Source organism: Neolamprologus brichardi, chromosome 1 (genome assembly GCF_056152115.1).
Source record: "Neolamprologus brichardi isolate AB-2024 chromosome 1, ASM5615211v1, whole genome shotgun sequence".
Classification (NCBI taxonomy): domain Eukaryota; kingdom Metazoa; phylum Chordata; class Actinopteri; order Cichliformes; family Cichlidae; genus Neolamprologus; species Neolamprologus brichardi.
Window position 1 is genome coordinate 3,442,138 of NC_142104.1, and position 71,269 is coordinate 3,513,406.

Sequence of the window (71,269 nt, forward strand, 5' to 3'; positions counted from 1 at the left end):
TGGACACGGGGATATAGCAACTAAGGATACACAGAGACGCGAACTTGACAAGAGGATACAGCTGACAGGGGAGACAGAGCAACTAGAGAAGACAGAGACATAAACCATAAGACAGAACTCAAAGAAACCAAAGACTAGAAATGATAAATAATATAATAAACTCAAAAACCCTGGGTCAACGACCCAGGCATCCTAACACTTTTTTTGCATCGGCTGAAACACTTCAGTGCACTTGTTGTACATTCTCTCACTACAACACACGTGCTTGCCTGAAGGAGGCTTGTAGCCATTTTAAACAAATGAAAAACTCTCTGAAAAGTCCTTTATCAACTTCGAATGACACTCCTGTAGTTGAAGGCACAGACAAAAAATGCACAGAAGATGCGGTTGGAAAACTAAATGCTGTTTTAGACACAGTTAAACAGCGGGCATTCATTCCAGAGGGCATTACTGCAATGATAGACGAACTGCTTACAAATGTCTTAAAAACAAAACAAGAAGTAGGCAAAGGTATATGCCAGTACGAAATAAAGACGACAGATAATGCACGCAAAATTAGGCCATTGCATTCTAGCAAGAAACGTTCGGCCAGCATCGACATTCCAACAGTCTGTGAAAATGAACGTGAACAGTCGATGACCACTGAAAGGGAGACATCCTCTGGAGAAAATGAAAACCTTTTGGAATACAAAACAAAAAAGAGAAGAGTTAAAGCTAAGTATATGCACAAGTAGACTTTTGTGTAGACATTTCAAAGGGACTGCATCCATGATGCAATGATGTACATTATAGATGGCAGAGAGTTGGTGTCGTAAACCACCGCCTCTGTTCAAAGATGGTCGCTCACAGTGGACATAGATGCTTCTTTCACTCCTCTTTCAAACCATCTGTCCTCTCTGTCCAAAATGTGAACATTGGCATCCTCGAAAGAGTGACCTTTGACCTTAAGATGCAGATGAACTGCTGAGTCTTGGTTTACGACACCAACTGTCTGCCATCTATAATCCAGTTTTGAGTTCCCTCCCCAGACGCTTTAACGCCCACTCACATCCTGGGCCATCTGACCTCAGGAATTCTCATGATAAGGTGGGGCCAGGTTTCACAAAGAGCTCACCCGAAACTCTGGCTGATTGGGACCCACACCCAGTTTCACACCTTGGCTCAGGCGATTAGAGGATCATCAGGGGGTCCTTTGTCCCTCTGTGGGGGGAAACTCCCACTAGGTTTATATCTGGGACTCTCCACCATTTGACCTTAGAACTGAAGAAGCTTCTCGGATGAAGGTGAAACGTCTTCAAGTAACTTAAAGAAGTCCAGATGCTTTTCTTTGCAAGCTCCTTTGACTACGATGACCTGGATGACTGAGAACCTTCACAGACATTATTTTACTAACTTACTTTGTCATATCAGCACTTGAATGGTCGATGCCTTTACAGACCATGTCTCTTGTGACATCGCAGGCCAATTTTCTGGCACACCCGAGGGCTAGCTCCCCAGCCCCCTCTTCACTCAGAACACTAAACACTATTACTTTAGTTTTGGCCTTCTTAGGCCTGTCAAGAATCATTGCGGGCAGTTTGGCTTTACGGCCCTAAAAAAGAAAAAGTGCAAACACCAAAAGAGCAGAGAGACACACACACACACACACACACACAAACAAAGTTAAATGCTTTTGTTTACATGGTGTAATTGTGTATATGTTGCACCAAATTTCCAGCCACATTGTCACTTCATTGATACGAGTAACCCGGATTTATTTCAGGTGACATCAAAATCACGAAATGTATACCTACCCCAATCAAACCTCTGAAAACATGAACTGACATGTTCTCTGCTTGGATTCTGCGCTTGATCTCGTCTTCTGTTATTGTGTAGGTTTTCTTTTTTGAGCTTGGTACAGATAAGCGACCATGCACACTGTAAACTGTACTAGTTCCTTCTGAATCAATTTGAAATTCTGTATCTGCGTCGATCCTGTCAACAGCAGCAGCAGCAGCATTATCTGTACTCAGACTTGTGCCATATACTTCTGTTTCTTTTCTTTGTCTTCAGTCTGTGTACCTTCATCTCTGACTGTCAGTCCTCCTATCTCACTGTTACTTGTCGGTTTGCTGCAGATGTCCTCTCCCTTAGGAACTTTTCCTTTGTCATTCGCTGCCTGATGCTTTCCCTGATGACATTCTTCGCTGGCTACTTCTATTGCTCCTCCTGTATAGCCACCTACTATGCTGCACAACTCCTTTCCCTCTGCTGTGCTGCACTGTGCTGTTACATAAAAAAGAATGATATAAACAGCACTATATCAGTTTAACTGTGAAGGGAAATCCCCACAATACGACACAGTTATGTCTAAAATAGTTTTGTGTAAAAACTGGATCTTGAAACGTCCACGAAACACCCAAAAAGTTGGGGAACGCTGGTCTAGAGAACACTGGTTAGCTAATGCTGTCGTCAAGTAGCCTATCACTAGCAAACAAACAGCAAGCCAAGTGAGGAACATATGTGCTTACCGTTTATTAAAGAAAAGTATCCTAAAAGGACTTCAAATTCGGCGGACAGGCGGCGGTTTCTCACAAGTGAAGCAGGCGCGCTGGATTGACAGACAGAGGCGGGCACAAGTGAAGAAAACAAATTTTCTTCACTTGTATTTTGAAATACTCGAAGGCGGGTATTTCGAGAAGTATGACGTCACAAGAAGGTGATTGGTCACTTGCAATGTTGAACCTGGAACAACATTAATTATGATGATGTGGGAACAACGCCAACACGAAAATATCAGATCGTCCGACTCTCAACGCCTCTAATCATTTCCCTCTTCTTGCCTTTTTCAGCTCACTGTCTGTGACAGATGTGTTTCTGCGTCATTTCTCTTTCAGTAAAGACATTAGGAGCATATGCTGATTAGCACATATGCTCATAGACATCATGATGTTAGTCAGTGGTTAGTAGACTTCTGTTGAGAGTGTTTTCACAATCACCATCTTACTAGTTTGTAACTGGATATGATGACACTGCATGCTCACATGGTAGTTGGTAGTCAATCGTAGGGAAGGCCCATCTGGTATAACACTCTGCTTTATTGTCCATTTGGACTCTAACAGGAATTGTAAGTTGCAAAATAAACACCATGTTGTATTAAATAAGGCTTAGAAGTTGCAATTAAGCCTGCAGAGCAGGAGAAGTTGATAGATAAACAAACGTGTCTCTCTCAAACGTGACTTCATTCTGCAGGTTTAAGGCTTTTCTGCATTGGCTTTGCTTTTCAGATCCCAGAAGCAGTGTTGGGAAGGTTACTTTTAAAATGTATTCCACTACAGATTACAGAATACATGCCCCAAAATGTATTCTGTAACGTATTCCGTTACGTTACTCAATGAGAGTAACGTATTCTGAATACTTTTGGATTACCTAATATATTATCATGCTGTTTACAACTACATAAATGTACTATTGCTGTGTGATTTATTACTATTACTGGAGGTAAAGGGACCTCTGGCTAATACGTCGGGTTCCGTGTTGGGCTCATTGTCAAAAACTAGCTTTACTTTGTTGTCTGGGTCAACTTTGCTAGCGAGAGACAGAGAGAGGCGTTTAAAGGCTGCTCCAACAGAACTTATTGTTTCGGAGGAAAACACGAACACGGTGTACAGTCGAGTCTTAATAGCTTACTTACAACTGGGCTCGTCAGGCTCTCTTCTTGGCTGCAGCGGTTATTATTATATTTACATGCTACATTCTTTAGGCTATGCCTGTAGCATTCTGCCTATTAGCTTAGCACAACAACAGCAACAACAAAAAGGCCTCTCTCACCCAGGAAACACACAGCAGAGAGAGAGCGTCACCCTGTAACCATGGCAACCGTAACGCTGCTGCCTGCAACAACAGAACGTAGCTGTCAAACAAAACCCAAACAGTCCTGACCCGCCACAACATAAAACAGGAAAGTACCGCCGTGTAATCCATTTATTTCAACAAAGTAACTGTATTCTAAATACCACCTTTTTAAACGGTAACTGTAACGGAATACAGTTACTCATATTTTGTATTTTAAATACGTAACAGCGATACTTGTATTCCGTTACTCCCCAACACTGCCCAGAAGTGATTTAAATTCATCATGAATGTGCTTAGAGGACACCAAATTTCCTCCCTTTTTTAAGAGAAAAGGATTCAGAGTCAGTTTCTCTAAATTCCAGAAATTTCTTATAAACTCTTAGCTGGTCAAAGGAAAGTTGGCCTGCTCCTCGAGTCAGAAAACTGCTGATGTAGGTTCATCCACAGCTGGAGCTCAAACAGGCCAAGAGAGGATGTAAGTCTGTGTTTTAGGAGGGGCCTATTATTAGAAGGGGGGATAATAATAAATTGCTCTGTGGGGATTTGCGTTCCTTTCTTTGCACAGTGAGAATTAAACTCTGTGACTTTGCAACGCAGCCAGCTGGTATCCCACAGAGCTTTGAACAATGGGAGTTATTTCCATCACTTGGCTCAGGGCTGCTGCTGCTTCTGTTGGAGGTGGTGGGCGTGGGGGTGCAGCAGGATCGTCCGACCACATATTTTAATCAAGAGGAACATTTGAGGTCGTCTCCCCCTCCGTGCCGATGGAAACGAGCTGGATTTCCTCCACTGCTATTCTGCCAGAGTAAACGCTTACATACACGGCGGCCAAGCTGCGTGGAAACACAGACTGTTGCTCCCAGCATGTACTGCGTTTGCACTGTCCAGTAAACTGCTGCTTCATCTCAGTGGAAACAAGCAGCTGCCAGCAGCTCAACCCACTGACCTAGCTAATTCTGGACCAGATCCACTGCAAGTGTCTCTCTGAGGACACGAACCGGACTAGAACTTCCTACAAACCGAATAACGAACACCATTTAACCCTAAACTTGACCTATTTTGTTTCCCCCCTATTTTCTGTCATATACATGCTGTTACAGTGGTACTCATATTAAACATGGCCAGAGTTTCAAATCATGAGGTTAACATGCACGCAAGTAATTCCTTTAAGGATGTAAGTGATCCTTGTGATGCCAGTGAGAGTGAAGATTATGGAGATGGCAATCTTAGGCACACAGCTCTCCCTCTTATTGGCACCTTATACCTCAAACCTTATTTTATAGCCACAAGCAGAAAGTCTAAGACTCACTCAGTGAATACAACATCTAAAGAGGATGCCACACCCACGTTTTGGTTACTAGAAGAAGTTTCTTCCTCTAAACAGTAAAAGAAACTAAAGGTCGAAAAGAAACAAAAAAGTGGAAGAAATGAGGTAACTGAAGCAACAAATAAAGCAGCAGAAAACAGGTTACATCCATCTGAGAAGTAAAGAAAATGAATCCCCACAACGAAGCAGGGATCTGAGGATGCAGCTTGGTCAGTTTTCCCAGCATGCTTTGAACATGGGCGGGGGAGTCGTTGATCACTCCACCTTGCACACCTGAGAAAAAGAGACGAGGTGAGCATAAAGCAGAAAAGAAGAAACAAAGAGGAAGCAAACACCTTACATTATATGTGTCATTTCGTTGAGATGCTTGCCAAACCATCTCCCAAGAGCTGATTGGTTCGATGGCCACTTCTTGCGCAACATACAGTGGAGCTGTTCCCACATCTTAGTAGGGAGATCCAGTAACCATGGTAACCTAATTACCCATGACCTCATTACATATAGAATACCAACTGCCTGCTGCAAAGTTGGGAGCCGTGATTCGTCTCATTGTCCTGTTGTAAGAGGAAACTGGTTCCAATACAGTGAACTCAGATCAAGCGTGTGGTGTTCCAAAACAAACAGCCTCTCTCATTCAGCCTTCATCTGGTGCAAACCTCCCACTTTACTACAACAAAAGTAATCAAACACTATCAAATTACAAGCTTTTTTAAATCAAATTCTGACTTCACGGCTCCTGCAGCATCTTTTCATTTGTTGAGTCTCACAAATGTACTTATTTAGTCAAGTCAAGTCAAGTCATCTTTATTTATATAGCACATTTAAAAGACATCAAGTGTCGGCCAAAGTGCTGAACAGAGGGATAATATAATAAAAGAATTAAAATAGAAAGAAAACATTTTTAAAAAAAAAAAAAAAAAGAATTGTAAGACATGTAATATCAAAGAGATCCGAAAGCCTTGGAAAATAAGTAGGTCTTGAGATTCGATTTAAAGACTTCCAAGGATGAAGAGAATTTTATGAACGGGGGGAGACTATTCCAGAGTCTCGGGGCGGCAATGGAGAAAGCCCTGTCACCTCTAGATTTGAGCTGGGAGCGTGGAACTGATAAAACCATCTGACTGGAGGAGCGCAGAGATCGAGTGGGTAAGTGCAGGCTAAGAAGATCTGAAATGTAACCTGGAGCCAAACCATGGAGGGCTTTAAAAACAAATAATAAAACCTTAAAATCAATTCTATGTTTAACTGGTAGCCAATGTAGAGATGCGAGTACCGGGGTAATATTCTCTCTCTTTCTAGTACCCGTCAGGAGCCTTGCGGCTGCATTTTGAACAATTTATTTATTTATTTTTTAACTCAGAGCCTTCAAACTTAAAGTTGTCCTTTGCTCATGCTCAGTGCGCTTTTCTTTCCAGCTCTGCTAAAAATGTCAGCTCCAGATTTATCCAAGGGCATCTTAGTCTATGGTTTTGTCATGTTTGACAACACCAGAAGAGCTGCAGGTGTCTCTAAGTTCCCGGTACTTCAGCATCTAGCTCGCTCTACTGTACAGGAGCGAACATAAAGGGAGTGACCTTTTTTTAAAGTGTCAGGTAATATCAAATGCAGTGTTACTATCAGCTCAACAAACATCAGCAAACACACAAACTGTTTGTGTGCAGTTTGTCTCCCAGTGTGGTAGCTGAGCTAACTTCACTCAGAGATCAAGAAAGATAAGAAAGACATTGCAGGAGAGGAAGAAGAGAGCTTAGATTTACAGGGAAGGAACTGCTCATTTAAAGTTTACATGTAAGTCCTCGTGTTTTTAAATCAGATATTGAGGTAGACTAAGTGTGTTGTTTAAAGACTGCATGAAAATCCTCTGCAGGTTTGTGCTGGATAAACAGGTTAGTTTGGTGTACTGTGATGGATTTAAAGTAAAGAACTGTGTGTGACTGGTGCACAGTGGCTGTGGTTTCATGCTCAGATGAAGTGTAGCAGAGATTCATATGAATTTTAGCTGATGATGCCGAGATCCACTGACTGAATTCCACATTCATACCAACTTCATACCATCTAGAAAACAGACAACATAAACGTTGCACTGTCAGTGTAGGGGATGGAAATCAGCCAGGACAACTCATCAAACATCTGCTCACATCTGGTTGAATTCAGTTGTGCGCATCCACAAAGAGTCTCCTCGAGCCGTCAATAGAAATGATTGTGAGTTTGATTCTGTTCCCCACACTGAGCCATTACAACCAGTTTAGTGTTCCCCCACCTGCTGGATCCACTTTAACACCTGACTGTACACATTTTCCTGTTTAGAGGAAAAGTTACCCTCTACAATGGAGACAATGGAAAATATTTTTTATTTTCCTTCTTTTTCTTTAGATTCAAGCTGAGTGTAATTAGATTTTTGTTTTTAAATTTTACTTAGACTAACGTTTTTATTCCTGTCTACTAATAATATTTTATCATGATGTTAACACAGCCCAAGGTTCAATTAACTTTGCACAAAAATAGAAACGTCCTCCAAACAGCTACTATTTACTTTCTTACTTTGAGTACATTTCAGGCCCTGTACTTTTACTGGAGTAGTTTGGGCTATATGGCTGTATCCCAATTCAGGGTCTGCAGCCTTAAAGGCCGCATTTTAAGGCCGATTACGTCACAGCTACGCGACGAAGGCTGTCCCAATCCGAAGGCTGCTCGAAATGCGGCCCTCAAACGCGTCCTTCATTTCCCTGAATTTTAAGGACGTGGCGGTGTAGACTTCGTGGCCCAACATATTCCAGAATGCATAGTGCGGCGGTGGGTGTGGATAATTTTGCCGGAAAAAAAAAACGGCGGATGAGGGGCGCCTGAAGAGTAAAGTTTTAAAAGTAAGTACTGAATATTATGTCACTTATTTATGTGCAAATGTTTAATAACGAAGAACATTAAAACATTCCTGTTGGCCACATGTCGGCAAAGTTATGTGACATTAGTGACGTTTGTACTAACTTGGTTTTAAAGCCTTTACTTTAAAATATACGCCGTTCAATAGCTGAGCTTAATCAGAGAATGATCAAAGCTCATGTAGAAACAAACAAACAAATGAACAAAAGATTTTCTCCTTCATTTCTGTCAAACAAAGCTGTATGAAACATTTCCAGCTGTCAGTATCATGGTTGCTAGGCAACCTGGGCAGCGCAACGGAGGCTAGACCGTCCCATTTCACAAGCCTCGCACTTCCGGCCTTAGCGGTCTTTGAGTACGCGGCCCTTGAGGATCGTTGAGGCTGCGTACTTTAAGGCTGCAGACCCTGAATTGGGATACAGCCTATGACTCCTCAGCATTTCGTGAAGTTCTCCAGAGGTCTGGTAATGAACTAATCATTTGATTCAGGTGTGTTAACCAAGGGTGCGATCTAAAACCTGCAGGACACTGGCACTCGAGGCCTGGAGTTGCCTACCCCTGCTGTATGAAGTCACAGAACAGAGCCTGTGATTGTGAATGGTTGTCATTCTCTCTGTGTGACTGGTAACCAGGCTGGGGTGTATTTTGGTTCCCACCCTTCCCAACTTACCTGAAAACCTCCCTGACCCACTCTAACATGGTCTCAGTTGCAGACTTACCTGCCCTAATGTAGAGGGCGCTTACCTGAGTGAAATCTTGGCGCTGGAGTGAATTGAACTTGAGCATAACCAGTTGTTGCTCCTACCTGAAACATTCATTAAAGCTCATTAAACAGTTTCTTCCTTTAGGGTGAATCAATGGCAATATTATTCTGATTGAATTGTCATTTGCTTTAGTTGTAACAAACCTTAAGAATAATTAAAACAGTTGAGGTGAAGGTGTATATACATTTCACAGCAAGAGAAATGTGGCTGTAAAAGGTGCTTTTAGATCAAGTCAAGCAGCTCAGTATAATGCCCATCACTGGGTATTTTTTGGCAGCTACTTTGAAATATTATCTAAATTTGCTGTAATTTCAGTGATCATAAAAACAGAAAAGTTGCTTACTTTGCCCCAAGATATGATTATAAAAGCTTTTATTCACTTGACATCATGCTTCTACCCCAGCTTTGCTGTTACACAATCCTCTCATCGATTTCATTTCCTTTCAGTGCCATGCCTTTCTTTTATAATATCTCTACTGCTACCACCGTCTGCCCTGCACTCATCCAGCATTCTCCATCACTGCAAACTATACCACAATACTGCAAACTACCCAGTTTAACCTGTACTGTCTGTTCAGTATAAACTTTAAATAACATAGAATTATCATAATTAGTTTGTTTTCAAAGACGTTTCCCACTCTGAAATAACCAGATAACTTCAGCAACACATCATCTGCAGAGCCACTCCCTGATTTAAAAAAGTCTAACATGAGTGAGGAGTTCACATGTGAGCAGAGATGGGCAGTAACGCGTAATCTGATTACTTTTTTCAAGTAACGAGTGAAGTAAGGGATTACTATTGCAAAAATGGTAATTAGATTACCATTACTTTCCACTAGGAACGCTGCGTTACTGCGTTACTAAAACCGTGATTTTTTTGCAAGAATATCTCATGACAGTGACGTAAGTGAGTGCGACATTCATGACAACAGCTGTGTGCAGATCAACAATGGATCATATATCGAGTGCAGAGAGAGTATGAGCGTGCAGCGTTTAAAGCGTGGAAGTACTGACCTTACTTTGAGTTTGATTCCATAAAAAGTGACAAAAACATTAGTGTCCGTTGTGCGTGGGAAGAAAACTTCTTTTTACACCGAAAAAAACCCTAAACTTCCAAGCAAGCACCGAGTAGCTACAACGTAATGGGAAACTCACAGAGAAACTCGCGGATTCTTCCACTGACCGCTGCACACCTGCACCAGGGTAAACCTCCGCCTACCCCACTCCTGCTTTACAGGTGAAAATAGAGCAACAGGACCGCTAGTCTTTGACTTTATTTATTTTCTGCTGTGTTTTACTTGCATCTATTTGAAAGAGTGAGTGTAAACACACACAAAAAAAATTTATTTTATGTGCTGGAATGTGCAGAAAATAGGTTTAAATATTAAACAAATTTCTTCCAGTCAGAGAATGTTGCATATAATTACATTTTTGCTTGATGCATAAAGTTAAAAGATTAAAACTAATAAAACAAGTTTTAAAAAGAGACTTTTCCATTTGATTACATTTTGTATGATGGATTATGCAGAAAAAGTAGAATTGGGCTGAAAGATCTATCGCTTTATCACCTATTCAGGTTGTAAATCGTGTTTTTAAAAAGTAACTAAGTAACTAAGTAATTAATTACTTTTGAAAATAAGTAATCAGTAAAGTAACGGGATTACTTTTTTGGGGAAGTAATCAGTAATTACTTACTGATTACTTTTTTCAAGTAACTTGACCAACACTGCATGTGAGCTTTAAGTGTCCAGTTCATCACAAAATATTGTGTCATATTCCTCTCCTGTCCTCTCAGCCGTACACCTCCCTCCAACTCTGAGTTATCAGAGATTAAGGATTTGATTCTTCCTGTTAAATGCAGCCGCTTTACATTCAGCCATCACACAGGCTGTGATCCAGACTGCATAGAAGCAATCAGCCTTATATTATATGAGCTGTTCCAAATGTTGCAGTTAAATTTATCTGTGACTTGAAAAAACTTAACTCAGTTTCAACTTGTTCATCTACAGTAGAGTAAGTGAGATGCCAAAGTATTGTGACCACAACTTTATTGACATCTGCACAGAGGAACACATGACCTTTAACATGCCACCTGAGCTGCGAGCCTCCCGGACTTTGGGCTTGTTTTAAAACCTTTTTGCAAGTTTTAAAAACAGCGTAATATCAAAAGCTCAACTTGTGCTGAACATTTCTGCGGTGCGGCAAAAGTTTTATTTCCTTTTGGTCATAAAAAAGTATAACCTAGTTTAACGCCATTGTAAGAGTGTAACATCAGTAAAACAATGATGTTAAAATAAGATAAGATCAGATATCTTGAAGGATCATGCATTCTTCACGTTCGCTTGTGTGCATAAAGGTCGTTTCCTCTCTGGAAACTCAGTGCTGGCCACCTTCCATCAGACCTTGAATCTGTTATGTAACCTGCAGACGAGTCAAAAAGCCCCGTCATGGCACCACTGCAGGCCCCTGTGGGACCCACATTTGTCAGTGAGGTGCATGTTTGTCGTTTTCTGCTCACTGTGGGAGTCAGAACCAGAATAAGCAGGTTTTGTAGGAGATCCTAAAGTTTCCATGTGGAGCTTTTCCTACAGCATCCGACAGCGGCACAGCTCAGGGGTCAGCTGGACCAAAGCTACATAAACAGTTAAATAATATCAGGAGAAACTTTTCCTGCGTCTTTTATCACATGTTTCAACAGAAATATGAAGCATCTGCACTTTGGATCCCAATTTCTTGATTTTCTTCTCACAACATGACGATGAATGAATCTTTTGACCTTTCAGGATGTTGGTTGAGGAATTTATTAATTTGTTAACAAAAAAAGGATCTAGGGTGGCCCAGTAGATTATCATATGAGATTTTCTGGGGGGGCAAAATTTCCCAGTCTTCCCTGCGTATCCTTGTCTTTCCCTCCTCATTGTTTCAGTTTATACATCCTCAGTTCTCTTCTCACCTCCTCTCCTCATGTTTTCATCACTCCCACCAGAGAAACGAGTGGAGGAGGCATATAGAGGACTCCAGGAGAGAGGAGTTGAGGCAACCCCCACATTTAACAAAATGATACATCCTTGCTTTGGACATGCCAACAAAACAACTACAGCCAGCCTATTTCATAGCTAATGTCAGGATCAGCTGCACGCATGCTGCATAAAGAACACCCTTCTCTTTTGGAACTTGGAGACATTTTGAAGAGTTCTCTGGAAAGAAAGTCAAATGAGAAAATTGGATGGAAAAAGTCACATTCCAGATGTGCCCACTCACGTTGGCTACTGTAAACAATATGCCATGCAATATGCCAGCAAATGAAATATTACCAGAGTCCACAAGAGCCAGGAAAAAACAGTGTAGGAGGCTGAAGGTACGTAAGGCAGCTTTAATCGGATTAACTGTACTTGTTCATGTGCATTGTTCCAGTATAGTATCTGGGTTAGGTCATGTCTACAGGATGCTAGATATCACGGCTGAGCTCCTCGGGGTTACTTCATTCATAAAGTTACATGAACCAGTAAGAATTTCATTTTGTGAAAAAACAACAGGTCAAATAATAGATAGATAGATAGATAGATAGATAGACTTCATATAACCATAAAAGTCTTTACTTCTTCCTACTCCCTTTTGAGGATTACATTTGAATTACTCATATAGAGATAATAAATATATTGGGTAATTTTTAAATGTCCATTTATGTCAGTTGTACTGTATTCTTTTGAATATTCACAGCAAACTTGTATATGTGCATGTCACAAGCTGTTCAACAAACTTCACGCTTTTTTCTTTCTGCTCAAAGAGTGAAGAATGCAAAGGAAAAGGACAGAATTTGCATAAAACAGCTACATTCCAGATGTGTCTGTTCAAGTCGACTATTGTAAATGCGCTACGCTCCATGCCAACAAGTGAAATATTACCAGAGTCCACAAGAGCCATGAAAAAACTGTGTAGGAGGTAGAAGCTATGCAAGGCAGCTTCAATTGGATTAGCTGTACTTTTTTTTGTACTTTTGTATGTAGTGAATCCGTGTTGTAATCTTTTTTAAATTAATTGCTTTGATCTTAAAGTAACAATTTAGTGTTGCATCAAAAATATAAATGTGAATGTATGAGATTAAAGACCTTACAACTCACTTTTTATATGCTGTATATGCTGTATTTGCACATAAAAATACAGCATTAAAATATATAAACACTTTTTAGCTTGCAATACTTATAATGAGCTTATAATGCGAAACTTTACTTTTCAAAAAACGACCAAAAAACTGAGACTGATTTAGTTTATACTAAAAAAACAGCATCCTTTTACCAACCACTGACAAAACTGAGGTTACAGCAAATGGTTTTTGAGACGAATGAAAAAATAAACAAAACTAAGTGAAACATCAAATATAACATGGGTGGTAAAATGACAAAAATAAAGTATTAATAATTGATAATCATATTAAAAATCTAAAACTTTAACGAGATAACAGTGGATAATAATAATAATGCTAATAATAACGAAAATTGTAAACGCCTGAAGAGAATGGTTCTAGTTCACATATACAAATATCAACATAAATAAATACATAGCGGCGTTCTGTTGGTCGTGGATGTGCCGCCCTCTGCTGGACGCACGTCACTAACACAACTATCAGTTCCTGGAGCTCGGTTTTTACATTCATATAGTAGGCGGGGTCAGCTCCAGTTACCAATAGGTGTGGACCTACGGCGTTACCAGGGAAACGGTTTACGAGGCTGGAAGACGCTAGGAGACGGTGGAAGGCAGCAGCAGATAGGCTAACGGGTATCATGCTAGCACGCTAATGGGATCCCCAGCGATCTTAAATTTTTAAAGCAGTCGTTCACCTTAAATATTAAACGTTACGCTCGGCGGTTGATTTGCGATTACCCTCCCCCCTCCGTCTGCCGGAGTGAGAGCAAGCATGGCAGCAGCGGTGTCCCGCTAGTCGCGTCTCGTTAGCAGCTTAGCACGCTATCTGACGAGCTAATCAGAATTGTATACCAATCACAGTTTCTCCCTGAGCACCGGTCTCGGCGAGGCCGCTCGACAGTGGATGCGCTCGGGGATAAAACGAGGACTGCGGCTGCCGACCGGGATGGATGTGAGTTAACAGCTGGAGTACTGGGACGGTGTGGCCCAGATCTGTGGATCTCTGTGGTTTCCCCCAAGAGCAGCCCCCTTCCCCTGGGACAAGGGGGACGGCAAAGCTCCACGCCGCTGCTCAGGCCCGGGCTCCGGGATGAGATGAGGCTCGGGTACCGGTTAACCAGGTGGGCTGCCTTCTCGTACAGCAGGAGGTCCGGTGGTGAGGTGAAGCCAAAAAAAATGTCGATAAATTATGTGATGCTGTCTTGTGAGGACTCATTAATACTTCATTAATTTTTATTTTTTTTTGCATCATTCACTCGGTTACTTAATGAATGAACTGCTCCTCAGCTGCTGCATGTAGAAGGCAGTGTTGTCTGGTTCCAGCTGCTCAGCAGGAACATTTGAAAAAAAAAAAGAAGAAAAATCATGCATGTAGAATCAAACACATAAACAACTTTCCCCTGATTACAGTTTGATAAATTCAGGTCTAAGCCAGTAAAATAACAGTCTGTGAAACCATCATTACTCAGATGATGGATTAGTTGACCAGAGACAGGAAAAACAGGAGCTGGTAATTTAGAGCTGAGGTGATTGGATTATGAAAATTAACTGCATCTTTTCTGATATTCAATTAAAGACCTCTGCTGTTTAATAATCTGTTTACTATCTCAGCCTGCTTGGACAAATCCAAGCTGTCTGCAGACTTTTGTCAAAGACAAACTGATAAAGAAATTAACCAGTAGATGAACTGATCATGACAATAATCAGAAAATGGACCCTGGATAAAAAAAAAATAACTCATGACTCAAATAACAAATGTAACTTATTTGATGACATGAATAATTTAGGGAAAGGGTATAATTGTTTTATTAAGACTTCAGAGACTCCACCTCACCCCAGATGTTCAGATTACAGAAAGGTGGAAGCTGAGGGTTTGTGGAAAACTGATTGTTGCTAATTGGGCTGATGGTCTCAGATCACTGCTGTTTGCAGTTGTGTGTTGTACACTGTTGTGATGCTGCAGAGCTGTTGTTGGTCTGTGTGTTGTTGTTTGAATCAGAGCCTCTGTTCTCTCTCTCTGTTTCCTTTGCAGCTCAAACTCATTGATCATGAAGCGGCTCTTTATGCAGCTTCAGCCTGCGGTTACTCTCTCGCTCATGTGATGGAGACCACGCTCTGTGCCTGACAACAAACGGCAGCTCTTTGATGCTGGATGCGCGTTTGGGATGGATGTGTGCTGTAGGAACCCGAACCGGACGGCGCCGGTCGGTGAGGACGGCCCACGGCGAGCTGACGTGCTGCTCTGCTCTCGGACCAACGGTTGGAGCTGGCCTCCGCACCCCTTTCAGCTGCTCGCCTGGCTGCTCTACATCTACTTTGCCGTCACCGGGTTCGGCATATTCGTCCCCCTGCTGCCTGCACACTGGATCCCTGCGGGCTACATCGTATCCTTCCACTGCGTGGACAGACCACCACCGCACCACTGGTAGCGAGGTGTACAGATAAACACATGTGAACTTTCTACACCAGTAGCATTTTTTTCTATGGAAAAAAAAATGTGAGGTTTTCCTCAAAATATAGTGTTAGTTTAGTCAAAGAATAGAGCGAATTGTCTTTCAAAAGCTGATGACGCTTTTCCTCAAATTATTACAGCTTTTTTCTAAATATTTCGTGTTTTTGTCTTCTAAAAATTCCAGTTTTTATTATTTTAACTGGATCGTAATTCAGGTGAGTTCTCAAATTTGTGTCCCAGATACTTTGGTTGTACAGTCGACAATCTATAATTTATTCATTCTGTCTGCTGGTTTATTTAGCACAGCCAGTGTAAAGTCTGGCAGTGTTAGGGAGCTGTTTTTGGTAGTGTCTGATGCCTATGAAAATATGAAAAACAACCACTATTCAAAATGTAATTTCCACATTGTCTGATAGCATTGAGGTATTGTTACTGAGGGGACAGACAGTGATTTCAGGTCTTTTCTTTAGGTGTGGTGTTACAGTGTTGCGCCGGCATGTCTGTGTTTGATTCCTGATCTCTGTGTCAGTGTACGGGCATCATGTTTGTGTGTCACCTGTTTGTCCACGTCATGGCCGTGTCCATCGATCCAGCCGACTACAATGTCAGAGCGAAGAGCGTCCGAGGCCCGGTCCCCGTGTTCGACCGCTCCAAACACGCGCACGTCATCGAGAACTGCCACTGCTACCTGTGCCAGGTCGAAGTGTGAGTAACAAACAGAGGCTTTTCAACGCATGTATGCTGCATCATGCTATCGTTCCCGAAACTGCCGGATACCTTCATCCCAATGATAAAAACTCAAGTGCTCTCTAAGCTTGTATTTTAACATTTAGCTGTTTTATGGTCATTGTTGAGTTTTGTTGGTGAGTCAGCAGCAGCGGTGATACATTTGAAAGCTCACAGCCTCTTCAGATGGGATGCTGTCGGGTTAGTTTGATGCACTAATCTCAGGGTGAGTCTCAGCGTGCTGTGGAATATTTTTTTAAAAATAGGGATGTGTACAGATCATCTTTAAATTTTGTAATTACACTTGCTGTTGAGCAATTTACCTTTTAGAGCAATACACATTATTTTCTTCTTGTTTATTGAAATGTAAAACAAGTGATTTTCACTTTTTATATAAAATATGTTGTTTGTATGATTCTAATGTATTAATTATAGTGATTATAATGTTTCTGAAGTGGACACTAGGGATTGGTAAGGATATAGCTTCCAAATTCTATCATGATTTTTTAAGGGAATTTGCAAAAATTATATTCATGATATAAATTATATTTATGAGGATACAGGCAAAAAAAATTAAGTGATCTGTAATCGCTTGCAGGCAGTTGCATTTTTTTATGCTGGCAAAATGAAAAATATTTTTCAGTGAGTTACTGTGACCACCTAATGCAATGGGTGAATCTATTGCTACAAGGTGCAGCAGCAGCATTATAGTGCAGTAGTTTTAAAAGAGATGGTCGCTGAGCCATTTGTTTACTTTTGGGTCACACGTCACCAGCTGTTGGCTGGTTCAATTTGAAGGTATATCTGTGGTGAAACATATTTGCCACAGTTGTCCATCTCCAGCAGGAGCAGTTTTCTTGCTTATTTTTCTACTACTAGTAGTACTGTGCTTTGTTGGAGGTTGAGGTAAGCACTGAATTGTAAGTGGATGCTGACACGTGGCTCTCGCTCTCAGAGATCCCTGGGCTCATCTCGTTGTGCACTAGGAAAAATAAACACGTGGTCTTGCTATGATGTCATGCTATGACACTTTTATCTAACTTCAAAATTTAAACCGATGTTATTAGGGCTGATTCAGTATGGCACAGCCCTATTGGACCCAGACAGCTGCAGACGGATACTCATTGGTGTTGTAACTCTTCCAAGAGATGCAGGCATAGTTGTTGCATTTTAGCCTAACAGGCCTTTATACCCCTTCGTGTGCAGCAATATGGCCCAGGCAGCTATTTCAGTTGATGCCTTGGTGTTGGCTGATACCTTTAGATGAAATCAGGTTTTGTCTAAGGTCTGCAAAAAAAACAAAACAAACAAAAGGAACCCCATCTGTTTTATATTTTTTCTCATTAACCCTGAATGATCTGGTTAATCAAAACTACCACACTGTGGATCGCTGCCAGCAGATGGTGCTAACACTGGCTGAAACTCTTTCTGATCAAGTTTCCCCATTGGCTGTTAATAGCTGAGATTTTGTAGACCAAATTGTCCTTTTGCTTCCTATCAAGCTAACATCGCAAATAGGTCACGGCGGTATGTTTACTTGAGCTGCTGTTGGAGTTTTTATTGGCATGTCCCTGCTGGGTATCTCTCACAGGAGGACAGTCTCTGCAGGTTGCACAAACACACACATGCAGACACAAACTGCTTGTCAGCTGTTAGCAGCTTTGGTGTTGTTGGTAGCAACATGAACATGAACTGAAGCTTGCTTCATCTTCTAAGCTGCTTGTCACAAGGTCTGGATTTGCACTGTCCAATCAGACTCCGGTGTTTTTAAGTATTTTTTTTTAAGCATGTTTGTTTATCAGGGGTCTCTCTGCATGCACAGAAAAGATTTGTTCCATAACTAAAGTGAAGGTGTCGTGGATTTATTTAATTTACAGCCACATACTTTGCATTTATTTATTAAGTGTTACTGATCTGAAGTCGAGGTCATAAAGCTTCAGCTGAAAGAACTGAAAACGTGTCATGTTAAATTTAATTTTAAACCCATGATGGTTCCTTCCCTCCAGTCCACCGCTCCTTGTAACCTTTTTAAAGCATGCTCTGCAGTCATGAACCTTTTGAGATGTTACCTAACATATTGCAAGTGTCCATCTCAGTTAGATCAGAGCTCATATGGTCTTTAACCTGCCAGGCTGCTTGCATAAAGTCAGTGTGATGTTCAGGACATTTTACGTTGTGCACTAGGGGTGGGTTTCAATAATCGATTTTCCGATGAAAATCTATCTATTGAAGATCTATTTTTAAATATAAATGTAGGTTAAACCTCACAAAACTATTTCAGCAACCACCAAACAGCTAAAACAGTAAATGAGAGCAGGTAAACAGATTCCGCAAAAAGACGTAAACACAAAGCGTGGACCCGATGCATCAGAATCAGTGAGCTGTGGGCTTTCTCACCAGACGTACGCGGTCGGACACATCGTCGGGGCTGAAAACTGTCACCTCACACATTCTGATGCGTCAGGTCCGCGCGTCGTGTTTACCTTTCTTTTTGCGCTAGATTCTGATGCTGCAGGTTTCATCTCTCTCCAACCAAAACTGACTGAACCAGCAGCAAAAGAAGATCCAAACTAAGCTTCGCATTTCGCTTCAGATAAGCATCATCATGAATTTTGTCTTACTTTTGCTGTTTTGCTTCCACCACATTAAATCCACACTTCCTGCACAGCTCTTTCTCTCTCTCTCAGTGTACTTTAAGAACAGTTTCCCATCTAAAAATCACCATTTTCTGCATTATTCGCTTGCTTATTACCCACCAGTTTACCGTTGTGCACAGCGCTGTCGGCCACTGTTTTTTTTTTTTTAAAAGACCTCCGAAAGAAAAACTTATTCCTGCTGTTCAAATCCGAAGAAATGTAAACTTTTCAAAATGATGCCAAATTGCAAAACGCTTAGCCGTGTCTCTAATTAAACCTCTGTAACTTTGCTCTGCTTCACTTCAGCAGCATCAGGTAATGTTCATATGTTGATTCATGGTTTTGTTCCATTTTTGTTCTACTGCAGAATATTTTTAAGGTTATTTGCTATAAAAAGCCAGGCCAGGAAAATCTCCTTCATGTTTTTTGTTTTATCGTCAGTTACTTTGACACAAAGACATCTGCTGTGATGCTCACACCTCTGATGAAGTCTCACAAGTGTCAGTACTGATGAATAATCCGAATTATAATATTTCTGACTGTCTGAGGCAAAACTTCCCTGATTCGAATCGAATTGAATCGAAATCGTGGATCGAATCGAACCTCGTCAATCGAATCGAACCTCGTCAATCGGTGACGATACCCGGCCCTATTGTGCACACTTAAATCAAACAATATTTCTGTTACTTAGAATTTGAATCTACACAAAGACCCTTTCAGAGTCTTTGTGTAGATTCACTGTAAAAACATTAGATTTTTTTGAGACTATTGATGTAAAGAAACAGTTCAGGCAGTCTGGTGACCCTCCAGACTCTGTGTGTTGATGTAAGAAATGCCGAGAGGAATTAGCCGTTTCAAGTATGCTCACACAAATGAGGTGCACATGTTTCGGTTTAGCGTGAGCTGATTGTCATCTTTGATACGAATCAGAACTGACCTTCAGAGAAACAACAGTTTGGGACTTGCTCCCAGTTGTCTGTACATCTGCACTGCAGACAGGAGCTCTTCACCACTGAATTCTGCTGATTTTAAGTCTCCATTTAAATATTTTACCGGCTTCATTAATTGCAGTGTTGCATAGTCGTCAGCAGCTGAATGCAGCTCAGTTCCTGAGTAAATAATAGAGCTGCTCATTGAAGCCAGGAGGTGATGAGCTGAGCTGAACTGCAGTGACAACCTCTGAGGAAAAAAATATATGGGTCAGTGGGCTGGTCTCAGGAGGCCTCGGAGAACTGGGTCACAGGGGCTCTTACAGACCGTAAACCCCCTCTCAGACCTGGATCTGATCTGACATTGTTTTGCGCAGCACTCCCATTTCTGAATAAACACTGGGACTGGATATGAATACCCACAATCCTCTGGATCTGCTGCAGAGAAGGAGCTACAAATTGACTCAGAATCTGGTTTATTATGCTTGTTGTGCTGCTCCATGAGTAGCTTTGCATGACTCCCAGTTAAAAATGATGTTATTTATCTTTGCAGTTCATCCACTGTCTGAAACGAAGCTTTTTGAGCTTTTTTTTCGAGCTCTTTTCAGTTTTCTATTTTTCTTCTGATTGGTTGCCCCTCAGAAGTTTGTGCAGCTGGTGGGCGGGGCTTCTCTGCTGTCACACAAGTAAAAAAAAAGAGGGATTGGCTGTTTAAATAACAGTTATGTACCATTTTGTGTATTAAGAACCTGAATTGTGTTGGAAGTAAAAAGTTCTCATTCACACATTAAAACAAACTTGACTGGTACTGTTTTACCAAAGCAGTAAAGTCATCAAACGTGAAGGTGTTTTAGTTAGATTTGTATCACAACGCGTGCTGTACATTCTGTATAGTAGTGCTCGTACTAGGCTGCACTTAGTTGTAAACACAGATATATGTATGTGGTTGTTTCAGGGGACCGAAGTCGAAACATTGTAGCGCCTGTAACAAGTGTGTGGCGAACTTCGACCATCACTGCCGGTGGCTCAACAACTGTGTGGGCAGCAGGAACTATAAGTGAGTACTGGTTTATTTTTCTGTGGAGTCAAACAATGAAGGATGCTGTCACCTGACACTGGTTCACTCCCAGTAAGACAGCCGTCTCTGACAGGGAAGTGAGGCTGTTATACAGCTCTGTGCAAAGCGCCGAATCTCCTTTAACAAAAGGAAAGTCACGACAGCAACACAGACAAACTAACAGAACGAGGCAGCTGCCATATGATGGGAGCGATGAATCAGAGGAGGACGCGTCGTGTCTGATGTGACTCAGCGAGGAGTCGTGTCTGTCATTGTTTTTATAATTCTGTGCTTCTGCCTGTAATGATAAAAGTGTCATTAACTGAAAACCGAGTCAGAAGCATTTCCAAAAGTCTCTTCTAAAATACTGGAGCAACATAGATATGGGGTGCAAAGATAGCAAATGTTATGTATTTTAAATATTTTAATCAATATTTTTGAAATATATATTTTGTACATTCATGCCCATTAGGCGTGTGTGCTGAGCAGTGCTGTGTGTCCTGCAGGTTGTTCCTCCACAGTGTGATCTCAGCTCTTTTGGGAGTTTGTCTCATTCTTGTTGTCGCCTCCTACGTCTTCATCGAGTTCTTTCTGGACCCCACTAAACTCCGCACCGACAAACACTTTCTGGGTAAGATTTGACCTCTGACCTTGTAAAAAAGCTGCGAGTCTATAGTGTTTATTAAAAATTTTAAAAGAAATCTCAGTTAGGGTGTTCAGAAGTCAAGAAGTGGAAGCTGAGGATCACCATGGGAAAGAAGGGTGATTAAAGTGACTGAATGCAGCATGGTTGTTTGTGTCAGGTGGGCTGGTCTGAGTAGTTTGTTTCCTACACAAACCATCTGTGGGTTTACAGGGATGGGTTGAGAAAGAGAAAAGAGAAGAGAAAGTATTCAGTGAGCAGCAGCTCTCAAGGGGGAAATACCAGAGGTGAGAGGAGAATGGCCTGGCTGCTTTAAGCGGATAGGAGGGTCACAGTAACGCAGAAAATCACTTGTAACAACCAAGGTATGCAAAAGAACATGTCTGAATGCACAACATGTCAAACTTTCAAGATGGGCTACAGCAGCACAATGCCACTGTTCAAGAAAGAACAGGAAACTGAGGCTCCTGCAGGCTGAACAGAATTAGACCAGAGTAGATTGGAAAACTTTTGCCTGGTCTGATGAGTCTCAGATGGTAGCGTCAGAATTTGGAGTGAAAAGCACGGCCTCATCCTGCCTCACATCAACGTTTCGGGAAGTTGGTGGTATTATGGTGTGGGGGATATTCTCTTGGCACACTTTGGGCCCCTTAGTACCAGCTCAGGATCAGTTAAACCCCACAGCCTACCTGAGTGTTGTTGCTGACCATTCCTTTGTCAAGAAGCACAGGTGAGTGATAAAAGACTCGTGTGATAAAATGCACTACAGTGTGATACTCTGAATTTAGCAGCTTCACAGTGAATGGAGTAACCTGCAAACTGAACTGAACTGTGTGCGGTCTTAGCTGCAGGATGAGAAAGCATGCCCCCTCCTCTCAGTGTTATCTGCAGGCGGAGAGTCCACATCCGCAGCAGAGGGAGGAAGATCAGGAGAGTGAGATGACTGATGTCTTTGTCCTTCAGTCTCGTGTTTTCATGTGAGGAAGATTATTTAGTTTGTCGACAGCTTATAGTTGTTTCAGTGAGTTTTGCTGTTCAAAAGCTCACTGTTGTCTCTCTATGAATGACTTTTTATTATGTTTCATTGTGAACCTGAAATTTTGTTAAACTAAAAAAGGAGGAATATTAGAAAGATCATTCTGACGCCTCCAGCCAGCTCACAGATACAACGACAACAACTTTTAAAGCTAAAAAAACTCAAAGTTATACCTGATGTGCTTGGATTTTCCTGATATATTGGGGTTTGGTTATTCAGACATTAAATGAAGAAAAGCTGTTTTCACAGTTGGCTCTTCTTGTGTCCCGCAGTGAGGAACGAGACAGGTGTGTGGTTCGTCTTCCTGCCCGTCGCGCCTCTCCGGTCAGCTGCACCGGTGATTCCCGCCCTGGCTGCCGTCACGATCGCTCTGGGTCTTCTGTCCTGCGTGTTGCTCTGCCACTTGCTTTGTTTCCACATCTACCTGAGTAAGAAATAACACACCCGCCTGTCTGTCTACGTGTCAAATCTTTGACAAGAGGAAGCTTTTCTTTATTTTCTGCCCAGCAGTTAATGTTGTAATGTCTGATGTTCATAATAAATATTTTCAAAATTCTAAACGTATGTAAAAATGATCCCAGTGAAGCTCAGCCTCAGACATATTCTATAACATACTGATTTTAGTACATCACAGATTTAAGTTTCTGTGGTGATCTGCTGCAGGTACAGCATGCTTATGAAATGCAGGCAGTGCAGTTCACAGGCAACAGGTTACATTAGTCTGCAGAATGGCTCCTGTATTTATGACAGTGGGGCAAAAAAAGGTCCCTTCAAAACAGCATTTTCTTTCAAAGTAACTAATAGGTTTTCCTGTTTCAGAATCCATTTGTTGTCTTTAGGTTTTATAAAGAGATAACAATCCACAAAACTGTGAGTTTGCATCAGTTTTACTAGTTTTACTACTATTTTTATTTTGTAAACAATCAGATATTTACGTGAGCATTTTCTAAAGGTTTTGAGGGGTAGCACTGGGGGGCCGTCAGCATTTTTATTGCTTTAATAATTCCTTTTCTTCAGATTGGACCTGATGTGCTGCTCAGTGGGAATTGAGCATAAAATCCACAGTCTGCCTTCTTTGTAAAGATTTATTGCAGAGTTCATTTATTTAAATGCAATATGAGGCTTCAGCGGTCTGAGTCAGACACATCACTCGTCTGCAGCTCGATAAAACCAGGAGAGAAAATTCAGTTAAAAAAAATATTCTCTTTGATAACTTCACTCACATTCAGGTGATGCTGGCAGTATATCGTACATTTATTTGTTTATCTAGCAGCATGAAGGAGAAGGAGCTATAAAGAGTTTTTCCTTCCTCGTGCTGTCTACGCTCTCACGGAGGTTATTAAATCTTTGTTTCTGACCTCATGGTAATGCTGCAAGACCCCGTCAGTGTTTCAGAACAAATCCTGTGGGTGTGTGTTTTTAACTGGTCCTCTGAGGACATTTAGTCCACTTCCTCTTTCTCTTCACAAAGACAGACCTTTAAAGGCCATGTCGGGGTTCAAGGGTCTGGGGAAATGTATGTTTACTTATGTGTGTTTCAGTGTGGAACAGGCTCAGTACGTACGAGTACATAGTGAGGCAGCGCCACCGTGTGGACAACAGAGACTTGAGGAAACCGGGATCTGTGAAAGAGACAGCAGCTCCTTCAGTCCTCAAGGTGACTGACTGGCAGGCGAATAAGCTTTGTTAATAAAGGGAGAAAGAGTCTGGCTGGGGTTGAGTTCAGGCTCTGAGTCTTTGTCCTCTCCTGTCCCCTCATCAGGATGTGAACTACTCAGGGACTCTGGGTTACACCAACCCTCAGCTGGACGTGCAGGAGCCTACTGCTGTGGCCGTGCGAGGAGAGGCAGAGTAAGTCTCTCAGCTCCTCCTGTTCTGGTTCAGATGGCCGGGTCCTACTTAAAGCCGGCGCGTGTGATTGGCTGAGACGAACTGACCGGGTCCCGACACGTCTCAGTAAACAGCTGGCAACAGTTATTTCACCACACGAGGAGGCCGGACCTCGTCGCCATGGACACGGTTTTCTTTGCAGAAAACAAAGTGCAACATGAAATTCTTTGGCTTCAACTTTCAGGAAGCAAACAAAGTGTGGATTGTGTGTGTGTGTGTGAGCTAAAGGGAGGAGGCTTTTTTGTGTGTGTGTGTGTGTAACAGAAAGGCTTGATAAATAATCCCACTCACTTTAACACTTGCTCTGAATCCTGTCTATCTGAGACACAGGAAACCTTTTTTATGTTGGAGCAGGAAGAGTCAGAGAACAACGTGGAGGGCACAAAATAAAACACTGACAAACAGGGAAACTAGTTTCGATACTTAATCACACGTAGAATCTGTCGTTGTCCAGTTAAATTGTTCTAGTTCCAGTGTGTCGGGTCGTTACAGAAGCACAGCGTTAGTATGATCTGTGAGCGACCGTCAGGTAGATTATTTACCTGCACTGACAGGGTTCATTGGTCGACAGTGAGACGCTGGAGTGCCGACCCTGAGCCACATGCCTCTCCACAACAGCTTTTTTCTGAGCATGTGTCTTCTTTACCTGAGGTTTCTCCCAGTGAAGGAGACGAGTGTGCTACTTTTTATTGACATTATCTTTATTATCTTTTACACCAACATGGTGCCAATGCAGATCTAGCTCCGTGTTATTGGTTCCAACTTTGTGCTCCACAGCTTTGTTGTACCAAGCTGGTGTCAGCTTTTTAACATCAGCACCAGGCCTTTATTTATTTATTTATTTGGTGGAAATTAGGGCTGCCACAAACGATTATTTTGATAGTCGACTAGTCACCGATTATTTTTGCGATTAGTCGACTAATCAGATCATCATCCATTGGACCTAAAACGTACAGCTTATTGCACCAGCAGCATCTGCTCTTATATAACTATCATTAGCTTACAGCTTTAAGTGTTTAAGGTATGTGCTAACTAAAAATAAAGACAAGATGATAGTTTATTAAATTTTAATGAAATTTGCAGATTGTTTCGGTGAAGTTTAATAAACTCCTTGCTATCTAAAATATATGCTTGACGTTTATTCAGCTGTGTAAAAACTATAACTTTAATCTCAGCCAAACCGATTTACTCAGGAACAAATAAAATACTAAAAAAAAGCCAAACAATAACATTTTTAAGTTATCTAAGTGACTTATATATCGTGTTTAACCTGAGTAGCGAAAGACAGTGGTGGGTTTGAAAATGATTAACCGGGAGTCCGGTGTTGTCACGGCTCTAGTGAGCCTAGCCCCCAGCTAGCTATCGAGCTAGTGGGTAACAGACGTCTCCGAAAACGTCGGAGCGCTTTTGAAAATATGTGGTGTCTTGATAAACTGAGCAGATATTTGAGGTTTACACAGCTACATTCTCGCCTGAAAATATGTTAAACGTTTATTTTGTGACCCAGAAAGAATAATAAGAGTAATATTAAAACTAACTAGCTGCCGCCATTGTTGTAAACTGAGCTGGGCTGCGCTATGAATTCTGGGACACAGCTTCTTCTTCTTCGGGGTTTAACGGCAGCTGGCATCCTTGTACATGCAGTGCTGCCATCTTCTGTTTCAGTCCGTTATTACACTCTTAAATCCTACTACTTCAACGTTTTTTTTGATCTTACAAAGCTTCAAACGATGCGTCGACTATTAAATTAGTCGTCGACGATTTTGATAGTTGACGTAATCGTGACTAGTCGACGTAATTGTGGCAGCCCTAGTGGAAATCTGAAGAACTGGCTCTAGATCGGGCACCAGCACTGTGCTGGTGGAGAAGGAGGTCTCTGTATTAAGGGGTGATCTCTAGTGTTCACAGAACTTTGTGTATGTGTTTCTATTCTATAGTCATTAAAGGTAAAGTGAAATATTTAAGCCCTTTTGCTGTTGATGATTATGGCTTATAGCTCATCAAATCCAGTGTCTCAAATTATTAGAATATTTCCTACGATTTGCACAGTATCCAGGTACTTTTTTTGTAGATGCACTAGTACAGTCTGTAGTACGCAATCAGATAATCATGCATTGTGTGTGTGTTTGCGTGTACCAGGTTCCTGGCTAATGGTAGAGTGAGGACTATGTCCAGTCCTGTCATGGAGGAAGAAGCTCCGCCCACTGTCTCTTCAGAGATGAAAGCCATAGCGGCACACACACATCGACACACACAGGTAAAAGCCCACAAACCACACACCCGATAACAGGTGCAGTGTGATGTTGCACAGACTGTGGATCTGACGGATCAGGAGAAACTTTGGATAAATTTGTGTATATTTGAAGTGAATATGAGCAAACAGCAGTGAGGGAGACCGCACTTAAAAACCCGCTTTGTGTTTTTATTCTTCTGCAGAAGAAAAAGAAGAAGAAGGTACGTAAAGTCCCAGCAGAGGTGACCAGAGAGCGCTGCCCAGCCACAGCCCCGCCTCCCGGTATGGCCTCACCTGTCTGTGCATATGAAGGCACTTTTGAACACACCGTGTTCTCTAACCTGAACCTAAAGGCTGTCAAAGCTCCGCTGCTCTGTAGCAAGTGTCTGCTCTGCTTTCCACTTAAATGACCTCCTCTTTGAAATTTACTGGTGTTAACCTTGCGGTCCTGTGGTGCGTTCACACACAGAAGTGAACGTCTGACAGCAGAAGCTGCGATGTTAGAAAACGGGGCTGACGCAAATGTCATGAAACAAAGCCTTGGACAAATAAAGGAGCTTCATTTGACCTTACAGCAGAGGACAGTTTCAGTCAGTTAGCATAGCACACGATTAATCAGCAAAAATAAATATTTTCCTAATGTTGTTTTTGGAAACTAAAATAAGAGAAAATCAGAAATCTGACATTAACCCTTTAAAACCGGTCAGAGCAGCACGCTCTGTTTTGCGTAACTATTTTAAAATCCCGGTAGCTCTGCAACCGCGTAAGCTAGCGCAATTATTTTTTTTGCATATGAAACCGGAGGAGTTGTACTTACATCTTATGCCATCAGCTTGTCCTTGGTCACAGTTTCCTTCCACATATAACTTTGCAAAAACTGCATAAAAAGCACTTGCAGCAACAAAAACATAATATTCCAGAAACAGCTTTGCCGATCCGATCAGCTGTTTGTAACACTTCCTACATTGGAATAGACGTCAGCACGAACTTTCGCATGTCGCCACTACCTGCCCAAAACTGGAAGTGACGTCATTTTCGCGGAAATGTAGTTTTTTACCATCAGGGCCTCATGAGCCTATACTGGTGTTTTTAAAAGTTATGTTTGACTTTCTGACTTTCTGTGTGGTTTCTGGGATGCTTAGGACTCATATTGCACTGCTGGAAATAGTTTATTTTGATGCATATGCTGCTTTTTTGCAAATTTGCATTATAATATTTATTTTCGTTTTTCCTGCAGTATATAAAAATTGGTGTATTTCAAAAATAAAACTATGAAGACACTCAAAATAAATGTCCTGTAGTGGGAAACTATTTTGTGCAACTTTTTTGTATTTACAGTTTTGAGGGATAAGCCTCTTAAATTTCTCTAACTAGAAATATATGTTAAAAAACAAAAACGATTTTCATTTTTTTTGTAGTTTATTGCACTTTTTTGCAATTTATGTAATTTCTATGCACTTAATGCATACATATTATTAAAATCTAGGCTGTAATGGTTGTATTGATGTATATCAACTTGAAATGCTCCCAAAAATGGCTCCACAGCATGTAAAAATATAATATAAGCTCTGGCAGACTTGGTTCTATGGTAGGTCTTAAAGGGTTAAAAAACAAATCCATTCACAGAATTTGTTTGGAGAGGTCAAACTTATTGGCACCAGCTGATTAAACACAGAAACAAAGTGAAAACAAGTGAAGGCTTAAAAAAAAGAATAGAAAAGAAAGTTACTGAAAAGCTGTTGGGATGAAAGAGCTAAACTGTTCGAAAGACAGAGTTTGCAACACTTTGAGTTTGGTTGTATCCAAGCTGCTTGATTTAATTAGATTTTCCTCTGAAACTGTTCAAAAACAGGAACATTTAAAGCTTCTGTCCGTCTGCCCGTCCCGTGTTCACACAGCAGATCCTGTCCCCTTAAGTCAGGGTGGAAGAGCAGCTCGACAACTTAAAAAAGCAAAACAAACTTTTAGATTTGAGGTGGGAGCACCGATTGACCTACACCTGAACCCTTCCACCTGTTTTTTTTCTCCCTTACTTCCACACGTGCAGCTGTGCACACTGATGTTTCAGCTGCACGTGTGACCTGCCTCGGGTCACCGAGTGCAGACAGTCTTCAGGTGGCTCGCGTCTAAACTTTGAACTCCTTTAACAAAACACGTACGTGTTCTCAGGATCCCAGCTGTCATTTATTAATTTTAGAGTCACATCAACAAAGGTTTCACTCTTCTCATAGATGTTCACAAGCATCTTGTTCAGACCTGTAGTGATGTTGGAGCAAGTCCAAACACGTGGTGTCGATTTGTGGTGCTGCTGTTTTGGTTATTTCACTTCTCACATTTGCTGGAAGAACCTGGAAAAATTGTCTCTGTGAGATTGTTTGGGGGGAAGGGTTAATGTACCCCCACTGAGGTAGCTCTCCACCCTCTCTCCATGTGGAAACACAACAAACACAACAGCTGCTGGTGATAGAGAGAGACAAACTCGGATACACACTCGGAAGTTCATTTCCCAGATGAATAGATGGCCATAAACGGATGCTATCTGCTGGACAGCTAAAATGTTGCTCGCTGTATTAAATCCGAATAACAGACAGAAATACCCTATGTTTGTTTTCTCTCCTTATTTTGGATGATGAATCATTGTAGCTGCTTCCCAAACATGCATTCATTCCAAGAGCAGCAAGACTCCTAATGACTCGTAATGAGTGATCATTTTAATTGAATGTATTAAAGAGAAGGTTGGGTGGGATGAATGGGCACATATGCTAAAAATATAGCTCGATTGGCAAGCTATTGGTGGCAATTCTGACCATCGTTAATAGCCGAGATCTTCTTCCATTCACACAGCCTTAACTCTCCAATCAGGAAAACATTCAGGTGTTTTCCTTCAGGTTAGGATCAGAGTCTCAAGTGGCATTCAGTCAGGACATGAAATGACTCTGAGCTGTTTGATTTGAGCGACTGATATCAGGTAGCGTGGGAATGTGTGTTTTTCTGTTCCTGGATCACAGAGCTGCTCCTGCACAGAAGCCTTTACAAATATGAAACAATTGCTAGAGTCTATGTGCAGAAGAGCTCCGGAGTCTGTCAGTTTGAAGGGCAAACCAGTGGAAAGTGGATCCTCAGATGAACACATTCCAAGTTTGTCAGTGCAGGACCTGATCGATGTCTGGCAGAAAGCCTGAAATATGTCCTTAAATGTTCTAAAAAAATGATGACATGAATAATTTTCTCTTTCTTTCCTAAGAAAGTAAATTGTTTCTGACTCTGTCTCTTTCTCTCTAGCAGAGCCCAGCAATGTGTCCACTGTGTCCTTGGGTCAGCGGCTTCCATTCCCAGCATTCCCCCTGAGGGCCACGCTGCCCCCCCTGGCCCCCACATCAGGCCCCGTCCAGGCTGCCGCCCCTCCCGCCGAGTACCACTCAGATTCTGCTGAGTCTCTGGAGGAGATCCCGGTGGCGTTGGCCAAACTGGGCTCTTCGGCCTCTGCTGCTACAGCAGACGCGTCTTCACACAGGCCTGTCCCGGCATTCCCTCTGCCCTCACCACAGCCCAGGACTAAAAGGAAGGGCGCCTCCTCCCGCGCTAAGAACGCGGCGGAGCTGAGGTTCGAGATGGCCACCACGCACCCTCCCTCAGTGTTCGTTAGCCGGGCCAGCGGAGAGGCCGCTGAGCCCCTAGAGGAAGTCCTCAGCCTGGGCAGGAGGAAGACTGGACTGAGGCCCAGACCCGGGTCCAGACCAGCGTCCCGGGCATCGCTGGGCTCAGGCGCTCCCTCTTGGATGGAGCAGTAACAAAGCAGACTGCTACTCTTTATCTTTTTACAATCACTTACTTGCACAACTGTTTTACTTTTATTCTGAAGGGTTTATATTGCTCTATTTATTGATTTACTTTAATTTTGAAAGCCAAAGCTGACTTCCTGTTTAGGTCTCGGTAAATGAAGTGTTTGTGGATGTTTGTGTGTCTGTTCCTGTGGAGACTTTATGGACACCTCCCTATTGTTTTTTACTGTTTCCTGTCAATCGGTCCTCTGCTACTTAACCTTGTCTCCATGGTAACTCTGGGCCACAGAGACACCAGGTGCTTAAGAGTTTAAATTTGAACCCCAAAAAGGCCAATAACGAGTCAATGAAGTCATCAGTAACTAATCCGATAAGTACCACTAAGCTAGAAAATGAAGCTCAAAGCTTCAGCAATCACATCTTATCTTATTTATCTTATGTTAAATCTGTGATTTGGATTTTCTGACACGCGTCATTTTTCAGCCAATCACAAATGCTTTAAACGTCTGCCGGTTGTGTAGCTTCCACCCGCTGCTACACTGCAAACTGCGACACCAGGTTGAATCCTATTAAAGGAGCACTTCAGCATTTAGTTCATTCCAGATATCGAACATCTGAATTAGTGATCTTTAGTTTTCTTAACTGGAAGCCAACAGGCTGTTGCTGCGTAGGTAGTGTGCAGCGTGGGGGCGGGATCAGAGATAATGTCACCACGTAGCTCTTTCAGCCGTCACGTCTGAATGAAGCAGCATAAAGACATGAAAGCTTAGAACGGCTCTTTCTTAACAGGAATCACGTTTTTCAGTAAATGTTGAACCGCTCCTTTAAACGTTTCATTTTCAGACTCCTCCTGAAGTCTGTGTGCAGCTGGACATGCTGAGGATGCTTCACCTGTCAGCTGATTTAACGATAAAGAACGAAAGCTGGTGCATTTGTTACACTTTATATCCAGATGCTGGTCCGGAGATTTAATTCTTCTTCGTTTGCTGCACTTTCAGCTGTGCCTGCTTGTCATGACAGCAGCTGGGTTTTCACACCAGAGCCACAGTAATTAGTTGATTAAGAAGCCTAAAATCAATCAATTAATTCATAAAAAGCTTCTGTAGCCTTATCAACACACATGACTACGATAAAGCATTAAGCTGCAAATTTTGGTTTTGTATGTAAATGAGTAATCCATCCACATAAAAAGAAGAAATTAAATGCAAATGAAGATTTAAGCTTGTATCCTGCTAACAAAGCACTCAGAGTATAGAAACATGTATATAAAAGATGGGCACACACCATGACATCACTCTGTTCTGTGAACCTTTTTCTCACTGTTTTAAGCTTTGATTTGAGCATTTTTGTGATTGCTGTCTTTTTTATTTGGAGTCACACGTGACCAAAATTGTTAAATAAATTTGAAATAACATGTAATTTCAAACTTACTGCTGTGTTTCCATCCTTTCTCTTAGCTACTAATCCAGTTCAGTCCTGCGGGCATGCTGGAGCCTGTGCCAGCGGCTATGGGGTAAGAAGCAGGGGTAGAGCCTAGATTGGTCTTATCAAAGGTGTTGTATTAGAAATAAGTTCATGTTTATTTGCAATAAAAGGTCACAAGAAATGACTAAAGAAACAGCCCCGGGAAGTAGTGCAGAGGAAGACGGAGAAAGCGTCTTCCATGTTCACTTCTTGAAAACATCAAGAAGTGAACATGGAAAACTTTTCCAGATAGTGGATTGGTATCCTGCTCGTGTGCTCAGTGCTTCTATGACTCCACGGGGAATTAAGGGATCAAGACATGACAGGATGGGAATTTAAATGACCTCGTGTAGCCCAGTTGCAGATCCTTCACAACCTTCCCACCAATTTGGAAATCATTAATTTAGGTAAAAGAAATGCTGCTTTTCTTTCTCACACAGTTTGTGGATTAAATATTTTCTGGGTTTGGACTGTTGGCTGTACAAAAAAGCCCATTTATAATGAATCAGAGCTCCGGGGGGCTGTGCTGAACATTTGTGCCGTTTTCTGATGTTTAATAGTCCGAATGATTCATTGTTAGGAAAGTAATTGTAAGTTGCACCGTTTTTTTTTTTTTCAGTCTAATGGTCCCATTATGAGTCCCGAGGGTCGGCCTTCATGCTGCAGCTGTTTGTGTTTCCAAAATCAGAGCTGCTCAGCAAGTGGCAAAAGAGCTGAAGGTCACAGGAACACACACACACACAGCGGTTACACACACCACAGGGATGATTTAGACGTTAACTTAATGAATCATATTTATCACCACGTATCTGCCAAAGCTTTTATTTTGACAGGCTGATAATGCGTGCGTGTGTGTTGTTGCATGTCATCATCCCTTCACGATGTGAGGAGGAGTTGCCTGGGCAACCGGTCAAGACAACATCATAACAATGTCAATCAAAGAGGAGTGGCAATGAGAGGTATGTGACACACACACACATTCATTGCTGGGTGTTCCTGTGGTGACACCCGAGAGCGGTCACTGAACACACACTGATGTCTGTGAGTCTCTGTCAGCAGCCGCATTAACACGCTGCCGCCTCAAACGTCAAATATTGTCATGTTTTCGCAGTCAGCTGTCCTCCAGTTATTCCTCCACCTTAGGAGCTGCAACACTACCAGAAAAACACCATAAGCAGCTTTTTTTACAGTACGCGTGGAAATCAAAGAATGACACGACTCGTGAAAAGCAAAAACCTTATCTGATTTTAGTTTGCCTGATCTCCCTCTAAGGTCATCTTCTCACACGTCTCTGGACAGCTTCCAGCATCTGTAGTATTTTTAGATGCTTCCCTGGAAGTCCTGAGTGAAAGTGGTCAGCAGAGGTCTTCCATGGAGTGATCAAAAAATAGCAGATGTGCTGAAACTGGTCCAGAGATGGAGCTTAAAAATGGAGATCAGGACATTTGAATCAAAGTTAGAGACCTTTGATTGTAGCTTGTATGCTTAAGTAAATAGATAAATAAACAGATGTGATTATAGGTGTATAATTGCATATGTTTGTTATATACATATCAGTGTGTACAAGTAAGGCAAATATTGATATTATTCATTAGAAAGGAAGGATAAGATCTATCTATCTATCTATCTATACTCTGTTTTTTCATTTGAATATGTGAAGAATTCAATATTCGATGCCCTCTGACTGAAAAAAATCCAAAATATTCCATTCATGAAGGAAGTCTGGTGACTTTTTATATTTTTATATATTAATGCTGCCATGACTAAACATGCAGACAAACGAAGAGTGAATAATAACACTCCAGCATGGAGGATGCCAGAGTGCGGCTATGGCTATTTCCTGGAAGCTTTGTTCTGGCCAAAGTCTGACGTCCTCTCCAGTCATGTGGCTGTGTCCTCGCAGGTTGTCCTGGAGACCCCGATCAACATGATGTAACCGAACACCAACAGCTGCTTCCTGCCGACACACCCGCTGCCATGAGCTCACTTCCTGCCGCTCAAAGACACACACTCACAGTCTCTGACCTATTGTTCTTTGCGGACTCAAAAAGTAAACAGCGTGTTTATCCTCCTTAACAGGATGAAGAAGACAGCTGAGCTCACTCAGCCCATCAAAGTGGAAAACCAAAATTATTCTGACAGTGAACTGAAAACAAAATGAAGAGCGAGATGATGAAATCATTTACATTTTCATCAGTGTCCTCAGTATCTGTCAAACAAACACATGATTGTTAAATAAACTCTTGTGGAAGAAGAATCAGGCGGTAAATTAATGAGGCAGCTGATAATCTCGTCTGTTCTTTTGGAGCTGATTGATCTGCTTTCAATACGAATCATCTTCAGATCAGTCAATGAGGTTATCAGATGTTATAAGAGGCAGCAGCAAAGCAGACGAGACATACTGAGAACCCGCAGCGCATATTTCTAAAGGGAGAAACTGATGGAACAGCTTCAGCTTTAGGCTTTGTGTTATTTCTGTTATATCAACCGTTCTGCTTCCATCAACAGAAAGTGAGCGGAGTCCATTAGCTTCTCTCTGAGCAGCCAATGCTAAAAGCATGTGAGCCGAACAGAGAGCAGGTCAGTGTTGAGTGCAGCAGTGCACCTGTTACACTCTGACACTCTGACGCTGTGAGAGACAAACTGTGAAGCTGTGTGTGAAAAAACAGGGCAGCAGCATCTGTCCTGTGTGAGGGAACGTTCTCATTTCCACGCTGATGAAAACCACAATAATTTCATTTTATCGTGCTTTTCTTAAAGCTGGATCGTGGTTTGGATATTTATCCGTAAAGAACAGAAACTCACTTAATCACGCTGTTAAATGGTCGAGCAGGCCGCTCGGTGAGCCACAGCAGAGCGTGCACCAGTTACTGTGACTGGCTGCTTTGATTTAACCCTTTGTCAGTTTAACCGTCCTTCTTCTGGACGTCATTCAGATAAACAAACAGCAGTTTTCTTCTCCTACGTACTGTGTGCATACCAAAGTTAACATAGTTAGGCATTTTCTAATTAGGTTTTATTTTTATTTAACTTTGAATTTTAATTCAGTTTTGTCTCAGTTACTGGGCTTGTTTCACTTTAGTTTTTATTGCTTGAGAATGCTTTGCTTTTATTTTTATTAGTTTTAGTGTTAGTTTTAGTCTTTTATTGTATGGAGACATGTGGCACAGGCAGCATTTAGGAAAATCAGCACAGTGTGACATTAAAAACACTGAACTTTTTGAAGCAGTTGACTCTCACTCTTGTAGACATCCAAAGTCTCATTAAACATTAGGGCTGCTACAAACTGTTATTTTGATAGTCGACTAGTCACCGATTATTTTTGCAATTAGTCGACTAATCAGATCATCATCCATTGGACGTAAAATGTACAGCTTATTGCACCAGCAGCATCTGCTCTTATATAACTATCATTAGCTTACAGCTTTAACTGTTTAAGGTATGTGCTAACTAAAAATAAAGACAAAATGATAGTTTATTAAATTTTAATGAAATTTGCAGATTGTTTCGGTGAAGTTTAATAAACTCCTTGCTATCTAAAATATAACGACACTGGAGTAAATTCGCAGCATCTCACACTTCTGATAATCAGCTGTCTGCTTGACGTTTATTCAGCTGTGTAAAAACTATAACTTTAATCTCAGCCAAACCGATTTACTCAGGAACAAATAAAATACAAAAAAAAAAAGCCGAACAATAACAGATAATTAAGTTATCTAAGTGACTTATATATGTTTAACCTGAGTAGCGAAAGACGGCGGTGGGTTTGAAAACGATTTGCCGGGAGTCCGGTGTTCTCACGGCTCTAGTTAGCCTAGCCCCCGGCTAGCTATCGAGCTAGTGGGTAACAGACGTCTCCGAAAACGTCGGAGCGCTTTTGAAAATATGTGGTGTCTTGATAAACTGAGCAGATATTTGAGGTTTAGTCAAAGGAGCTTGCAAAGAAAAGCGTCTGGACTTCTTTAAGTTACTTGAAGACGTTTCACCTTCATCCGAGAGGCTTCTTCAGTTCTAAGGTCAAATGGTGGAGAGTCCCAGATATAACCCTAGTGGGAGTGTCCCCCCACAGAGGGACAAAAGGACCCCCTGATGATCCTCTAATCGCCTGAGCCAAGGTGTGGAACTGGGTGTGGGTCCCAATCAGCCAGAGTTTCGGGTGAGTTCATTGTGAAACCTGGCCCCACCTTATCATGCGAATTCCTGAGGTCAGATGGCCCAGGATGTGAGTGGGCGTTAAGGCGTCTGGGAAGGGATCTCAAAACTGGATTATAGATGGCAGAGAGTTGGTGTCGTACACCACCTCCTCTGTTCAAAGATGGTCGCTCACAGTGGACATAGATGCTTCTTTCACTCCTCTTTCAAACCATCTGTCCTCTCTGTCCAAAATGTGAACGTTGGCATCCTCGAAAGAGTGTCCTTTATCCTTAAGATGCAGATGGACTGCTGAATCTTGTCCTGTGGAGGTGGCTCTTCTGTGTTGTGCCATGCGCTTGTGAAGTGGCTGTTTGGTCTCTCCAATGTAGAGGTCTGGGCATTCCTCGCTGCACTGTACGGCATACACCACATTGTTAAGTCTGTGTTTTGGCGTTTTGTCTTTCGGGTGAACCAGTTTTTGTCTGAGTGTGTTGCTGGGTCTGAAGTACACCGGGATGTCATGCTTGGAGAAAACCCTCCTGAGTTTCTCTGATACACCGGCTACATAGGGGATGACAATGTTGTTGCGCCTGTCCTTCTTATCCTCCCTCGCTGGTGTCTGATCTTCTTTTCTGTGCCTCTTTGCTGACTTTAAAAACGCCCATTTAGGATAGCCGCACGTTTTTAGTGCTTCCTTTACATGTGTGTGTTCCTTCTTTTTCCCTTCAGGCTTAGAGGGAACATGTTCTGCCCGGTGGTGTAGGGTCCTAATTACTCCAAGTTTGTGTTCCAGAGGGTGATGGGAGTCAAACAGGAGGTACTGGTCCGTGTGTGTGGGCTTCCGGTAAACTTCGATGTTGAGGTTGCCATTCTCTTCAATGTGCACAGCGCAGTCCAGGAAAGGCAAACAGTCGTCCTTCGTGTCTTCCCTGGTGAACTTGATGTTTTTATCCACAGCGTTGATGTGCGCAGTGAAGGATTCCACTTCTTGTGTCTTGATTTTGACCCAGGTGTCGTCTACATATCTGTACCAGTGGCTGGGTACTCTTCCTTTGAAAGAGCCAAGAGCCTTCCTTTCCACTTCCTCCATGTAAAGGTTGGCTACAATAGGTGACACGGGGGAGCCCATAGCACAGCCATGTTTTTGTCTGTAATAGCCTTCGTTGTATTTGAAATATGTAGTGGTGAGGCAGAGGTCTAACAGTGTGCAAATCTGATCGGGTGTGAAGTTGGTCCTGTCCTCCAAGGAGTTGTCTTCTTGTAGTCGTTTTCTGACAGTCTCCACTGCCTCCGTGGTGGGTATGCAAGTGAAGAGAGAGACTACATCAAAGGACACTATGGTTTCATCTGGATCCAGCTGGGACTCTCCACCATTTGACCTTAGAACTGAAGAAGCCTCTCGGATGAGAGGTGAAACGTCTTCAAGTAACTTAAAGAAGTCCAGACGCTTTTCTTTGCAAGCTCCTTTGACTACGATGACCTGGATGACTGAGAACCTTCACAGATATTTGAGGTTTACACAGCTACATTCTCGCTTAAAAATATGTTAAACGTTTATTTTGTGACCCAGAAAGAATAATAAGAGTAATATTAAAACTAACTAGCTGCCGCCATTGTTGTAAACTGAGCTGGGCTGCGCTATGAATTCGGGGACACAGCTTCTACTTCTTCTTCGGGGTTTAACGGCAGCTGGCATCCTTGTACATGCAGTGCTGCCATCTTCTGTTTCAGTCCGTTATTACACTCTTAAATCCTACTACTTATTCCTGCGTCTTTTGTGATCTTACAAAGCTTCAAACGACGCGTCGACTATTAAATCACTCGTCGACGATTTTGATAGTCGACTAATCGTGGCAGCCCTATTAAACATGTCCATCAAAGCTTTATCATCTAAGTTATGATAACTAATTTTAGAAGATTAGTACTGAAACTAAGGACATTTCCTCTATATTTTTATTTTATTTGAGTTAGTTCCTGAAATATTTCAGTTAGTTTGAAACTTTCCTAAAAATGTCTAATTTTCATTTTCATTTTCATTTTAATTAGCTAAAATGTTTTGTTCACATGTAGTTTTAGCTTTGGATGGATGAGTCGCTAACTGCCGCAGACCAAATTTACCTGTGGGTACACATAAAACTCACCTGAACCTGAACCAGCATAGACTGGACATAAAAGATGGAAGTGCTTTATTAGCTATGTACTTTTTTGCGACAAGCAGCTCGTAACAAAGTGCTTAAAATACAATTTAAAATTCTTTCCCAAGTTATCTGTTATGTATGGAAATTGGACTGGTTCATCCACTGAGTTAGGAGCATTTTTGTAATTGGGAATGATCCGCAGATCACACTCGAGTAGCTTAATAACCTCCAAAATGAGGTCAGGTCCAAGGGCTGGACTGAAAATGAACAAAAAAGCAGCCAATTTCCAAAGAAAAACTGAAAGACCTTCAAAAAGCCTGGAGAACTATTGCTCAAGACCACTTTAATAATTACAATTAAGTCTCCTTGGAAACAAAATATTAAAAAATAAAGAGTGACTCACTAATTTTGCACATGACTGTACATGCATCTTTTATATACAGTCTGTGAATGAGAGCCTCAGAAACGTCGTTTCTGTGGTATTCACAGAGATTTACAGTTTAGGACGGTAACCTCCTGAAACTGTTGTGGTTGTTGGTTGTTTCGTATCATTCACTCTCGTTTATTTGATCTGATGGCAACAAAGGGGACGGCCCTGCATTTTTCTTTGTCATCCTGGCCCTTCATGCAGCACTTCCTTTCTGAGACAAACTGTTTGAGCTTCTGCCTCACTCAGCTTCCCTTTAGAGGTTTCCACAGCAGATCACCTGCTTCTATGTTATGCTATCCCAGGATCCTCCTCTGTCACACCAACCCTCTGCATGTCCTCCTTCACTACAACCATGAACCGTCTCAGTGATCTTCTTCTTTGTCTTCCTGCCTTCCATGCCTTCACTCTCTTCTGATTGTTCCACTTCAGGAAGCCTGATGGGGGGTTTCCTGAAGCTGGTGGTGCCTCAAGCAGAGCGCCATGTGACTAAAACTAAATAGCTAAGAATTCAGGGTGCCTTAGTTTCAGCTTCTTTTAAAGTGCTGCCTGCCAAATCGCTGTCAGCCACTGTTGTTTTCAGCGATCGGTCTTGAGATGTCTAACTTGGAAATTCCCAGTTCAATTTGGTTTCCACTGAACAAGAAAGATGCGTCTCAGCTGTTCTCTGTCTTTGTCGGCCTGCTGCACCGATCAACCTGCAGTTTCATTTTGTTCTGTTATTAAGGTGACGACTGTGTGCAGCGTTATATAAGGAGAGAAATGTTTATGTGAATATGGTGCTGAGAAGAGAGACGCATTTCAACCGTTTCAAGCAGAATAAAGAGCTTCGTGTTTTCGGTATAAATGTCAAAAATGCAAATTTGCACATTTCCTTTTCCCCTGCTGAAAAGAGAAAAATATAAACCATAAAAACGTCTGGTGTCTGAGAGGTTCCTTTCTTTAAAATCAAACAAATACGATTAAAGCGCATTTTTCTGTTTTTAACAAGTTGAGCGGGACATGAAGTGCACTGGAGTACCTGCAGATGTTTGCAGCAGCGTGTAGGCCTGCTGATCCCGTCTTACTGGATTCTACCTGACAAACATCAAAACACTGTCGCCATGACAACGGAAACACAAACAATGATTTAATCTGACAATTGCATGTCCAACAGGAAGTTTCAGTAAAGTTCAGTTTCCTGCCACAAGAAGAACTGTTTGTGCTGCTTCTACATTTCTAAAAACATTCTGCAGGTTTGTTCTCTGCAGACGGAGAAGGGCAAATAAAACATCACGTTTATACCGCACCGTGACCTTTTGACCTCTGCATTAACTTCAGCTTCTGGTTTAGTTTGAGTCATATCCTTGTATTTTTTGTTTTTGAAAGTTCTCATTGACAAGGTCAGCTTAACGTTTTGGTCTTATCTTCTGTACAAAAGCAATAATCAGTGAATTGAGTCTGAATAACATAAACAAAACAGTTAAAACCTGGTGTGTCAGTCTGGCCTATCAGGAGATCCAAGTTGGCCCACCGGATGAAAATTGAAGACAAGTTACTATTATTTTTTCAATAAAATAAATAAAATAATTGCACTGTTATGTTATTTCACAGTGAAGTAAAATAATGTTTCATACTGTCCTGTTTCAAAACACAATATATGTGATGGTTTTGTGCCTTCAAAGAGCTGCTGTAGTTTCAAATGTTCGTGTAAAAAACATGGAAAAGTCACTTATTTTCTCAAGAGATGTCACTCAGCTCATATTCTGTTTTATAAATATGCAAACCTTTTCAGAATCTGCTTTATTTTATCAGGTAATGCAAAAGTTTTCCTGGTCCAGACGTGCCTAAGATCAAATCAGGGTTTACGGTGCAATAAAATGAGTTTCACCCTTCTGCTTCTGCAGCTTCTGCACTGAGTCTGAGTCTGCACATGTAGCACCAGCTGATCCCAGCACAGCCAAATCGGTCCATGTTTGTGTTTCCCTCATTTATCAGTGTGTGAATGAGTTTGCAGTTGTGCGTACACAGAAGATGTCAGCCGAGAGCGTGTGCAGACGTTCTTGCACACTCAGCTGTAAAAATGTGATCGTATGCAGATCAGACTGCCTCCAGGGCCTGAGACTTCTCAATGGATGCAGGCCTCAGTGCATTCTGGGAGTGTTTACACCTGTAGTCAAGTCCACTTGTGATCAGACCTAATGCCGGGAGTTTATGACGTTTCACCAAGCTATGATTTTATCACGCCGTCTGCCTGTGGCTTTTTAAGACTCTGCACTCAGTGAAAAGCGAAGTACAGCTTCAATATACTGCTTCACAATAACGTGAAGCAGTATACTTTTTATGATTTTATCAGTCTCATAGTTGTGGAGGAGTTTTGGCCCACTCTTGTTTACTGCATTGGCTCAGATCATTGAGGTTTGGGGACGTTTGTTTTTGCTCAGCTCTTTCAGCAGCGTTTCAGTCAGACTGAGATCTGGACTTTGACTGGATCACTGCAGCAGCTTGATTCTTTCCTTTTTCAGCTACTCTGTAGGAGATTTGCTGCTGTGCTCTGGATTAATCACCTGCTGCATGAGTCGAGCTTTCGCCATCGGACAAATGCATTCACGGGCGACCACAGTGACTGCAAATTATCGAGGTCCTGTGGCTCAAAACAAGCCCAGTTCATCAGCCCTCCATCACCCTGATTGTCAGTTGGCATGAGGTGTTTGTGCTGATGCGCTGTGTTTGGTTTTCCCACACTTTGTCTGTCTGAGGTGACACTGATCCACAAGACTTTTGTTCAGATGCATCTTTGCATGCAAACCTAAGCCGTGCTGAAATCTTCTTTTAGAGAGAAGAGCCTTTCTCCTGGCAACCCCGTGAAAACACGCCGTACTTGTTCAGTCCTTTTCTAATTGCCCATTTCATGAACTTTAACATTTAACATGCTAACCGAAGCCTGGAGAGTCTTCGGTTTTTTGCAATTTCTCTGAGCATTGCATGAGCTCAGGGTGAACTTCTGGGACATGGCAAGAAGATTACACGTTTACACACATGTAAGTCGTCCAGAACAGCAAACCGATTAAACTCCTGCTTCTATATAGGTGCTTACACTTGCTGGTGATCAGTTAATCATGTGCACTTGATCAGCAGCACCTGGCTTCCTATGGTAGAAGGAAGGGTGCACTTGCTTTTTCACATGACCACGTCTCCTTTTTACCTTAGAAAGTCTCCAAAGCACTCTGTGTTTGCCTCTCTGTCACTGGCAGCAGTGGTGCTGCCTTTCAGCCGCTCGCCCGTCATTACGTGCAGCTTTGACACAGAGAGGAAGGGGCCAGACTGCAAAGAGCATTTACTCAGAAATCTGTCATCATAACTTCATTAAATCTTATTTTCAGCCAGTGTATTGAGCAGCTGCTAAAACCTGCCAAAGGCTCAACAGAGTGTTTTTCTCGTTTTATGTTTACACTTTATCCAGCCTTTAATTTCAATTAAAGCATAAAAATCTGCATGCAGCATTGTTATATGATCATTATGACCTCTGACCTTTGACCTGCAGCTGTGGGAAACTGCAGGAGCCTGCATAAAGCGCCCTGCCGTAGGACCAACCCTCCCTCTCTCTCCCCCTCGTTCTCTGTTTTATTGCCCTCCCCTGATGTTGGACAGGATGTCGCCAAGGCGACGGGGTAAACAGATGATAACAAGCCCTTAGCTCTTCAGAACTCATTTGAATGCTGCCACCGCTGCTGAGGGCCAGAAGAGGGAGAGCAGAGGCAGACGGAGGGGACTGAAGAGCGACAGGTAGGAAACTGCAGGACACACATGCAATAAAAAAAGAGAGAAATCGGCGAATTTAAGAAAAACGTTTTAGAGATTAAGACTCAAAGATTGAGTGTGGTGCAGATGTCAGAAGTGCAAAGCAAAGATGAAGAATGGAAAAATTAAGAAGAACAAAAAAGTAGAAGTTGATGTGTTTAATATAAACAGACGACTTTGTAAAAATATACAAGGATTTTTTAAATGAGTTTTCAGATAAATTTTTAAAATCTTCACGCAGTCGGTGCTGGAACAACTTTTTCGTTTTATTCCAGAAACTTTTTCTGCAGTGATTGAAGATCAGAGTCGGTTTAATTTCAGACATGCACAGAGAGCAGAACGTTTGGAGTCTGCACAGCTGGAAGCTTCAGTGATTCATCTGCTGCGTCTTCAATAATGCTGCCACTTATCAACTTAAAATGTCTGAAAGAAATAGTCATGAAGCGTTCTCGCCAAACAAACAGCAAACAGCAGGATCCTTCACACCAGACAAGATGTTTGATTACAATTTGCTAAAAAATTGCTGGCTTAAAAAGTATAAAATTAGAAAAGCGATGTGTGCATGGGATGCAGGGATTTAATGTGCAGCCACATGCTGTCGTGTTTTATGAATTTTAAAAGTGTGGACAGTCGGTAATCTGTTTATTTGTCTTTGCATAGTGACGCACACACACACACACATGCACACACACCGACTGGCACGCCCATACACTTTACACGCACTCAAACTGAAGGAGAGCTGCTGCTAGAAACAGAGCATGTGAGCCAAGCCGAGCTTTGTTTTTAACACTGAGACAGGACTGAAGTTCCTACTATTGATTATCAATCAAGTTTTCAATATCTGTCTGTGCGTCTCAAAGCAAAAACATAAAGGAGCAGTGAAGTGTCAAAACCCAGCCTTTTCCCGGGTTTCACCTCTCAGGTGCAGCTTTTCCTACCTGCCTGGTGATTATTGCATAGAATATTTGTTTTTTCAGGAAGCCCAGGAATTACACGATGTGTAAAAGCAAGTGATAGGCAGATACTTTAGGCAGTAAGCTACAGTCAGGATGCTTTTGTAACAGGCTGTTGGTCACTATGGGCAGAATAAAGACGGGGAGATGTGGGCAGCCCAGTCTATCGATGGTTAAGGAGAAAAAAAAGTAATTTTCACACATAAATGTTGGACAATTTCAAAAGAATTAGTTCAGGAGAGTGTCTGAAGTTCCCCTTTCTTGCATGGAGCACCCAACAAGTGCTAGCATGAAGCTAACAACGTTCTCACTACATGCTGACTTTTTACCACTGTTCCACTGTTTAATGTCCCATACAACTGTGTTGAATGTTTGTGTCGGGTGGCGTCGTAAAAAGTTCCCAGCTGCAGTGCATGTTTGAAATTAGCGCTGCAAATATTGATCTGAATTGATGTTTTTGTGTCAACGATAATGCACAAGAAACACGATGAGGATGAGAAAAAACTGTTACGCTTCAAACTGTTAGTCGACCTTTGCACGGGGAGGCTTCGCTTGCTGTTTCTGCCAGATGTGATGTCACGACTGCTGGCGTACCATTTTTTTGGTGCCATTTCGGCTTGTTGTGCACCACCCAGATTTTAACTTTAACCTTACTGTTTCATCTTTGTTTTGTTCCTCCAAGTAAGCAGGGAATTTTTCTGAGCAACGATACGTGTTTCTTAGGAAAAGAGTTCAAGTACGCTGACGTTAACGTTTATGTAAGCAGTGACCTTGGTTTTAACCTCGGGGCTGCAGCGATCTCCCATGTCTCTTATTTCTAGAATTTCTAGAATCGCATGTACCATAATACATCCAATTAATATTTGGTTATAGTCTCCTTTGTCTCTAACGCTCCTGCATTTCTCCTCAACCTCTGTGCTCCTGTTTTAACAGTGATTCATAGATTTGAATGTTTTAACATGTGATCGTTAAATGTCAGTCTCTGTTGGGATTCGTTGGGAATGGTTTGTATCAGAGTGAATCATTCTACCACAGTAACAGCTCAAGCTTGACTGAACTCAGAACAGTCTTAACTTGTTGATGCACAAAGAGACCAGATTAATTCCTGCTTCGGTCTGTCTTCAGTTTTAACTGCTGTGATTGTGGGATTTGGGTTCAGAGATGACCGACTTTCAGTCTTGCACCTGAACACATCTGATAGATGTTAGACAGTACCTGCCTTGCTGTGAGCTAGTCCAGAGTCTGACTCCTTGCAATTAAACTATCGGTTGATTTTTAAATGTGTGATTTTGTGCGATATTTTCTGTTTTCTAAAGAAGCGATACAAATCTCTGCTCATCACAAGAGGTCAGTCCCTGAAGATTGTTACAAGAGCCAATTGAATGCAGACATGCTTCTTATGTTGAGATGTCTAAAAAGAGACTGCAGCGAAGTTGCACTGATCGCTCTTCCTAAAAACAATGAATCAGCTTCCAAATAGAAGAGATCGCTTCACATTAAAACTGCAGCTGCCTCCACTGCCTGGAATCTGACACCTACACACCAGTTTTTATGCACAGATGCACTTACACCTTTCACACACTGTGTGTGTGCGTGTGTGTGTGTGTAACTATCTGTACTATAACTTCAGCCGCTATGCCCTGCAGCAGCTCTGATTCAGAGTTGTGCAAGTGGAATTTTCACCAGAAGCAGCATGACAAGGAGACACAAGTGTATTTGGACAGAGATGCAGCCAGTTCTGTTTCCATGAAACCCACTGTTAGGGATTGCATCATTGTGTGTGTGTGTGTGTGTGTGTGTGTGTAGTCGCACAAGCCTGAGAAACCACAGTGAGGTCACGTCTCACACCCTACACACACACATATTCTGTGGGCACATGCACACTTCTGCTGGAGCTGCAAAGATAATCAAAATGCTCTTCATGTCCAAAACACCTACACACAGAAGCAACAACTTCTAGCTGCTACTGGCACAGCAGAAGGGAAAACTAAGCATTGTTTCCAAGAACCATTCAGAAAGAGGAGCTTTGCGCAGAGAGGAGGAAATATCCACTCTGCTGGTTTATTTTACAAAGTGCTGTGCACGACATATTGACCTTCGGGAAATAACAGGATAGAATCTGTAACGAAGCTGTGCCAGAAACTGCAGTTCCTCTAATGGCCACCGGAGGGTGACGTCAAAAGCGAATCAATCTCCACAGACGCTCATACATGAAAAAAGATAATGGCAGCCTGATCTGGGTGTGGTTGCTCTGACTCCGCCCACACAGCCCATCTGAACCACTAAACTGGATCTGTCAACCACAACTGTGATGTTGGTAACTGTTGAAGCATTTTAATTAGAATTATCTGACAGTATGTGTGGCTCCAGGTGAATAAACTAAATGAACAGCTGTGATACATATGGTTTTGATTTATAAACTCAAAATGCTCTCATCAATCCTGTAGGGGGAGGAGTTTACCTTCACACACGATCTCCAGTGTTGTCCTCTGCTTAATTTTATTGTAGATTATCTTTTCATCATGGCGGAGAGTGCAGACGTGGAGCAGCTCCTCACAGCTTTCAGGAAGTTTGCAGTCCATGGAGACACAAAGGCAACAGGCAAGGATCTAACCGGGAAGAACTGGGCCAAACTGTGCAAAGACTGCAAGATCACTGACGGCAAGAACGTCACCGGCACTGACGTGGACATCGTCTTCTCCAAAGTCAAGTGAGTGTTCACATCAGCGCCAGTGTCAAAAGACTGCATAAAATGCAGTTCCTCTAATGTCCACTTGAGGCAGGCTCCAAAAGTGAGAGTCCCATTTTATAATCCCCAGCCTCACAAAAGAAATGAACTGGTTAACTGTTATCATTCAAATGTGCAGCCTGGAACGGAAAGCAAATTTTTCCCAGCTTTATAACCAAGTTTGTGACCATCGGCTGATGAACTAGCATCTCATCGTAACATGTCCAAATCCAGAGATGGGCTGTAACACGTTACTTGTAACGCGTTACTGTAATCCGATTACCCATGGGTATCCGATGGGTAATCCGTTACTTTTTTCAAGTAACGAGTAAAGTAACAAGTAAAGTAAGGGATTACTATTGCAAAAACGGTAATTAGATTACCGTTACTTTCCCGTAGGAACGCTGCGTTACTGCGTTACTAAAACCGTGATTTTTTTGCGAGAATGTCTCATGACAGTGACGTAAGCGAGTGCGACGTTTCTGGCAACAGCTGTGTGCAGATCAACAATGGATCATATATCGAGTGCAGAGAGAGTATGAGCGTGCAGCGTTTAAAGCGTGGAAGTACTGACCTTACTTTGAGTTTGATTCCATAAAAAGTGACAAAAACATTAGTGTCCGTTGTGCGTGGGAAGAAAACTTCTTTTTACAGCGAAAAAAAACCCTAAACTTCCAAGCAAGCACCGAGTAGCTACGACGTAATGGGAAACTCACAGAGAAACTCACGGATTCTTCCACTGACCGCTGCACACCTGCACCAGGGTAACCCTCCGCCTACCCCACTCCTGCTTTACAGGTGAAAATAGAGCAACAGGACCGCTAGTCTTTGACTTTATTTATTTTCTGCTGTGTTTTACTTGCATCTATTTGAAAGAGTGAGTGTAAACACAAAAAAATATTTTATTTTATGTGCTGGAATGTGCAGAAAATAGGTTTAAATATTAAACTAATTTCTTCAAGTCAGAGAATGTTGCAGATAATTAAATTTTTGCTTGATGCATAAAGTTAAAAGATTAAAACTAATAAAACAAGTTTTAAAAACAGACTTTTCCATTTGATTACATTTTGTATGATGATTATGCAGAAAAAGTAGAATTGGGCTGAAAGATCTATCACTTTATCACCTATTCAGGTTGTAAATCGTGTTTTTAAAAAGTAACTAAGTAACTAAGTAATTAACTATTTTGAAAATAAGTAATCAGTAAAGTAACGGGATTACTTTTTGGGGGAAGTAATCAGTAATTAGTTACTGATTACTTTTTTCAAGTAACTTGACCAACACTGGCCAAATCTCTCTCCAGAAACTCAAAAGGATCACAGAGGTGACTTTACATAACACCCTGCTGGTGACATGTGTGTTTTGAGTACTGGAGATATTTTACTGTGGTATTTGAAGACCTGCTGGTCCACACTGAATCTGAGGAAAATTGAGTACCATTATGCTGATGAAACAGCAGTGCTCCACTGTCGAGGTAGCTGTCACATTTTTATTGCATATGCACATTTAATGTGGATGATGGGGAGCTCAGTGTTTGGTGCAAACCTTGAAGGGCTTTGTGCTCGGACACGCTACAGATCACGGCTAATCTGGAAACGCCCTTTTAGAAGCGCCGTTCAAGCCTTGCTTGTAATGTGGGACAACAGTGCGTGCAGGGAGTGAATGTGTCCTGCTCTTTAACAAAGGTGGGGCGATTATTCGAACTTATATTTGTAAAACCACCTCCTTTGTTGGTAACAAAGTCTTTTGTTACCATATTGTATGAAAACACGTGCATAAATCTTACCTCTGAAAGACTTTTTGCTCCGTGTTTAGTTTTTAAGTCAGTGTCTCCTGCACACGCCCTGATAAAACTGCAGCTCTTTAGTCTATATTCAAACACAAATGTAGCACATAATTAGTTCAGGCAGAGCGCTGAAGTCATACTCCGAAAACTGATGAGTATCATTCATCACATGGGTGTAACATGGGTGGGACTGGCGGATAAAGACAGTCGTGGAACTACATTATAAAACTTAATGACAATAGTATATCATTGTTTTGGGGGACAAACTGTTAAGCACTGGATGAAATGATTGATGTCAAGTATTTCTTTAGAAACAATAACATACACTGGGGGACCAAGAAAATAATGGAAATGTTTAGGGACCCGTTTTGAACTATGCCAAAGATTTAGACCTGCAATAAGAAGACTTTTCCTGGGATGGATGTTTTTGAGGAATTGCAGTGCGGTGTATCGAAGGGGCAGCTGTTGTTTGTTTTCTGTAGTTTTGTTGCTCTACTTTTAGTTACTTGAGTTATTGTTGAATTCCCAGTCACCACAATTATTCTGACAGCTGTGCTGTGCCCAGCTTCCCAAACTTTTCTCGATGAAACAAAATATCTGTTTAACCCTTTAAGACCTACCATAGAACCAAGTCCGCCAGAGCTTATATTATATTTTTACATGCTGTGGAGCCATTTTTGGGAGCATTTCAAGTTGCTATACATCAATACAACCATTATAGTCCAAATTTTAATAATATGTCTGCATTAAGTGCATAGTAATTACATAAATTGCAAAAACGTGCAATAAACTACAAAAAAATTTAAATTCGTTTATTTATTTATTTTATTTTATTTAATTTTGCTTTTGTTTTTTAACATATATTTCTAGTTAGAGAAATTTAAGAGGCTTATCCTTCAAAACTGTAAATACAAAAAAGTTGCACAAAATAGTTTCCCACCACAGGAAATTTATTTTGAGTGTCTTCATAGTTTTATTTTTGAAATACACCAATTTTTATATACTGCAGGAAAAACAAAAATAAATATTATAATGCAAATGTGCAAAAAAGCAGCATATGCATCAAAATAAACTATTTCCAGCAGTGCGATATTAGTCCTAAGCATCCCAGAAACGACACAGAAAGTTATAAAGTCAAAGATAACTTTTAAAAACACCAGTATAGGCTCATGAGGCCCAGATGGTAAAAAACTACATTTCCGCGTCACTTCCGGTTTCGGGCAGGTCATGGCGGACATGCGGTAGTTCGCGCTGACATCTATTCCAACGTAGGAAGTGTAACGAACAGCTGATCACGGCAAAGCGTGTTTCTGGAATATTATGTTTTTGTTGCTGCAAGTGCTTTTTATGCAGTTTTTGCAAAACTATATTTGGAAGGAAACTGTGACCGAGAACAAGCTGATGGCATAAGATGTAAGTACAACTCCTCCGGTCTCATATTCAAAAAAAATTATTGCGCTAGCTTACGTGGCTGCAGTGGATTTAAAAATAGTTACGCAAAACAGAGCGTGCCCTCTCCAACCGGCTTTAGAGGGTTAATAATTTAAAAACAGCTAAAAGACATTTTCCAACCAAGAGAATTAATAGTACAGTTTAGACTCTGAACTCTTCCATGTCTGTGTTCCTTTTGTGTATTTCTGTACAGACAGAAGACGTCTCGGGTCATCAACTATGAGGAGTTTCAGAAAGCTCTGGAAGAGCTGGCTCCAAAGAGGTTCAAAGGTCAAAGCAAAGAGGAGGCGCTGCAGTCTATCCACAAGCTGGTGGAAGGCCGAGAGCCTACCAACGTTGGTGTGACGGTGAGACAAGATGCTTGTGTGCCTGTTGTTTTAAAGCTCTAAATCCCACAATAAAGATGCTCAACAGTAAAACAGGAAATTGTGATTCTATGTATATTTTGTGAAATGTATCATTTTTCTTTTTGTGCATATGTGTAAAAACAAAAGCAATGAGTCTCCAAAAGAAAAGACTTAAAGGTAAGTGATAATGTAGTTATATGGATTATATATAATAGTCCCCTCCATGAATCGCCACCTTACCGTGGTGGGGGGGTTTGTGTGCCCAAGTGATCCCAGGAGCTATGTTGTCCGGGGCAGTTTGCCCCTGGTAGGGTCTCCCAAGGCAAACTGGTCCTGGGTGAGGGGCCAGACTAAGTGCGATTCAAAACGTCTATGATTGGATTCATCAAGGACTGAGGACCAGGGATACCAGGACTCCACCCTGGAGCTACACCTGGGGTAGGGCCTCATTTAAGAGGGCAGTAGATAACACAGTGTATTTAAAGTAATGATAAAAAACATCAAGGGGCGAGTGAAGTCGGAACCAGAAGAACATAAAACTGCATCATCTGCATAGAAACTGATTTTTCTGATCAGTTTAGTCGATTTCCCAGCTCCACGCTCTGAGCTACAGTTTGGACAGAAGAGTGTCTGTCTGTGGAAAACAGCAGCATAATCATGAAAACATGATTAGACGAGTTTGATTATGTGCTGCTCATATTTTATATTTAGCTCCGCGTTTAATCACCTCAGGCTCATCTTCTCAGTTTTCAGCTGTAGAAAAACAAGTCCTGAGCTGCTCCACAAACAAGCGTCTTACTCTGCTCTAATGTTTCAGAGCCATGGCTCAATCACAGCTGGTTCATCCATCAGATCACAACTGCACACATCAAAGAGCTCTTATTTTATGATGATGAGGTCCTCAGAGCCTGAGCCAGCAAGTGAGGCGGTCTGGATCCTCTCCAGATCGTTAAACGCTCTTCAGTCATCAGAGCAGATACAGTCAACACTAAGCTGACTGAAATGCACGCATTACAGATGACAATCCATGAGTAAAAAACACGATCAAGTTACAAGCTTTTGTGTTCATGAAGGAATCAGCGTTATATTGTCTATCATATGTCTGTTATCAATTCAAAGTTTTAAAGTTTTCATGGATTAAAGCAGAACTTCATAGTAAGAGGTTCTTGCTATCTGTGGAGTTACAAATGACACTGCATGTCATTTAAACTTTACCTATCAGCAGTACAATATGGGACTGTTGGTACCTGTGGTGAAATCCACTGTTTTCCTGAGGTGAAAAAGAACTGTTTCATATCCAGATCTGCCCGTTCACTCACTATTGGTTCTCACACTGATTTGATAACTACACGACTGTAAAAGGCTAAGGAGCAGGCACCTCTTGCTACTTGCTAATCAAGTGGGAATGGTGTTAAATAAATGTGACTTTAAAAACTATCAGATGCTTTATTTAAATGTCCATATTCTTTAAACTTTGGTTTCTACTACCTTGCCTTGTTTTGCCTGCTCTGACATTGGGCCTTTTTTCATTCACTTAGTTTCCAGTTACTCTTATAATCTTATCCTCATTTCAGGATTGTGGTTTTGCAGTGGAGTCTTCATTTCATGACCTGGGGCAGAGAGGATTGCATAATGAAGGTGCAGTTTACAGGGACCCGGTGCAGTTAAATGCAGAGGGCTCCGTGTTATCTAAAATACTGTGCAATGATCACAATCATAGCTTAAAGCAAACAATTTTAATTCCACTTTAAACTAAACGTGAATCAGTAAGAGTTACTTTTTTTAGTGGTGTTTGCGTGTTGCACCCATGAAGTTATGAAAAATAGTTGTAGCCACTGTGATATCACTTGTTGACTTCATGATTTTGCATTTGAATGATTTTTGGGATCACACGTTATCATCTGTGAGTTAAAAAGCAGACGAATAAAACACAACAAGCCAGAATATTTATCGTGTCATCTATTAAAATGCTCTAAAAGGCTCCAACGCCCAAACACACAATCAATAAATAATGTTTAGTGACCTGAAGTAGTGGATGGTTTATGTTAGAGGCTGTAAGCATGCTTTGTAATGCTGGATAGTTTAACATGGAACTCTAGAAGGGCCAACCTCATTGTCGCCTCAAGTGGTCATTAGAGGAACAGCAGTTTGTGGCGCTGCGTTGTCTTCATTTTCCCCTCTTGTTAAAAAAACAGAGACACGTCCTGAAGCAGGAAGATATTTTTTCTTTTACTGACTTTAATCTAATTTTTCTACTTCCATCAGAAAGTGGCAAAGACAGCAGCGGTGGACCGTCTGACCGACACGTCCCGTTACACTGGATCACACAAGGAGCGCTTCGACGACAGCGGCAAGGGCAAAGGTCGCGAGGGTCGTGAGGAGATTGTGGAGAACACGGGCTACGTGGGAGCGTACAAGAATGCCGGGACGTATGACACAAAGGTGAAACCTGAGAAATGAGTGAGCCGGAGGCAGCGCCCCCTGCTGGGAGCTGACTGGAAGCACAGCTCCCCAACAGCACTTAGTCTGGACCAAACCTTGAACTTTGACCCTTCTATGTCTGTGTGGATGCCTGTGTGTTTGCACTGGACAGAGCTTTATGTTCATTCTGATTTGCAGATAAACATGTGGATCTGACAGAGGTGAGGTATTGGCCTCATATCAACTCATCTGCGCCCCCCTTAGGCTGAAATATTCATCACACATCTGGACTTTTTGTTCATTCTCAGTGCCCTCATTCAGAGCAAGGAGGTGGGTGATGTAATCAGTACCTGCTCCGCTCAGTGATGCTAATCCAGTCTGCAGCATGTGACTCAGTGTTCAGCTCAGTAATAATGAGCTGTTTCTCTGACCTGGCTTCTCCTGCTGTGCTTTCAACCCTGTCCAGAGCCTCATTCATGTGATTCAAATTCTTTCAGTCTCCCTATGAAGGCACCGGTGGTGCTGCTAATCTGATTATCTTTATAGCTTTTATTTGGTTACACAGAAGCAGACTTAAAAACAGGAAACAGGTTCTGAAGTCATTTTAAATCTAATGATACACATTTAAGTTTGTTGACTAAATTCCATCTCTGAGGATAACTGCATACACTTCCCTTTGAGTCAGTAGCGCCCCCATGGGGAGGCTTTTGTATTTGTCCTGCTGAATGTCCACTCATGATACTATGCTATCACAATAAGTCACCTGTGATAATGATGGTATCACGATACAGCAACTCTGTGATATTTGACACAATGTGCAACAATCAACGATGCAGAGAAAAATGTATCTATTCTCTGCTTTCATCTTTAATAACACAAGAATTCATTTAACGCTGTCCACACTGTTCTGGTTCTCTGCAGTTTAGGGAATGTCTCTGCTCCCTCTTCCATTTCCATGAGGAGTCATGAAATGCTGATTGCAGGAATCCATTTAGCACACCTGCATGTTTGAATAAAAATCTCAGTATGTGCAGCTGCTGTACCAATAACATCACAGGAGGAAGCAATAAAATATCAGGACTGAAGAAGCTTCTTGGATGAGAGGTGAGACGTCTTCACGAAACTTAAAGGAGTCCAATCGCTTTATTCCCAACCTCCTTAGACTCTATATATCGCATTATTGAGACTTCACTCCTCTGCTGTTTGCCTGAATAACTATAGTGACGGCTTCATTGCTCACCTCCTTCTATGAGGGTCATGTGTCTGAATGGGGCTGTAGTTTGTGTGTAAAGTCATTTAGCAAATTAAATTCTCACTGCCTATTACAAAAAAAGGTGTTGACTTATGAATACTTATAGTATATATATATATAGTATATTCTATCTCCTGCAAAAATAAAGTCAAACAAACCAAAAAGCTCAATCATCTCTGGATCCACATCAGATTAAGATCAAACTGTTTCTGCAGCGCTGAGGTTTCTGAAGCCATGTTTGCATTTTTTTTTTATCTTTCTTTGTTATATATAATTTTTCAGCCTGATTTTTCCTCTGCAAAACAAATATTTTACATCTTCCCCAAGAGCTTTACGTGTTAATTATTGTTGTTGATGCAGTGTAAGTAACTTTAGTGAACAAATAAAAGCTTTAAAATGGTTTTCTTGTTTCTTGTTTTTGTCCCAAAAGGTATTTGCAGGTCAGTTTTATTTAAAGTAATGAGAGAAGACAGTCAGGGGGATGAGGAATAAAGATTTCTGCTGCAAGAGTTCAGCTTTTGCATTCTTTTATTTACATTTTACAAGCCGTCCAAACTTGTTTGGGAGCAGGTTTTGAAAATCCTAAGGCTTCCTTGTCTGCATGATGCTGGGGCTGGAATACAAATACATTTCACGTATTTGTAGTTTATAATATAAAAATAAGCCCTTCAGGTTTCTGGACAATCTGACCGTATTTGTAAAAGACAGAGGACTAGGGATGGGTATCGTTTAGGTTTTATCCGATACCGTTGCCAAACCGGTACTTTTGAAACGGTGCCGGTGCTTAAACGGTGCTCAAACCGGTGCTTAAAGAATGGAGAACACAAAATTGGTCCAAAAACCTCTCACGTTCAGCTGTTTTTTTGTAAAAAGATAACAATGTTAGCCTTTTCTGCAGCTATGGGGCATATATGGTATCACTCTTGGCTGGAAGCAGTGCTTAAACAATGGAAAAAACACAAACTTTGTCCAAAAACCTCTCATGTTTAACTGTTTTCCACTTTTTCTTTGGTCATTTTAGCCTTTTTGGCCAGGATGAAGGGAGTATCTGCCATCAAACAAGAAGACAGCCGCATGTAGCTATGATGATGTTTGCTAGTTCACCTTACATGCATTAATGTAATAACGTGGTTAGCCTACTCAACGTAAATTACACACCAACAACATTAAGCTACTCACGCAGAGAAGAACGGCTGCTGCTGCATCATCATCATCATCATTTCTGCTACACTGGCAGGGCTAGGGGCCAGGACTCTCCTCTTCGGGTTTTTGGGGGATGTTGCTAACTCCGGGTCCGATAACAGGCACCACACCCGCAGTAGATGTGCTCGGTGTGAGGTCTCGCAGCAAGCTATCAAATACGGCGCATTTCTCGGCTTTAAAAAAAAAACGCTATGCGTCGCCAGGTGTTTCATCAGATTTGAGGTGTTACCTCCTTTGACAGTATCACAGTATCAGCTTAAAGCACTTGTTGCAGCTGCTGAGTTTGCATCTTTTGCTGTGAAGTACAGCCAGACTTTTGACCGCTTCACCTTGGGCGTTTTTAATCTGTAGCTCTGCTCTAAAAGAACGTACGTACCTGGACCCGCCTACTATCCTCGGAAACGTAAAATGATTGGCTAGAATCTAAAGTGTGTCACAGCTCAGGAAAAAAAGCACCGAAATGTGCGCTGCTTTTCGGTCTGGTTACTACCGTTTATGTCAGAACCGGTGCCATCATGGCACCGGATACCGGTACCCATCCCTACAGAGGACCTTTTCAATCAGATGACAACCAAAGATCCAGATTGACAATTTATTTAGAATAAAAGCCTAAAAACAACAAAGGCATTAAATGACAAATAATAAAATCACACAGAGCAAACTAGCTGTCACAGAGTATTTTGTGTCCATAGCTGAACCTCCATGGATACGCCATGCACTGTGTATCTGAAGCATAATACCAGCAAAATCACTTCTAATGACGCCTCTGATAGAATAATATATATATGATAAGAGAGAAACACCCTCATCAATAATCCAGTGTGAGAGTGTAACATTAATCCTGAATCTCTGTAATATAAATCATATAAAACCTTTTACCGAACCAGGTTTTATTTATGTGTGTGTTGCGGGATTATAGCCCAGAGCCACTCCAGGTTATGGTCAAGCATTCAATAACATTTTTTTCGTCGTCAAATAAAAAGTGATTTGAATGATAGACTGTATATGAAAGGTGGAAGCAGCCTTTAGTTATGAAAAGTAAAGCCTTAAATTTTCTTATTAATGATCAGCTGGAGGAAAATGCTCAAAAGAAGTCTGATTGTATAGAAGTGTATGAAAAAATAACAGAACTTTTTACTTGACTTATGACCTCAATAAACATTTTCCTCAGACATTTGTGATCTCAGTCACCAGTTTTGGGTCTTACTGAACAAAATGTTAAAGTTCACTTTGTAAATTATTATTCCAGTTAGAGTGAAATCGATGATAAAGCAGGGGATGATTTAAGGTGTGGCTACTTTGGTCCCTTTGCTTTTTGCACGCTTCATCCAAGACATTTAGTTGCAAAACACCAAGATGGTTTTGCCAAAGTGACTCATAATCAAGATTCAGTGCAGAGTCACTGATGTCATACCACTTGGGACAAAATGCAGATCCTTGTCTTTAGTCCGCGTCTCTGAGTCTGTGTCATTACGCGTATTCGTTTCCTGTTTTACTTTGAAGGTCTCTGTCTTATGTCAGTGTGTTCTTTTTACGTTTCCCCTGCCTCGTCAGCTGTGATGTCTTCCAGGTGTGTTTCCCTCCTGTTTCCCATCCCTTGATTCCTGGTGTGTATTTATAGGCTGTATCCCAATTCAGGGTCTGCAGCCTTAAAGTACGCAGTCTCAACTATCCTCAAGAACCGCGTACTCAAAGACCGCTAAGGCCGGAAGTGCGAGGCTTGTGAAATGGGACGTCTAGCCTCCGTTGCGCTGCCCAGGTTGCCTAGCAACCATGATACTAACAGCTGGAAACGTTTCATACAGCTTTGTTTGACAGAAATGAAGGAGAAAATCTTTTGTTCATTTGTTTGTTTCTACATGAGCTTTGATCATTCTCTGTAAGATTAAGCTCAGCTATTGAACGGCGTATATTTTAAAGTAAAGGCTTTAAAACCAAGTTAGTACAAACGTCACTAATGTCACATGACTTTGCCGACATGTGGCCAACAGGAATGTTTTAATGTTCTTCGTTATTAAACATTTGCACATAAATAAGTGACATAATGTTCAGTACTTACTTAAAGTTTACTCTTCGGGCGCCCCTCATCAGCCGTTTTTTTTTCGGCACAATTATCCACACCCACCGCCGCGCTATGCATTCTGGGATATGTTGGGCCACGAAGTCTACGGCTGTGTCCCAATTAAGAGACCGCACGCTTGAAGTACGCGCACTACGTATGGTGCGTACTATAAGTACGAGAAGTGCGGAAGTGAGAGGCTTGTGAAGTGGGACGGTCTAGCCTTTGTCCCGCTGTTCAGGTTGCCTAGCAACCATGATACTAACCGCGAGAAACGTCTCATACAGCTTTGTTTGACAGAAATGAAGGAGAAAAATGTTTTGTTGGTCATTCATTTTTGTCATGACATCACTTTGATTAGTTGAGTATCTGAGGCTGAGACCACAGGACTGTAAAACATGATTGTTGGGCTTCATTTCTGTACTGAACAGTCATTTAAGTGTCATTAGTTAGTAAATAACAATTAGCTAATGTTGGTCACGAGACTAAAATCATCTCACTGTGGTAATGTAAATATAATATGGCCAATATTATAGTATTGTCAGATTATATATATATATATATATATATATATATATATATATACATACACATATATATACAACCAAGTTAACGCTGAAAGTACAAACATCACTAATGTCACATAACTTTGCCGACATGTGGCCAACAGCAATGTTTTAATGTTCTTCGTTATTAAACATTTGCACATGAATAAGTGACGTCATATTCAGTACTTACTTTTGACAGTTCACTCTTGGCCGCTCCCTTCTGCCGTATTTTGCGGCAAAATTATCCACACCCACCGCCGCGCTATGAATTGTGGGATATATGGGACCACGAAGCGTGCACCGGACCACGCTTGATATTTGGGCAAATCGACGGCGCATTTGGAGTATGCATTTCAAGTACACTTCGAATTGGGACAGCCGTCGTCGCGTGGCGGTGACGTAATCGCACTTAAAATGCGTACTTCAAGCGTGCAGACCCTGAACTGGGACACAGCGAATACCGCCACAGCCTTAAAATTCAGGGAAATGAAGGACGCATTTGAGGGCCGCATTTCGAGCAGCCTTCGAATTGGGACAGCCTTCGTCGCGTCGCTGTGACATAATCAGCCTTAAAATGCGTACTTTAAGGCTGCAGACCCTGAATTGGGATACAGCCACAGTGTGTGTTACCTCGTCCTCGTTGCTGGTTCGTCTGCGTCTCTCCGTCCGTTTCCCCGTGTCTTTTCCTGTGCGTCCCTGCATCTTCGTTTCCGGTTGGTTTTGTTAGTTTTGCCCAGTTTAGGTTTTGGTAGTTCCATGCTCACCTTTGCCATTTCTGTTTGTATCTACTTCTGTTTAATAAACTCACTTGCACTTGAGCTGCCGCATTTTGGTCCTAAATAACTCCCACACGGCTTGCCCCGGCAACCCGTGACAGCCACTCTATTTTATAGAAGTTTTATTAAATATGTTTTAATATTTTGTTTTATTTTTAGTCCTAATTTGTTAAGCACTTGTTGACTATGTGAAGGAAGAACCCCTTTAAAACAGGAAGAGACCTTCCGCAGAACGATGCTTGCGCAAACTGCCGCAAATGGTTGGGGCGTGAGAGGACAGAGAAGAAAAACAGCGTATAGGCAAATAGTATGGGAGAAAGCAGCACTTAAGGCGCGTGGAGAAGAGGGGTGGAGGAGAAGTTCTCAGTGCATCATGGGAAGTCCTCCTGCAGTCTGAGCCTCTTGCAGGGTCATCCGATCCTGCCTTATGCTGCAGAAAAATGATTAATTGGAGCAACTGATATGTTCTTGTCATGAATAAATTTGTCATGTTCAAGTCAACCTGCAGATGGAGCCTTTACCTCTCATTAATGCTGTCAATGCAAACAGCAGTGGGGAATCTGACCCAACTCACTCTCATTTATGCCTCATGCTGAGGTGGAGCTGCACATCCAAATATGTTGGAGTGGTACTTCAGGTTTATGAAAGAATAAAAGACAGAAGTTTATCCTGTCTGCACTGAGTTAGACAAGGTTTAAAGTAGATTTACCTCCAATCATCATTTATTAAATCTGCATCCCTCGTAGAGCACCACCCTTGGCCGTCTGTAGCATCCACTAATCCTGATTACACATGGAGAGACAGGATGGGGTCTCCACCCACCACACCCCACCCAGATATGAACGCATCACAGACTGAGGACGGGATTGCGACGACCACAGGAGGACACGCGTACAGAAGGGGAGACGGGACGATGAAGGTGGAGGAAAGCTAAACTTTACCAACATGGACAGCAGAGGGAGGAGAGGAACTGATGGATCTTTCAAACGCTCATCCATAAAACGCAGCGCGTCATCTGCATCACAGAAGGTAGGATGGAAAACTCACCTGGGAAGGTGGCAATATTTACTGCGGTGGCCTGGATGAGATCAGTACTTACAGCATCAAATGGTCAAAAAGTACCTGAAATGTTACCTATAGTTCCTCTTTTTGAACTGTTAAAGAAGCTCATCGATAACTGCAATTAAAGCAGGTGGTTAAACAAGCATTAAGAGAAAAAGCTCTTTAGTAGTCACTGCAGGTAACATCAGCTGTATACATGCACAGCCTTCTATAGGATGCATGCATGCTGCAAGACTTCTGTTCTGTCACTGGACCCACCTGGGCTCCACCCATGCACCTCAGACTTACCTTAACTCTCAGAACTTGAATATCCTGCAATCATTCCCCTTGAGATTGTTTAGCATAATGCTTACAGATGTTTTGAGTGTAAGTTAGCCGGTGGGTGTGAACCAGAGTGAGCTCTTGGAGAAACGTTAAGATGTTAAGATGAACTCTGTGAAGTCTGTTTGATCAGATCAGGTGTTTGATTTTTTTCTGGACTTTTTTTGGTGTCAGTGTTTTTCAGCAAACGTTCTGAAACTCACTTGCAGTTCTGAAAACACTCACTGCATATCTGAAGGCCTCCTCGTGCTGGTTTGGTCCTTGTTTGTGGTTTGTGGTTTTCTCTCACTGGTGCCATTGCGCTGATTTAATCATTTTTCTTTCAGTCTTACATTTTGTTATTTGTCGTCTTTATCTTTGTTCTGATCATCACCACCGCCTCCATCTGACTCTGAGGTTTTGTTCTGAGACGGCTAAAAATGTTTGAAAAACTCCACAGAAAATTATCTGCAGACACTGAATCCACAGGGAGGCAGCCAATCAACAACAGCATGAACACACAAATCACTCTTTGCACTCTTTTATGACCGAGGGTTGTAACAGTGCGAAGCCCCCCCAGGGTCAGAACAGGAAGCTGGGTTTGGAGGTCAGTTAGAGGACAGTTAAACTGGTTTAAATAAAGTGCTACTGCAACTTTTAGTAGCATTAACAAAAACAAAAAGACAAATATCTGAACAAAAACAAAGAAATCAGATTTTTGTTTTTAGGTTCAGGGAGGAAGCGGCAGCACCTTCTCTCAGACCATGTGACCTACTCATGCCCTTCTCCCCTCCTCTTCCTCCTCAGATCATGTGGCCCGCTCACTTCACGGTTCATTGGCTTCATGTGATTTTGCTCAATGAACACAATCATCTGTTTATTTTCCCTGGAAAACATGTGACTGTGAAATCAGACACGTTAAAGTGCGAGCAACAAAGGATCTAATTAATAAAACAGAGACGCCAACGTCGCTCAGACGAGTAACACGTTCGTCTTAACACTCGAACCACATCCTTTCTGTCAGACGCAGGCTTCACCTGTATCTCCTCAGTTAATTAGTTTCCCGTTAATTTGATAAATGACAAAAATGGGAAAAAACGTTTCATATTGTGAAAAGTTTTTAGAAGTTATGAAGAAAAGGAACAAATTAAATTGACTGAATGAATCGAGGGTTATACTTGTTTATAAAAACTAAGACAGACACTTTTCCTATAGGAAGAAAAGGATTGCACAAAACCTTTTGTAAGATAAAGTGCCAGAAAGGCTGAAAGGACATTTATTCATAGAACAACATGAGAATTAAATTAGAAAAAATCCTAGAATATCCTTCTCCCAAACTGGAGCAAATAATTTTTGGATTCTCTATTAATACAACATTAATCTGTGATATTTATCACAGATTATACTCATATATAAAAATGAGTTTGATAATATTAATAAAATGGATTCATAATTGTATGAAAACTTTCAAAAGGCATCATCATAGTGAACCTGCATGTGACCCAATTCAGTAAATCTAATTAGTGGTAACCAGTTAAACATTTCAGCTAAAACCACTTTTATAAGCATCCACCTCAGACTTAATTCAATTCAATTCATTTTTATTTATATAGCGCCAAATCACAACAAAAGTCGCCTCAAGGCACTTCATATGACCCCCTATGAGCAAGCACTTTGGCGACAGTGGGAAGGAAAAACTTCCTTTTAACAGGAAGAAACCTCCAGCAGAACCAGGCTCAGGGAGGGGCGGGGCCATCTGCTGTGATTGGTTGGGGTGAGAGAAGGAAGACAGGAAAAAGACATGCTGCCAATGCCATAATGCCAATTTTGAGCCTTAATGCAACTGAAATACTCCGTACAAAGTAGGTATTATTATATAAAGAGAACCCAAAACTGTTTCACATCGCGGGCTTTAAACATTATTTTTTAAATTTCTGCTGTAAAGTTGGACTTTTAAAAATGGAGGCCTGTGGCGATCGTGGGAACTGCAGGTTTTTTTGTTTTTGTTTTTTGGCACAAATGCTTGATTTTTCTTTTCTTTTCTTTTTAAATTCTTCCAGCATTTATTCATAGAGGTTTTTATTTTAACTTTTTGATGCTACTTTTTGAGATATTACAGAAATATTTTTGTTGCTGTTTGTGTGTCTGTCAGAAAGATTGTGTAACAACTGCCCTGATGAACCTCAGTTAAGTGTTGATGCAAGTCCAAAAGAAGAACTTTACACGTTTACTTCTGGCACAGGTTTATCAGTTTCCTAAATATTACCTTCACCGTTGAAAGAATTGTCATCAGTATATATTTTTAATATGTTTTCATACAATATTTATAGAAATAAATTGAAATAGGCTCCAGTTCACATGGAAACACACGTGCAAACTAGAGACCACCAGGGATTGTTGTACAACCCCAACTGGTGTTGGTGCTACATATGTACTACAACAAAGAGAATAAGTGTTTGATTTTTGCTGATTCCTCCCCATCAATGCGTTGTGCTGCTGTTGTGCCGACTGAAGAGATTTGCTGTTTATTCCTACCTTGTTATTCTCTGATTGGTTCAGAGCTGCGGTCCACTTCCTGTCTCTGAGTGAAATAAAATAGAGCATAATACAACAGCTCATTATGCAAACAAGTAGTTCCTCTGAACAGCATTAATCTCATTTAAACCCCTGATAATCCAAATCTCCAGGCCTCTCTCACACACCCTGTGCATTGTTGCTGAGTCCTTCCTTTTTTCTGTTTTTCGTTGAGAAAACACTTCTTGATTTTATTTTATTCACTTTAAAAGTACTTTAGCAGAATATTAGTGCACACAAGCACGGTACAAATACTCCACTAAATTTTCAAGTATAAGTACTGCAATAAAAATCCCTGTGAAGAGGTCCATCAGTGTTACTTACAGTATCAGAAGTAAAAGTACATGTTCTGATCGATTAGCAGGGGTCATGAATGAATTTAGGATGAATTTGTATTTTGTTATGAGGCACCCGATAGATGTAGGAAAGATGATAAAAGTGTTGCTGTGCTGTTATTTAGTTGTTATTTCTCACTGATAAGCATTTAAAATGTATGGCTTCGTCTCAGCAATTAAATTTTAAAAACTATCCGATATATTCAGACTTCTGATTCAGTCCCGATTATTGATCCTTCTTTATATGCAGTCAGGTAGCTCATTCTAGGACTTCTGACCCTCGGGGGGGTCAGAAGAAAAATATCGGGGTGACTTTAAACTTTAATTAAATTGTGCTTAATTAGCTTTTGTAAAATCTCTAATAAAGGAATCAATGTGCAAATGAAAAATGAAAAAGCATAACATGGAACAATCGGGTATCTGAATGAATCTGCTCCGGCACATAAACTGTCATATGAACTGAATGTGTGTTCGGTCTGTTGTGCAGGCAGACTTTGTTTTCACGAGTGTTTCCCAGAATCCAGATGCAGTTATATCAGCGGTGCTTTTCTAAAGGCTGAAAATGGGAAAAACGTGCCATGATAAAATGTTAGAAAGTCTGGTTGGTCCACAGGTGAGGCCGTCCTGAATTAAAGTGGGCTCTGCATTTCTAAACTCCTGTGTGGAGGTGACCGTAGTGAAGAAACGAGCACTAACCCTCTCTGAGATGCGGTGGAAAAGCAACCAAATGTAAAAACTGGAGTAAAGAAGCAAAACGATTCAAACCAAAGAAGATGGACTCAGTTTCCACAAAGACAAACCGAAATCTTGAGGGGGAGCAGGTTCAACAGGTTTCAGTTTAAAGCTGAGCACATGGAGGATCAGGGTTTGGGAGGTTTTGGGCGGTTATGTTTTTGGGGGATTTTTAAAAGCAGATTTATTGAGCCTGGTCCCAGCAGCTCATGAAAATGCTCTTGTGTTGAAGCTTGATGGGTCATGAGACTCCCAGAAGGATTACCTCGGCCTGGAGTCATGAGACCAGGTCGAACAAAGAGCCCTGCTGCCTCACATGGTTGTCACATGAACTTGCTCAGCTGCATAAAGTCAACTCCTTTCTTATCTGCTGAGCTGCACCCAGACCCAGTCCTCACAGGGTCCTCGCGGAGCTGGAAGCCAGTGGGAGCTCAGGGAGCTGCTGGGTCTGCAGTTCACTTCAGGTTCAGCACTGAGTGAGATGTTTGGACGTTGGAGTAGATGTGCAGGCTGCTGCTGGTGTCCACAGACTTCTGACTCTTCTTCGCCCGATCTGAACATGAAGCATCTGAGAGGTTTGTTGGTTTCTGAAAGATTCTGTAAGAATGATATTCAGAGTGGATAGAAATAGAGCGAATCTACAACAAATCGATTTTATCTGTTCAAAGATTCATTTTAAAAAATGTCTAAAAAGTACTTTTTTAGGTTTATCCCTGTCGATGTGTTTACGACCTCGACACACTGAAAAAACTGAAGAGAAACGAACAAGACGCAAGATTTTGTCCAACATAAAATTTGGTTATTCTTGAGGTTGACATCCTTCATTGCCACTAGATAATTTTGAGCTGCTTTCTGGGTTTGAAAAAACGAAATCAGTTGCAGTCCATCGTTAGTCAGTGGTGCTGGCTTCAGTCATTGTGCAAAGGTACTGTTTATAAGGTCGGGGAAACCTGCAGTCAGCTGACACTTGGATAAGTGAGGAAACGTTTCTCCCACTGAAAACATTACGTCCAAATGAACAGAACTTTTTGGGATTGCTTCCGTTCCTGGGTTTTTATTCTGCAGGCTGAAACGACTGCAGAATCCTAGCTAGAGGCAATGGCTCACCCACTTTCATTTAACCATTTCTCCCTCTAGCTGTTGTCACACAGGAAACTGGACAATTTGGGGAGAATCCTGATGGGAACAAAGTCATCTTTTCCCACACGGAGCTCTCTGAGAAGCATTTTTACTACTGGAAGCACTCAGTTTGCTGCAGGTGTGGGCACTGCCTGGCTCAGGCATACATAAAGCAGCATACATTAGAAAGTTATTTTCTAATTTCTAATGTTGGCCTTACTTAGGGCTACATTTGAATTCTCACACACATCCTGATGTGAAAATCATGCCCTTTATTTGTGACTTCTTCACATCTGAAGTGTTTTCTCTGACACGTCTTTGTTTCGTTTAAAGTTAAACCCAGAACAGTAACTTTGGTTTCCTTCTCTACACAACGTTTGCTGCCTGATGAATCACTGAATTTACCTGATTCTCTTCCTCTTCTTCCTCAGCTGTCAGGAGGATGGGGAGGGAAAGATAATGATGATGATGGTGGAGGGTTATCGCTCACGTGAAATAGACAATAACGCCGAGGCTCGTGTGCCGTTCGGACGTTAATCCTCCATCATCCAGAGTGCAGGAATTTTACAAAGTGCAGTCACACAATAACAAACAGTCGTCGGTGCTGTTTGGATTTAAACACACACAGGAAATAGAGTTTTAAAGGGAGTTCCGTGTGTTTTTCTGTGCAGCTCCAGGATTAGGACGGAGGGTAAGAGGATTGGGTGCATAAAGAAATGGAAAGCTCCACTCTCCCAGAAATTAGCCAGATATATTCAGACATGAGCAGTTTGGTGTTTCATTTGAGTCATTCTGCAGCTGAACACAGGAACAAGAATGAACCACAGAGAGCACCGACAGGCTCAGCTGACTTCCTGTTTATAGTTTTCTATAATAGTGACTTTTTATTATAAAAACTTACTCTGATCCTAAGTTTATCTTGTAATATACCTGATGTGAGACATATTTAATCCATAATATCCACCTTAGGAGACCCAAAGAACATAAATATACCACCAAATATTATTTTATTTATTTATTATTAACAGCAGGAAAAGTGGAATAAATCATTTTCTATGATCAAACTGACAAAACAATGATTCAGTCTCTTTGCCTTTTGTTACCTTCTTTGTGCAGATGATGTGAATTTATCAGTAGAGTTGAAAAAATATAGTCCTTAAATTAAAATAATCACTGTGTTGGATGAGTGAAGTTTAATTTGATAAATTAATAATCAAAGTTCCTTTGAAGATGAAAGGAAGCAGGTGTTTCTCGGACATTCCGTTTCATGTTTTCCTTGATGACAGTTAACCTGTTACTTTGTTACTGTGAAGAAGGAGAAGCAGAGTCATCCTCACGTTTCTTCGTAATCACATATTTTTCAGATCCAGAGAGCTTGGATCGACAGAACCTTCCAGAAGAGGGAATGTATCCAGATCATTCCCAGCAAAGACCCCAGCAGGTAACGACACAATCGAGTGCAGAACCTCGGAGAGAGAATTTTCTCTTCTTTTTAATTCCTCTCACCGGACAGAATGATTATGAACGAGGAGACGAGGTGCGTTCAGTCACTTTCATGTGATCTTTATCAGCTGGTCCTCCTCCTCCTCATGCAGATATAATTACAGCTTCCTCTGGGATTTGTTGTCTTATTTCTTTTCTTTTATATTTTTTAACCCTCATTTTCATTTTTGAAGTTTGATAATTGAGTTAGCTCTTTGTATTTTTTGTGTTTATTGTTCCAGCCTCTATTTTCTTGCCTTTGTGTTTAGTTTATTTCCTTTTTCCTTAATGATTGTCCTTATTGTCTTCACCTGTGTCCCCTTTTCCCCAAGCTGTCCCCACTTCCCTGATGAGCTCATCTGTATAAACAGACCAGTAGCCTCTGTGTGTTCTTGGCTCTGAGCTTGTGCTCGCTGGTGTTAGGGGTTTTTGAGTGTAATGTAAATTAAGGCTGGTTTTCTGGAATCGCTCCCGTCTGCCTGAGTGTTGTAATTATGTTGTACTTGAGGCCATGAGTGCAGCTTTTTAACTTGTTTTTGTTACAAGTAACTCGAGTTCCAGAGGAGCCAAAAAGTACGGAGCCCCGCAGGGGACACGGGAGAAAAAAAAAATTAAGACGGACTTTTGCGAGATCTCGCAAAACAAACTCGGGATCTCGCAAACGTTTTAGCCGCATTCTTCGGACGCTGGCTCGAAGCCGACCGGGAGGTCGAGGTACGATGCCGGGAAAGCGGTGTTCCTCCCGGCTGTAGTAGGTCTCGACCTCCCGTTAGCTTCGAGCTAATGGGAAGAATGCGGCTAAAACATTTGCGAGATCTCGCAAAACTTTCTCGCAAAAGTTTTGCGAGATCCCGAGTTAGCTTTGCGAGATCTCGCAAAAGTCAGTCTTAATTTTTTTTTTCTCCCATGTCCCCTGCGGGGCTCCGTAAAAAAGCTTTCCAGTGACTGGAATCTTTCTGTCTTTATTAGCTGCTTCTCTTCTCCACTGATCGCTTCATTTGATCAGTGTAATGTGACTGGTCACTCGCTGTTGATTATGTGCTTTAGTCATATGACCTCATGTCTGTTAAATGACAAATGCGACGAGCTTGATGGTAAAAACGAGTTGACCACCGGTTTATAATATGAGTTCTGCTGCTATGAAGAGTTCTTGGAGAATCTGTACTATTACTGTTTAACTTCAGGATCAGTAACTTTATTGGTGTTAATGTTGCATAAAACATTCAGTTCCTGCAATTTAATGAAAGCCTGTCTGCAGAGTTGATGTCCTATAAAAGCAAAAATGGTTAAAGTGGAAATGATAGTTTCTCATCTCGTCGTATTATAGTAGGAACGACCGTTCCCCCTCTGCTCAGTGCGACAGTTATCTTACACGCTCAGGCGGTAAATGAACATCAGTGCCTGTAACCTGTTTGAACTGCTGTTTTTGTTCAGGTGCAGCTGTGGTCAGCTGGTGGCACAGCACACCGCCGTCCCTCTGGGGGCCAAAGAGGACGGGGCCCCGCTGGTCCAGCTGGAAGTCCAATCTACGGAGAGATGGAGTGCCCTCAAACACACCCAGGTCTCCCCCACTGATGCCTACGGGGTGCTGGAGTTTCAGGGAGGAGGACATGTCAACAAGGCCATGGTAATGTGCCTGAGGAGTGACACGCCAGTTTGACTGCTTCTGTAGCGTCCTAGCACTGACACCTCTTCCTCCTTCTGCAGTACATCAGGGTCTCCTTTGACTCCAAACCAGATTCCCTGCTCCACCTGATGGTGAAGGACTGGCAGCTGGAGCTTCCCACACTACTCATCTCTGTTCATGGAGGCCTCCAGAACTTTGACCTGCCTCCCAAGCTGAAGCAGGTCTTTGGTAAAGGGCTGATCAAAGCTGCTGTCACCACTGGAGCCTGGATCTTCACTGGAGGAGTCAGTACAGGTACAGCCTTCATTCTTTATGCAAAGATGACTTGATGCCATTCCTGTTCTTTGACATCAAACAGTCATTTTGTATATCATGACTTTTTTAGGAGTTATCCGCCATGTTGGCGATGCTCTGAAAGACCATTCTTCAAAGTCCAGAGGGAAAGTTTGTGCTATTGGGATTGCACCATGGGGGATTGTGGAGAACAAAGAAGACCTGATTGGGAGAGATGTAAGACAAACCAGACGGAGTCTAAGCCGACAGTGTTTGCAGATATTCATGTAGTAAATGTGCTGTTCCTCACTTAGGTTTCATGTTTCAGGTGACCCGGCCTTATCAGACAATGTCCAACCCACTCAGCAAGCTGTCAGTCCTGAACAGCAGCCACTCCCACTACATCCTTGCTGATAACGGGACGTGTGGAAAGTACGGCGCTGAGGTTCGCCTCCGCCGGCAGCTGGAGAAGCATATCTCTCTGCAGAAAATCAACACGCGTGAGTCAAACATGCGACCTACCCAAAATGCACACTTTTAGTGTGAGTCTGAAGCTTATCAGTCCATCAATCTGTGTGACCTGTGGGTTTCCCTTTGTCATCCTATGCCTGGAGCTGTCTGTAAGGCAGGGACAGCAAAGGGGAGCTCAGCTGTCACCTCTCACTTCATGAGGCCACCATAAATGACCAGAAAATCAAGACTTTTCTTTTCTATCTAACCTTAACTGTATCGAGTCAGGTAAGTCTAAGTGAGGCAGGCTGTTTCACACCACTACTTGTAGCAGAAATGTTGTCTCAAACAAACCATTTTTAGTTTGAGCACAATGCATGGGTAGAAAGCAGTTTCAGAATGAAAGGGGAGCTGGGTTTGGGTACGTGGTCCTGCATAAAGGTGGAAGATCATACACGAGAGCAGTTTTCTGGTGGGTGGCTCAGCAATGCTTCAGAAAAGAAAAAGCAAACTGGTGCAAGTGAAGCTAATCATTGAATGCTAAAGGTCATTATTTTGAATTGCAGATGCTGATAGAAGTTAAAACTCGTTTATTTTTTACATTTTTGTGTATGGTGGTTTCAGGTCTCGGTCAGGGGGTCCCAGTGGTCTGTCTAATCGTAGAAGGTGGTCCAAATGTTATCTCAATCACACTGGAGAGCTTGAAGGAGGAGCCCCCTGTCCCAGTGGTGGTCTGTGACGGCAGTGGTCGAGCTTCAGACATCCTTTCGTTTGCTCACAGATACTGCGAGGAAGATGGGTGAGCTGAACGAACGTGAAAGCCAGGCTTAACTAGATCATCACACCTGGTGGCAGTTATGGTTTTGATACGATCACTGAGGATTGTCATCGACAGATTTGCTTCTAAAATACACAATTACTAAGAATTCAATTTATCAGATCATGTGAGACGCTCATGGTATTCCAGTTTTTACATGGGAATATCTTTATCCTTATACCCCTCTGCGTTCCTCAGTTTAATGTTAATGTGGCTACCTGGATGTTTGTCCTGCACAGGTTGGTTAGTGAGAGTGTCAAAGACCAGCTGCTGGTCACCATCCAGAAGACCTTCAACTACAGCCGCAGCCAGGCACAGCAGATCTTCCTCATGGTGATGGAGTGCATGAAGAAGAGAGCTCTGGTAGGTTGGAGGCAAATTGAAATTAAGTTTTTTTTTTTTTTTTGTTTTTTTTTTTTGTTTTTTGTTTTTTTTTTTCCATAACTGCATTTGTCTGTCACGTATGTCCTCATCAGTTCATTAATAAACCTGATCTCCATCCCCATCTCGTCTCTGTCATTTATCACAAACCAGACCTACTGCTTTCATACTCAGTTGTGTTACTGTTGGACGAAATAATCCCTGCCTGGATCTGAGCGGTTCAGGAGTGTGTGAATATGCTGCAGACCTAAAGACAACAACCGAATGTCAAACTGATTTGAGTTCACAATGAAACGCATCAGCTTTTCTCAAAATTAAACGATCTGCGCCAGATTTTATTTTTTATTTTTCCTTCGTCTTGGCTATGCACTATTTATTTATTTTATTTTTTCCAACCCTGCAAAAGAATTAAAGCCATGTAGAGGCCTGATGACCGAAGGCAACCAGGGGGAGCTACCTTACATGCCAGGGTGCAGAAGTGTTGGTGCCAATTTGAGAACAATGGCTTAAGTCTCTGAACCAGCACTGAGCAAACACTTCTGAAGATTGCAATGACATAAGCTCAGTTCTGTACACTGGTGTGTGTTTTCCTTCAATTTAAGTTCTTTTAAACCTCACATGTGTAACTGTGCTAAGCTAACCTACACTGCTGGTTGGACACAGTTTCTGCAGATTACAAGTTCATGTTATACAAACCTGTTCACTGTGACATTTGCACAATGACTGGTTTCCCTTTGAACTGACACTGCAGCACTTAGTGGAGATTGTTCTGTGACCCTCCACCATTTATTTAATCCCACAATCCTCTGCTTCTTCCAGAGAACAGCTGCAACAGCAGGCTGCCCATAAATTTAAAAAATCTGAACATCAATTCACTTAAACTGATCTGCTGTCAGATTAAAATTGCTTTGCTGCAGGTTCACATGTTTGTCTGCAGACATGACCTGAAGTCAAATATGAGGAAAATAAAGCTCATGTAAGTCACACACGTGAAAATGCCCATGTTCAGATTTTGACTTCCCGTGATGATATCATTATCCATTAATGTCTGAAGAACCTGCCTTTTGAATGTAAATCAATTAGTAAATAAGCACAAAGACCAAATCAACAGAATACAAATGGGATCGGGGGGGACCAGCAGTGCATCGGAAAGCATCTGAAAACCTCCTGCACAAGTCCAAACAACAGATTCTCACTCCAGATTCATCCTTTAGACACTTACTGAGGGTCCTTCATATTTTACCACACTGGGAAGCCTTCAATGTCATTTTCAGTGACGCTCGATGGTCTAGCTGAGATCACCAGATAAGGGGGTTTAAAAACCAAACGGGTTCCTCATGAGGAGGCTGGATTGATGCTGCTGGAATATATTAGAGGATGTCATCAGATGACATATTTTCATTAAAGGACTTTTTAAATAAAAGAAATAGATGCACAATCAGTGTTAAGAGTTGAATGTGATACAGCCTGCATCTAAAAATAAATAAAAATAACATTATTAGCAAATGTCACAAGACATTTGTGTTCAGGTTGCTGTATTGGACACCACCTCTGCAGGAGAGCTGCTCAGACCCTGGTCTGCTGCATAAATCAAGACCGACGTCTGTTAGATCTGAAATTCTGACAGTTTCATCACATTTACATCTAATGTCTGCATCCAACTCTGCATATGTGAATAATAACTGCTAACTTTTATATCTGATCAAAGGAAATAGATCCTTGGAGGCTCAGAGATAACAGGTACAGATTTACCAGATTACGTATGCCTTATTCCATCTCAATCACATTTTTACGACCTGCTTTACCGTCTCCAATTTGCATAAAAATGTTATTGTAGCTAGTTTGAAGATAAATGATTCCTGTGAAATTTTAGCTTCATATATTTTTAATCCTTTAAATGATCAGCTGATCCACTTTTCATGAACATCTCAAAAAGGCTAAAAATGTCACTTTTTGGCTATTTAAACTATGAAAACATTCAGGTCTCTGGTCTAATATTTGATGCTAAATAAAATGCAAAATAAAGCATGCACAATTCTTTCTGACATTAAATTAATTTATGTTGACTCAAAGAAAGAATCTTGAAAAACATTTGATAAATGAAGCTAAATTGTCACAGCAATCAGTCTATATGTGTCCAAGCTTTGCACCATAAGATTTATAAGTAAGTTGGAATCAGCAAAGCAGAAGATGCACATTGATTTGAGTCGGATGACCTAAACGGGACCGGTTCTCTGCCCTGAGCTTTGCCTCTCAGGCTCTGGGTGTCTGGTGTGGTTTGTGTCGCTCACTGCGCTGTTTCTTTGTTGTTTGTGTA

At 41.7% G+C, this 71,269-nt stretch overlaps 3 protein-coding genes across 5 annotated transcripts in view; all 3 read left to right on the forward strand.

Annotated features, from left to right (window-relative positions):
• The first annotated feature begins 13,505 nt into the window (after positions 1–13,505).
• Positions 13,506–31,338, forward strand: zdhhc1 (zDHHC palmitoyltransferase 1). 3 transcript variants are annotated; one of them, XM_087840987.1, is made up of 11 exons: positions 13,506–14,109; positions 14,981–15,332; positions 15,930–16,105; positions 20,647–20,748; positions 21,255–21,379; positions 22,700–22,855; positions 23,969–24,084; positions 24,190–24,278; positions 26,457–26,574; positions 26,754–26,832; positions 29,833–31,338. In XM_087840987.1, exons 2-11 carry the CDS (start codon positions 15,114–15,116, stop codon positions 30,339–30,341), a joined length of 1,689 nt encoding a protein of 562 aa, XP_087697113.1. In that variant the 5' UTR covers positions 13,506–14,109; positions 14,981–15,113; the 3' UTR covers positions 30,342–31,338. The 3 variants fall into 3 exon arrangements, with proteins under 3 accessions (XP_087697113.1, XP_087697082.1, XP_087697157.1); XM_087840956.1 differs by having other exon boundaries at positions 13,506–14,069; XM_087841031.1 differs by having other exon boundaries at positions 13,506–14,069; positions 29,836–31,338.
• A 10,837-nt stretch (positions 31,339–42,175) lies between these two features.
• Positions 42,176–53,615, forward strand: tppp3 (tubulin polymerization-promoting protein family member 3). The gene is made up of 4 exons (XM_087843794.1): positions 42,176–42,260; positions 45,737–45,938; positions 49,388–49,541; positions 51,807–53,615. The coding sequence occupies exons 2-4, from the start codon at positions 45,751–45,753 to the stop codon at positions 51,999–52,001; spliced, it is 537 nt and encodes a 178-aa protein (XP_087699920.1). The 5' UTR covers positions 42,176–42,260; positions 45,737–45,750; the 3' UTR covers positions 52,002–53,615.
• Positions 53,616–65,280: 11,665 nt separating this feature from the next.
• trpm1a (transient receptor potential cation channel, subfamily M, member 1a) overlaps positions 65,281–71,269 on the forward strand; it is a gene marked incomplete at its 5' end in the record, with an annotated part of 20,864 nt that continues 14,875 nt past the window's right edge. Inside the window, 7 exons of the mRNA XM_087843223.1 lie at positions 65,281–65,363; positions 66,839–67,031; positions 67,112–67,325; positions 67,417–67,541; positions 67,633–67,804; positions 68,379–68,553; positions 68,811–68,934. Of these exons, the coding sequence (XP_087699349.1) occupies positions 65,281–65,363; positions 66,839–67,031; positions 67,112–67,325; positions 67,417–67,541; positions 67,633–67,804; positions 68,379–68,553; positions 68,811–68,934 (1,086 nt within the window). The remainder of the gene's footprint in view (positions 65,364–66,838; positions 67,032–67,111; positions 67,326–67,416; positions 67,542–67,632; positions 67,805–68,378; positions 68,554–68,810; positions 68,935–71,269) is intronic.

Coding starts and splice junctions, on each gene's coding strand:
- zdhhc1 (XM_087840987.1), top strand. CDS start 15,114: ATGGATGTGTGCTGTAGGAACCCGAACCGGACGGCGCCGGTCGGTGAG. Junction 15,333..15,929: donor GGATCCCTGCGGGCTACATC/GTATCCTTCCAC, acceptor TCTCTGTGTCAG/TGTACGGGCATCATGTTTGT. Junction 20,749..21,254: donor GTGGGCAGCAGGAACTATAA/GTGAGTACTGGT, acceptor TGTGTCCTGCAG/GTTGTTCCTCCACAGTGTGA.
- tppp3 (XM_087843794.1), top strand. CDS start 45,751: ATGGCGGAGAGTGCAGACGTGGAGCAGCTCCTCACAGCTTTCAGGAAG. Junction 45,939..49,387: donor ATCGTCTTCTCCAAAGTCAA/GTGAGTGTTCAC, acceptor ATTTCTGTACAG/ACAGAAGACGTCTCGGGTCA. Junction 49,542..51,806: donor CTACCAACGTTGGTGTGACG/GTGAGACAAGAT, acceptor TACTTCCATCAG/AAAGTGGCAAAGACAGCAGC.